General features: G+C 45.6%; 1 protein-coding gene and 3 pseudogenes across 4 annotated transcripts; all 4 read left to right on the top strand.

Moving 5' to 3' along the window:
- The first annotated feature begins 20,185 nt into the window (after positions 1 to 20,185).
- Positions 20,186 to 21,087, top strand: LOC308344931 (small ribosomal subunit protein uS8-like; annotated as a pseudogene). The gene is made up of 2 exons: positions 20,186 to 20,319; positions 20,825 to 21,087. The product of its transcript is annotated as a small ribosomal subunit protein uS8-like (transcript).
- Positions 21,088 to 23,372: 2,285 nt separating this feature from the next.
- On the top strand, positions 23,373 to 26,867 carry LOC308344919 (DLA class I histocompatibility antigen, A9/A9 alpha chain-like). The gene is made up of 8 exons (XM_080806799.1): positions 23,373 to 23,540; positions 23,826 to 24,095; positions 24,293 to 24,568; positions 25,183 to 25,458; positions 25,575 to 25,679; positions 26,116 to 26,148; positions 26,285 to 26,332; positions 26,460 to 26,867. Exons 1-8 carry the CDS (start codon positions 23,477 to 23,479, stop codon positions 26,462 to 26,464), a joined length of 1,077 nt encoding a protein of 358 aa, XP_080662925.1. The 5' UTR covers positions 23,373 to 23,476; the 3' UTR covers positions 26,465 to 26,867.
- Positions 26,868 to 36,604: 9,737 nt separating this feature from the next.
- LOC308344927 (twinfilin-1-like) lies at positions 36,605 to 38,010 on the top strand (annotated as a pseudogene). Its single transcript has 2 exons — positions 36,605 to 37,201; positions 37,849 to 38,010. The product of its transcript is annotated as a twinfilin-1-like (transcript).
- A 9,075-nt stretch (positions 38,011 to 47,085) lies between these two features.
- Positions 47,086 to 47,790, top strand: LOC308344399 (alpha/beta hydrolase domain-containing protein 17B-like; annotated as a pseudogene). The gene has a single exon. The product of its transcript is annotated as an alpha/beta hydrolase domain-containing protein 17B-like (transcript).
- The last annotated feature ends 24,143 nt before the right edge of the window (positions 47,791 to 71,933 follow it).

Below are 71,933 nucleotides of genomic sequence, written 5' to 3'. Positions count from 1 at the left end.
GAAAAAAAGACATGCAAAGCTTGGGGCTGAGTCCTGACCCAGTTCATGTCTAGGCTGTCCTGCTCACAGGAAGCTCTTGTTGCATAAGGTCCTGGAGACAGGAGAGATCTGAGTCTCCGTGACCCCAGGGCCTGATGGGACAAGGTTCCACCGAAAGGACTGGGACCAGGGAGCAGTGATGATGACCCAGCAGAGGCGTGACCATGTCAAAGCCCAGGACGCAGTGAGCACAGGCTGGGCACAGTCCCCTCCATGCTGGTTCCTCACAGCCTCTCCTGTCCATAGCCCCAGAGGATAATCCTGGAAGGTTCTCAGTGCTTCTGTTGATTTCCTCTCTCACACTTTAGGAATCCTTTTTTTTTTCAGTAACCCATCAACCCCTCCTGGCAGCCACGGAAGAAAACAAATTCACATACAAAGCTTTAATTTCAATGAGAGGGTAAGAGCTGCAGCTCCATGGGACACGAAGCACAGACAGGAATGGAGAGGGCCCAGGTCCCCCCCCCCCCCCCCCCCCCCCCGCTGGAACAAGAGAGCAGACGCGGGAAGGAGGGCAGATGAAAGCAGGGCAGTGGTGGGGGAGAGAGGGGAAGCGGGGCGACGGAGTGGGGCTCCCTGCGGCCTGGGCCCGGCACTGCGGTGTAGAAATACCTCAGGGAGTGGGAGCATGCGGGCGCGGAGGGGCTGAGACACCGCCCAACTCTCCTCCCTGCAGGGTTCGGGGCCTAGGTGGAGGAGGGCAGGAGGGTTGGAGAGAAAAGGGCGGAGGAGGGGAGGGACCAGGGAGCACAGTCTCGGGGCGGGGCGGGGCCGCTGTGGATCTGAGGCGGGGGCGGCGGAGAGGCACCTTTCCAGGGGGTCCCGCATCCTTGCCCGGGGTCACCTAGCTAAGGCACTGCAGAGCCCTTTCTTCCCGGCCCCGCACTCACCCCCCACCCCAGGTCTATGTCCCGGCCAGGGCCCCCGACCCGCGCCAGGGCCCCTTGACCTACTCCCTCAGGGTCTGAGATGTAGCTGTGTCCCTGTGGGTCTGCTAAAGACTTAAGAACCCAGAACTCCTGTGCCGCTGATTGGCTTCTCCAGAAACACGAACCCAATGGGAGTGCGAAATGGGGTTGTGTCATGAGTATCCAGGCAAAAGGACGGGACACAGGCTGTGAGAGGCAATGAAAGCCAGGGAGAAGCGGACTCCCCAGCACGGGAGCTTCCCTACAGCACCCTTGCTCTTGCTCCTGGGACCGTGATGACCAGTCCCTCCGGGGATCTGAGACTTTGCCCTGACCCCTCTCCTCCTGCATGGTGATCAGGTAAGCACTTTGTTACCCTGTTTTCCTGAGAAAAGCCCAGTGGCTCTGAAGAAACCAGGCAAAAACCCTCAAGCTGGACTCAGCCCTTCTCTCTGCAGTCCTTTCCGGAATATTCACTGAACTATACTTCTACCTCCCATCCCTTACCTCTCTCCCCCTGGACTCTTCTGGAAGAAAACTCACCCCCAGAGCATTTGCTGGCGGAGACTGAGCAACCCTGGGAACACAGATAGAGGGACAGGGCTTTTCTCTTTACACCTGGAGAAGCTATGTCTGGTACACCAGCTGAAGATTCCCACGGAGCCCAGTTTCCTTTTTGTGGATCCACGGTAGTGGTAGCACAGCTACCCCCTAACCAGAAGAAGTATCCCTAAACATCAGCAATCTAGTCTATGAAAGTGAGTTTGTCCCCTTCCCACAGAAATGTGACCATACAGCACAGCAGCCAGACTCACAAAACTCTTCAGTTTCCCCAAACAATAGATCAGTGACTGCTGTGTTCTGAAATTATCTTTATTCCCTAGCCCCGAGATTGTCTGTGCAAGTCCTGGACATACCCTCAGTGCAGGGATACACAATTGTTATTGTGTATTTCAGCTGGAAGCCTGTCCAAGCTTGGGTCACCTGGAAGTGGCAAGTGTTCAGGGCAGTAGAAATGCCTTTCCCTTGTGTCCATGCATTGCCTGTGTGTGAGTGCAGACCCAAGGTATGGGTACTTTTATTGGGGCTCTTGTCATTATCTGATTATCATAAGCAGGCAATTGGTTGTCAGTCCCACAGATTATAGCAATACCAGATGCACAGAATATCTCACCAAGTCCTTTACAAATATATGTATTAAAAATCTATATAAAAACACATTTAAATCTGAGAATTCTGCTGTTTTAAAATTAGTTACCTCTGCTTCTCTCCCTCAGCCTGTGTCTGCAGCCCTTCTCTCTGTCTCTTTCATCCCTCAGACCCTCTCCTCCCTTTAGTCTCCACCATCTCTCACTCCTGAACTGGGACCGGGGCCTCCCCATTGTCTGCCGCCCAGGGCCCTTCTTCCAACAGGGGTCAGCGATCCTGCTGATGTGAGTCAGCTCAGGTGAGGTCTTCACTGAAAATGCTTCAGTGGCTCTGTCTCACTCCTGGGAATCTTCTAGAATATAAGGCACATGAGGCTTCGGGCTATTTCAGTGAAATCTGTATCCACAGGATAGAAAACCATTCCTGATACATAGTAGGCACTAAATTAGTTGTTGTTGAGTGAATGAATGAAATACTACTGTATCAGAACTTAATTCATTCCATAAAAATCACAACAGGGAATATACCAAAAAATCAGAAAAGGTTTTCATTCATGCAACTAGTGTGCACAGTGTTGGGTTGGTGGTTCTGGGAATGCAGGAGGAACAATAGAAATGACTGCCAGGGCCGCCATCTTCCAGTCCCCTCCCCCCTCTTCCTTAACCCTAGACTCTCTGGCCAAAAGGGTGTAATGCCCAGGTCACGTCTCCATAGGTAACCCGATGCCTATGCAGGAAACAGGAGTATCAGGAACCCTCACCCCATACCTTCCGATCACCAAATATGGATGTGAGCCCATGCCCTACCTTGGCCTGATAAAAGACCCCTGCCAACTCCCTCCCAGCCGACTTCCCCCACTCCCCTTTCCGGAGTCGAGGAACCTCGCCCGAGGGTGCCCACCTCCTCCCAGCGTGACTTTCCTGGCTCTCCTTTTCCTGAGCCCTGAGACTTCGCCAGAGAGTGCCTTTAATAAATCTTGCCTTGCGCCTACCTCACCTGGTGTCGTGTTTATCTCACCTATAAAACCTTACACACAGTAGTTCATAAATTTATGTCAGGGGAAGAAGTGCTATGTGTTTATTTGTTGCACAGTGAGCCTGGGTATTCACTTTCTATTACTGCATAGCTAATTACTACAAACTTCATGGCTCAAAAGAACATCACTTTATTTGCTTACTGTTTTTTAGACATAAATCCAAGCATGGTGGGCTTCTGGCTGTCTTAGTTGGTAGAGTGTGTGACTCTTGATCCCAGGGTCATGAGTTTGAGTCCCATGTTCATGTGGATCTTACTTTACCAAAAAAAAAAAAAAAAAAAAAAAAAAGGAAAAAGAAATTCAGGCATGGTGTAGATGGGCTCTTATTCAGAATTTCACAAAGCTGTGTTCTCATCTTGAGGTGGGCTGCTCCTTCAAGTTCATACAGAAATGTTGGCAGAATTCTGTTTCCTACAGTTATGAGGCTGAGGTCCCCATTTCCTTGCCAGCTGGAATGGTCCCCATGCCCACAAGCATTTTTGCCATTCTGACCTCCATTTTCAAAGCCAACAATAGAGAAACCCTTCACATTGAACCCTATCACACTTTGAATCTTTTTCCTTAGGAAGAACCCAGTCCTTTTAAAGACTCACTTGGGGGAGGAAGGCAAGATGGTGGAGGAGTAGGGGACCTCATTTAAACTGGTCCCTGAATTTAGCTGGCTATCTATCAAGCCATTTTGAACATCCATGAAATTAACCTGAGATGTTAGAATATATATCTGGATTTCTATAAGCAGAAAAGCACTTGCTTTTGGCAAGGTAGAAAGGGCGGAGTCATTAATCTGTGGGATGATAATGGAAGATAAACAGAAAGGGTGGGGAGCCACCATAAGCGGGTGCCTGGAAAGTGATATAACACCTGAGGGCAAAATCGGAGTGCTTGGAAATCTGTTCGAGGAAGACACACCCCCACCCCCAGGGAGGTTTTGGAAATGAAAAGGCAGAATTCTAGGTAGAACACTGTGGTCTTAGGATACAGGGGCCACAGAACAAAAGGGGATTTCTGAAATGGTGGAGAGCCTGAGGACTGGGGCCAGGAAGTGGCCAGCAAGAGCCGGAAGGCATTCACAAATAGGATCCCCAGAAACCCACAAACCTAGAACCTAACCGGGTGGGTTGATAGCTGCTCTTTCCTTAAACATTCTGAAAAACTCTGGAAACAGTGCCCATGAAAGGGCAAAAACTTGCAGAACAGTAGTGGCTGGGAAGGGGCTTCAGGGCAGAACCGGAACAGACTCTGCAGCCAACACCGCCCTCCCCCCCAAACCCTGTGCCAGCGCAAGCCCACAGTTGCTTGTGGTTTGAAAGCACAAAGGGCAGAGATACAACCGGGGCCTGAAAACACTTCTGAGAGAGTATTTGTGGGCGTGCACTGTGGGAGGGTACAGTTTTCAGTGGCACAAGCAGAAGTGGAGACAGTTTGCCCTTGAGAGTGTATTAAAGAGGGCAGACTGAATTTTTTCTGCTCTGCACCAGAGGCTTGGCTACAGCCATTTTTGCTCTGATCCCCTGAAGAAGTGCAGAAAACCCCCAGGGAAAAAAAAGAGACCCAGAAAACCCGTTTCCACTGAGCCCATCCCCCCGACAGGGGTTGGGGCAACTCTGCCCGGGCTGGGTTACCCAAGAAATTGCAGGGCAGACCTCTCCCCCAGAAGACAGGCTGGAAGAACAGGTGGATGACTGTAAAATACCCACAAAAGGGGAAAATTATGTATTGAGCTCCACATGTGGCCTCACAACTTGTTTACTTTTCAGATAGAATTTTCCTTTTCTTTTCTTTTCTTTCTTTTTCTCCTCTCTTTCTCATGCTGTTTTCCCCTGCTGTTTTTTTCCTTATAACTTCTCATTTTAACTAGATATCTATTACACCAACTCATCTTTTCATAGATGCTTTTTAACTTGTATTTCTACACACCTGTATTTTTTATAGGTATATGTTTCTAGCCCGTTTTTTACTCTACTCAGTTTCACCTTTTTTTATATACAAGTTTTACTTTCCTAGTTATTTGGGGGTGTCCTCTAACACAGAGACCAAAATACACCCAGGAACAACTGAAATTCCCTGTTTTGTCCACACTGAGAGATAATAGCCCCACTTTCCCCCCCTTTTTCTTTATTTTTTCTATATTTTCTAATATTTACATATTTTTGATAATATATATATTTATACATGTTTAGAATTTTTTTCAATTTCTTAATTTTATTCTTTTGTTTCATTTTGGCTTTGATTTTCAGTGGTGACATCTGACCACACAGATTTTGCTAGGATGCAGCTGCTTTGGGTTGTGGTTGGTATTTTGGGCACTGTCCATTTGTTCAACCATCCATCAACAGAATGACTAGGAGGAACTCTCAATAAAGAAAAGAACCAGAGACAATGTCCTCTGCCACAGAACTAATAGATAAAAGGAAGGTATCAGAGGCAGACTTCAGGATAGCAATCATGAAGTCAATAGCTAGGCTTGAAAAAGGCATTAGTGACAAAAGAGAATCTCTAAGGGCAGAAATGACATCTAATCAGGCTGAACTAAAAAATGCTTTGAATGAAATGCAATCTAAACGGAACATTCTAACATCCAGGGTAAATGAGACAGAATAGTGAATTAGTGAGCTAGAAAACAAGCTGATAGAAAGGAGGAAAGTGAAGAAGAGAGGGACTGGAAACTAGTGGCACATGAGATTAGACTTACAGAGATCAACAATGCCACGAAACACTACAATGTCAGAATTGTTGGGATCCCTGAGGGGGGTGGAGGGAGAGAGAGGACTAGAAGGTATATTTGAGCAAATCATAGCTGGTAACTTCCCTAATTTGGGGAAAGAAACAAGCTTTTGAGTCCAAGAAGCAGAGAGAACCCTTCCCAAAATTAATAAAAATAGATCAACACATATACTAGTGAAGTATGTAGTGGTATATATATACAACATATACTAGTGAAGCTTGCAAATCTTAGAGCCAAGAAAGCTATTCTTAGAGCAGCTAGGGGAAAGAGACTCCTTATGTACAGAGAGAGGAACATCAGAATAAGATCAGACCTGTCCACAGAGACCTGGCAAACCAGAAAGGGCTGTCAGGACATATTCAGAGTATTAAATGAAAAGAACATGCAGCCAAGAATACTTTACCCAGTAAAACTGTCATTCAGAACAGATGGAGAGATAAAGAGCTTTCAGAACAGGCAGAAACAGAAAGAATAGTGACTACCAAGCCATCCCTACACGAAATATTGAAGGGGATTTTGTAAACCAAGAGAAACCCTAAGAGTCGCAAAGTCCAGAAACAAACAAACAAACAGAAAAGCTACAGAAACTGGGACCCTATAGACAATACAATGGCACTAAATTCATATCTTTCAATAGTTACTCTCAATGTGAGGGGACTGAATGCTCACGTCAAGGGACACAGAGTATCTGGTTGGATACAAAAGCAGGACCTATCCATATGCTGTCTATAAGAGACTCATTTTGAACCTAAAGACACATCCAGATTGAAGAAGGGTATGGAGAACCATGTACCATGCCAATGGACCTCAAAAGAAAGCTGGGGTAGCAATTCTAGTATCAGACAAAGTAGAGTTTAAACCAAAGACTGTAGTAAGAGGTGTAGAGGGCCATTGTATCATACCTAAAGGGTCTATCCAACAAGAAGAGATAACAATTATAAATATCTACACCCCCAACATGGGAGCAGCCAATTATATAATCCAGTTAATAAACAAAATAAAGAAACATATAGATAGTAATACATTAGTAGTAGGAGACCTCAAACTCCATTCACAGCAATGGACAGATCATCTAATCAGAAGGTCAACAAAGAAACAGGAGCTTTGGACCAGATGGACTTTGTAGATATACACATAACACTCCATCCTAAAACAACAGAATATTCTTTCTTCTTGAATGCACATGGAACTTTCTTCAGAATAGACCACATACTGGGTCACAAATGAGGTCTCAACGGATAACAAAAGATTGAGGTTATCCCCCACATATTTTCAGACCACAATGCTGTGAAACTGGAACTCAACCACAAGAAGAAATTTGGAAGGAACTCAATCACTTGGAAGTTAAAGAGCATCTTGCTAAAGAATGATTAGGTTAACCAGGAAATTAAGGGAGAATTTAAATAATTCATGGAAACTGGGACACTTGGGTGGCTCATTTGGTTAACGTCTGTCTTTGTCTCAGATCATGACCCCAGGGTCCTGGGATCGAGCCCCACATCGGGCTCCCTGCTTAGCAGGGAGCCTGCTTCTCCCTCTCCCTCTGATACTCCCCCTGCTTGTGCACGTGGTCTCTTTCTCTCTCTGTCACATAAATAAATAAAATATTTTTAAAAATTAAAAAAAAAAAAAAACAATTCATGGAAACTAATGAGAATGAAAACACATTAGTCCAAAACCTATGGGATACTGCAAAGGCAGTCCTAACAGAGAAATACATAGCCATCCAAGTCTTTCTCAAAAAATTAGAAAAATCCCAAATGAACAAGCTAACTTTACACCTAAAAGATCTGGAGAAACTAGAAGTTGATTCTTTGAAAGAATTAATAAGATCAATAAACCGCTGGCCAGAGTTGTTGAAAAGAAAATGGAAAGGACTCAAATTAATAAAATCATGAATGAAAGGGCAGAGGTCATGACTAACACCAAGGAAATAGAAACAAGTATTAGAAATTATTACCAACATCTATATGCCAATAAATTAAGCAATCTAGAAGAAATGGATGCATTCCTGGAAACTTATAAACTACCAAGACTGAAACAGGCAGAAATAGACAATCTGAATAGACCCATAACCAGCAAGGAAGTTGAAGCAATAAACAAGAGTCCAGGGGAATTCTACCTAACATTTAAAGAAGAAATAATACCTATTCTACTGAAACTGTTCCAAAAAATAGAAATGAAAGGAAAACTTCCAAACTCATTCTATGAGGCCAGCATTACCTTGACCCCCAAACCAGACAAAGACCCCATCAAAAAGGAGAATTACAGACCAATATCCCTGATGAATACAGATGCCAAGATACTCAATAATACCCTAGCCAATAGGATCCAACAGCACATTAGAAGGATTAGTCACCACGACCAGGAGGGATTTATTCTTGTGTTCAACATTTGGAAATCAACCAACGTGATAGACCACATTAATAAAAGAAAAGACAAGAATCATATGATCCTCTCAATCAACACAGAGAAAGCATTTGACAAAATATAGCATCCCTTCCTGATTAAAACTCTTCAAAGTACAGGATTAGAGGGCCCTACCTAATATCATAAAAGCCATCTATGAACACCCATCGTGAATATCACTTTCAATGGGGAAAAACTGAAAGCTTTCCCCTTAAGGTCAGGAACATGACAGGGATTCCCACTCTCACCATTATTGTTCAAAATAGTACCAGAAGTCCTAGCATTGGCAAGCAGACAACAAAAAGAAATAAAAGGTATTCAAATTGGCAAAAAAGTCAAATTCTCTCTTTGCCGATGACATGATACTTTATGTGGAAAACCCAAAAGACTCCACCCCCAAGTTATTAGAACTCATACAGCAATTCAGCAATGTGGCAGGATACAAAATCAATGCACAGAAATCAGTTGCATTTCTATACACTAACAATGTGACTGAAGAGAGAGAAATTAAGGAATGGATTCCATTTGCAATAGTACCAAAAACCATAAAATACCTTGGAATAAACCTAATCAAAGAGATAAAGGATTTATACTCTAGAAACTACAGAACACTTATAAAGAAATTGAGGAATACACAAAGAGATGGAAAAACATTCCATGCTCATGGATTGCAAGAATAAACATTGTGAATATGTCTATGCTGCCCAGAGCAATCCACGTTTTCAATGCAATCCCTTTCAAAATGCCACTGACATTCTTCACAGAGCTGGAACAAATAATCCTAAAATTTGTATGGAATCAGAAAAGACCACAAATTTCCAGGGGAATGCTGAAAAAGAAAACCAAAGCTGGGAGCATCACAATGCTTGACTTCAAGCTATATCACAAAGCAGTGATCATCAAGACAGCATGGTATTGGCACAAAAGCAGACATACAAATCAATGGAACAGAATAGAGAGCCCAGAAATGGACCCTCAACTCTATGGCCAACTAATAATATTCAACAAATCAGGAAAGACTATCCAATGGAAAAAAGACATTCTCTTCAATAAATGGTCCTGGAGAAATTGGACAGCCACATTCAGAAGAATGAAATATTCTCTTACACCATACACAAAAATAAACTCAAAATGGATGAAAGACCTAAATGTAAGACAGGAATCCATCAAAATCCCAGAGGAGAACACAGGCAGGAACCTCTTTGACATCGGCCACAGCAACTTCTTTTAAGTCATGTCTCTAAAGGCAAGGGAAACAAAAGCAAAAATGAACTTTTGGGACTTCATCAAGATAAAAAGCTTTTGCACAGCAAAGGAAACAGTCAACAAAACAAAGGCAATCCCCAGAATGGGAGAAGATATTTGCAAATGACATTTCAGATAAAGGGCTGATATCCAAGATCTATAAAGAACTTATCAAACTCAATACCCAAAAAGCAAATAATCCAGTCATGAAATGGGCAGAAAACATGAGCAGAGCCTTCTCTAAAGAAGACATTCAAATGACTAACAGACACATGAAAAAATGTTCAACATCTCTAACCAACAGGGAAATACAAATCAAAACCACAATGAGATAAATGAGATACCACCTTACACCAGCTAGAATGGCCAAAACTAACAAGACAGGAAAAACAAATTGTTGGCAAGGTTGTGGAGAAAGGGGACCCATTTATGCTGTTGATGGGACTGCAACCTGGTGCAACCATTCTGAAAAGCAGTATGGAGGTTCCTCAAGACATTAAAAATAGAGCTACCCTATGATTCAGGAATTACACTACTAGGCATTTACCCCCAAAATACAGATGTAGTAAAAAGAAGGGGCACATGCACCCCAATGTTCACAGCAGCAATGTCCACAACACCCAAACTGTGGAAGGAACCAAGATGCCTTTCAACAGAGGAATGGATAAAAAAGATGTGGTACACAAATAGAATGGAGTATTAGTCATCAGAAAGGATGAATACCCACCATTTGCTTCGACATGGATGGAATTGGAGGGGATTAATCTAAGTGAAATAAGTTAAGCAGAGAAAGACAATTATCATATGGTTTCTCTCATATGTAGAACATAAGGAATAGCATGCAGAACCACAGGGGAAGGGAGGGAAAACTGAGTGGGAAGAAATCAGAGAAGGAGACAAACCATGAGAGATTCTGCACTCCAGGAAACAGGGGTTTACAGAAGGGAGGGAGGTGGGAGTCTGGGGTAACTAGATGATGGGTATTAAGGAGGGCACATGTTGGGATGAGCATGGGTTTTTAAAAATTTTTTTTATTTTTTATTTTAAGATTTTTATTTATTCATTTGACAGACAGAGATCACAAGCAGGCAGAGAGGCAGGCAGAGAGAGAGGAAGGGAAACAGGCCCCCTGCTGATCAGAGAGCCCGACACAGGGCTTGATCCCAGGACCCTGAGATCATGACCCAAGCCAAAGGCAAAGGCTTTAACCCACTGAGCCACCCAGGCACCCTGAGCATGGGGTTTTATACACAACTACTGAATCATTGGACACTACAACAAAACTTATGATGTACCACACGCTTGCTAACTGAACATAATTTTAAAGAAATTAAAGGCAAAAATAAATAAATAAATAAATAAATAAATAAATAAATAAATACTTGCCTGATCAGGATACTCTAAGATAGGGGAATCTCTCTGTCTTAAGGTCATCTGATTTGAGACCTCACTTATATCTGAAAGGTCCCTGCCCAGGAGCACCTACATCAGTGTTTGATTGAATACCTGGGGGAAGAGGTCCTTCATCCAATCTACTTTTCATGGAGCTCCCACCTGTCTCTTCAGGGCCCGTTCATCCCCACTGATATTAATGAGCCAACTCTAGGACATCCATCCCTGCCTGATCTCTGCCCTGTAGAGGAAAATACCCTCAAATTTCTTGGTGATGCCATTTCCTCTTGCCAACAATTTGCTGATGACTTTCAGGAAAGGTGAGTCTTCGGGATCCTCTTGTGGAATGTAATCCTCTGGTGGGTCTTCTGGCCACACATAATACCTGCATTCTGCATGTCTACTTCCTTCAGCTTCTTTATCCCATGTTTTACTGTCTCTTTATTAGGGCAACTAAGTCATGTCTACCTTATGGAGAGTTGGACACCACTTTCCCCATCTACATAGAGCCACCCCAACGGTGATATTGCCCCATGTCCTGGGCTCCTGGATAAACCCACATCTTGGAAAGTGCTCCTAGTCAATGCACTTTTCCTTCTCCATCCTGATATTCTGGCCCCTCAATCAAGCACCCTCAGAATCCAATCCCAGAGCTACTGCTCATGCTCCTACACATGCATGCTGGGTAGTTCTTGCAAAGCTACTGAGTAGATACCATTTGCATCTGCACCATCTTCCAGCACAGGAAGTATTAACCATTACTAGAGAATGGTGAGCCTCCTCTCTGTGTCCAGAGGGTACTGAAGGACATCAACTGGGAAAACCTTGATCTAGTTTGTAGGCTCTTGGATTTTCCCCACAGGGGCACTGACTGTCACATCACAGGTTTGCCGTGGCTGAGTGTCCAAACCTCTCTGGAGTTCTTCCACTCTCCCAATTATATCTTCAGCTGCCATTCAGCTCTATGCATACTTCCTCTACAGGACATGGCCTCCATGAGATGCTACAGAGGCTCTCTTGTCTACACTAACTGTTTATTAATAGCCCTCAGATTCCTGTGATTTTTCTTTGAGGCATCAGTACAGATCACCAGTAACCTGCCATCTCCACTGATTCTGCAGCACCCTCCCCCTCCATTACTTTCCACAGGCTTCTGTCATCCCACCTGCCATAGCTTTCCCCCAGACCAGGACAGTTTCTCAGCTCACCACCAGCAACACCTGTGGCAGCTCAGCCTCCCTTTGTGTCTCACCTTCCAGCCCTGATGGTTGCCTCCTGGTCTGCCAGGCAGTGCATGAGCTCCTCCCCAATCCTCATCCTTCTGCTTGCATTCCTGGGACATTCCTAATGCCACCTGTGTTTCAGTGTCCTGTGAGGAGCAGACCCCAGTACAGCATGATAATGCCAGGAATTTGTTAGGAGAAAGCCTTGTGAGAAGACATGGGGAAGGAGCCAGAAAGGCTGGGAGAACAGCAAATCTTGATGTAAGTCTGAATCCGAGGGAAGGAGAGAGAAGGAAATTTGGCTGGAAGCTTCCTAGACCCAGTGCAGAGTCAGGAAAGTTCATCAGGGTATCAGGAAGCCCTGGAGCCTCAGTCAGCCTGCAGAGGAGAAAGAGTTCTGCCTCAGTTTCTCTGCTGTTCTCAAGGACAGGCTGGAGGAATTCTACAGGAAGTGCATTCTAAGAGCAGACATGGCATCAGATTTGAGAGCACATGGCCAGGGCCAGGGATCAGTTACATACCCTCAAGCCAAGGGTCAGGGATATGTCTTCTCATAGCCACCACTATAATCCACTCAAGAACAAACATTGATGAAGAAAAAGAGAACAGAGGAAGAATTGTTGGACGAGTACTTGCAAGGAGACAAGAAGGGATGCCATCTAGGGCAGCACCAGAGGGAGTGGCTCTGGCTGGCAACAGCATGGATGGCACCTGTGCTAAGGGACTTCGAGGCCCATCACATGGGGACAGATGCTAGGACATGAGTAGATGGTAGAAGAAATCTGTACAATTGTCCTCTAATGTGTTCAGTACACAAGCAGATGGCAAACCTGCTAGACAAGGATGTTAAGGGAACAGTCTTACTGATGTTCCAGCTGAAGTCAGATGATGGTTGACTAGAAGCCTCCCAATGCTGTTCTCTCTAGAAAAACAACAAACACACACAAAAAACAAAAGATAAAAATATCAATCTATCTATCAATCAATCAATCAAGTACAGCCCTTGTTTCTGTAAAAACATCAATAAAAACAATAAACAGCACTATTGATGACAATGGCTCTGGGAAAGCTCTGGACTACCCTGAGAAAACAGTAGAATGCTTTAGAGCACAAAACCCAAGGATGGTTACATAGAAAAGTGCAGGAAACACTTCACCCATGTCACCCCATCCTTCAGTCTGGAGCAACTCAGCACAAGGAAGATGCCCTCAGAGGGATGATTTCACCTGCAGGGAAAAGGGAACAGGAGGACTCCTGCCATCTTGCTCACCTGTGGGATCTGCATCCTTTGCCGCCAAGGACCCCCACAGACAGTCTCCATTAATGCTGAACCTCCTGATGGAGCTGTCCAAAGTCCTGCCACTTCATCTCCTTCCCAGCGCTGGAGCTCTCACTGTGGTGAGATCTGCCCCCAGAGGTCCAAGTCCCTGCTGTGCTCCACTCTCCAGGATTAGGATCCCGCAGAACCTCACCACCTACAAGGGCTGGAGATGCAGCTGCACTGTGCTCCACCCCTTATTCCACATTTGGAGGTTTGAGCAAAGGATACTAGGTCCATGCAACTGCGGTTCTATACCCCCTCCCTGAGTCCTGATGGGGGCTTTGATCCACCATCATATAGGCAGTCTTGTCACTCTGTACACCACCTCAGGAATCCTATATTGAGGCTTGGCCCACCATCCCTGGGGCCATGTTGCTGAGTTTGTGTAAAGAACTTAATGGACTGTAGAATGAGGGGTTACTACATAACTTCCTTATTTTTGTATATTTTTGAATATCTATTGAATTATCTTGTATGTGCATGAATAAGGTTTCTAAAAAATTAATTACTTTAAAATAGCAAATACATGACAGATCATTCTCAGACCATGAATGATCAGGTTCTGATCTTCTCCTTTAGGACCAATCATCTTTTCACTGAACTATTTTGCCTTCAAATGTCCATTTCCAAAGCAGGTGGGCTGGATTGTATGGACAAATTCTCCCACTGAAATAGTTTGAAATGTCATGTAACTTGGAAAAACCATCATATAGAAAGCATTAAATCTCACAAGACAGTAATAAATGAGTTAACAAGCACACTGCAGAAAGAAGGGAAAGACCCTACTTGGCCCCTCAGAGAGCAGGGTCCTGAAACATGGAGCAAAGGCTCTGTGAGTCCCCTGCCCAGAGTGCAGACAGGCAGGCCCAGACCTTTCGGCTCTGTGCTCTGAGTTGCTCTTTCTTACCATCTCTTTCCCTTTTAAAGTGTAAATAAACATTTACACTCTGATTCTGATGTGTATGTATGATAAACAATACAGGGTGTCATATATATTCACTGTAGAAAAATTATAAAATGATAAGATGATAAATGAAAAGATAAAAAGGATGGTAGTCTTCACACCTGAGCTATTTGTTGCATTTGCTTCTAGTCTCTTATATGTCCTCCTGATGAGGGAAGTCTATTTCTATAAGGTGAAGAGCACAGAGCTCAGGGGCTCCAGCCCTGCTCTCTCCAGATGTCATTTCCTAGTCATTTCTTCCTCACTCAGAGAAGAAAGACTCAGGTGAGAACTACACACTCTCCCCACCCCTCACCCCACCTCTGCACCTGTGTTCTCACCTTCTAAGCAGTGAGGGAGGAAGGGTCTTCCTGTCTCAGACTCCCCCTCCACGTGGGCACACATGGCCCCTCACTCACCTGCATCATGCACTTCCCCCTCTTTCCTGGTTCAGCCATTCCTCCTACATACATGTGGGGATGACTCCCATTCAGCAACAGGAAACAAAATTAAATAAATCAAAACAAAATCATCCCATAAAAAACCAGCATCTGCTCCCACAAGTCCTCCAACTCCAGCCCCATCTCTGTGGCCTCCGTGCAGAACTCGTCCTGACCCATCATCTCACCTACCACGTTGTCTTTGTAGCAAATGGATAGAGGCACAGAGTTTTACAGTGCTTGATATTAAGACAGATATCCCCAAGCTTCCATGTCCCTATTTCCTGAATCTCAGAGACCACCTGCATTAGTTCTTCCAGCTGATTCTCTGATTATTACTTCTGTGCCTGCTTCTCAGACTCCTTCTCTGGTCTTCATGTTTATGTGTCATCTTGACTGAATTGGCACCTTTTTCACACTCTCTCATCTGCCCCATATAATTATTTGATAATTTTGATGAGCTCAGTGCGCAGTGTTTGCATGATTATGACCATGAAATGCTAGTCACAACTGAGCCTTTCACAGACTATGATTATGATTCCTTTCCTGAATCAACTTTTTATTTTCCCTGGAGTAAATAACCATCTTATACCATCATTTGCTCAGTTTCTATTGTGCTCCTTTAAACCCTTCCCCCACCCCATCCTATTGGGTAAATCTTCATGAGCATATTCGAGCCAATCCAATCTTCTCCCATCATGTCTGTGCAGCCGCCTGGCCTGCAGCCCTCAGTCCTGCCCCATGGGGAGGGGATGACTGCACCCCTGGGGTAGGGCTGACACCCAGACCCACTGCAGCTCCTCCTGGGGCCCTTGGCCTCTCTCCTGCTGGCTCCCTGTTGCTGGGATCCCATGTGCTCCCCTTGTTTAGTTTTCTCCATCTTTTGTCCCATGTTGCCTACTGGTGTCCCGTGGAAGGAAACAAGGAAAGTAGAACAGAAATTCTCACATCTGAGGAGATTTTAGGCTGCCCTCACCCTGAGTCACATGGTGACATGACAGAGACTATGCTGGACAGAGTTGTCCTCAGGATTTGGGGGCCTTGCCTCATGTCTTCCAGCCCACAAGGCTGTGTTGCCTCTTGGAGTCTTCAGCGTGTCTGGCCTTCCATCCTCTTTGTGATATTTCCCTGTGATGTGTCCTGGGGTGGGTCTCCTCTCCTCTGCTCTAGGTAAGAATTTGGGTAGGTCTTTGAAGAAATTGAAGAAATATTCCTGAAATTGTTTTTCATCATTTCCTATCTCCATTCTTTATAGAACAATTATTATTAACTTGTTGGAATCACTTGATTAAGAAACAAACAGGTCTTCTCTCCTGCTGCCGTCACCCTCCTGATTGTACGACTTTGGGGAAGGACAACTGTAATCATCCAGTGTATCCACTCAATTATCCATTTCTTTGGTCATATTATTATTTCCCCATAGCTGTTCTATGATCATACAGCACTGTGTGGAGTTGTGTTTTTGCTTCATATCCATATGCCTGTTGCGTCCTGTAGATGAGACTGATGCTAGTGGTAGGGGCCCTGCTAGGTCTCCTGGATTCTGCTTTCGTGATATCATGACTTTCTCCACACAGCACTCATCTCAGGAGCAACTTACATTGCCTTCTGTCATTTTTACTCCATGCCCATCTCCCACATGACCCTGCCAATGTCCTGTCACCAGGGTGTCACTCTTGCTCTGCGCTGTAGTTCCAGAGGCCAGCTGATCCTGAGCTCCTGGATGCCTTGAGATGTCCACTGGATTACGGACTTTAGTGTGATTTGAGCAGCTGAATCATATTGCTCATTAATGTCCTCCTAGGCTCTGAGTCCAGCATCCTCCCATCACAGAACATTCTGGAACATTGGAACAGCTCGCTTGCATGGAGTGCACATCAACCCCCTTCCTGAAGGACAGGTAACAATGAAAGACAAGTCAACAAGTCTTCTGAAAACAAACATTCTGGGCTGAACTCTGGCTCTACCACCTCCTTCTCTCCAAGTCTTCCCTTGCCTGTCTGTACAAAAGCATCCCCTATGGCGTGACTCATGGGTTTGCTTTCATGATGAACTTTGACACTGTGTAAAACACATGATGATAATCCCCAAGACATGTTAAGTGTTCCACTATTTATACTCACAATTATCATATTGATTATAACACTTACATAACTTTTATTCTTTGTTTTCATAAACCACAATTCAAGAAATGTTCCTGAAAATATGGTTTCAAAAACATGTGTGATTAACTCCTTAGGATAATCTCCTAAAAGAAAATGTATGTGTCACAATATAAGCACATTTAAATTATGGAGATTTTTTCAAAAACACCCTTTAAAAATTGTGTACCAGTGTTCACTCCCATCAACATTTATTTATTTTTTATTAAGATTTATTTATTTATTTGAGAGAGAGTATGAGTGGGTGGAGGGGCAGACAGAGAGAATCTCAAACAGACTCCCTGCTGAGTGCAGAGCCCTATTCAGGGTGGATCTCATGACCCAAATGATCATGACCTAAGTCAGAATCACAAGTGAGTATATTAACTGACTGAGCCATCTAGGCAACCCTCCCACCAACCTTTAGGATGGTGTGTTTTCCTGACCCTTCTGTGTGGCACTCTCATCAGTTACTTTCATCTTTGCCAAGTTCATATATTCTAAGTTCTATTCCCATTTCTTAGTCCACATTCTCATTTTTGTTTGTTTACTTACTACTAATATACTTGTTTGATATTTCATTTCTTCCTTTCCAAATTGTTTTGTAATATATTTAATTCCTTTTTCTTTCATTTTCTCTTTTATTATTTGAGTACAGTTGACCCACAATGTTCCATGCCTTTCAGGTGTACAACATAGTGACCTGCCATATAATCCAACAATTCCATTTTGGTATTTGCCCAAAGTTGTTGAAAATACCAATTCTGTAATTATGATTTGAATGGGTTGTACCTATTTTAAAATACGGAATTGAAGAGAGAAGAGCCAGCAGTCCCCAATATCAGAAGCTGGTCTGACACTGACAGCTGGACTCAGTGGTCAGAAGCTGGCGAATGTCCACCACTTGGCCATATTCTTCTCCTGTGGGACTTGAGCCAGTCACCTCACAGAACATCAGCATCACACAAGGACACTCTGAAACCACGACATCACTTTGTGTCATTACAGACAAAACAAGGCACTGTACAACCCACAGAATAACACGCATCTCCCTGTGTCAGCCAATGTGAGCAATCGCTGCTTCTCCATCATGACTGCTCTCTCCTCGCTCTGGTCTGGCCTGCTGGAGAGCGGACTCACTGAGATGCTCAACCATAGGATTGCCCACACGTCCTGACAACACGCAGTTGGGAGTGGGCCCCACTTCCACGGGTCCTCTCCAATACTCCCTTCCAAAGCCCATGTCCCATAGGTTCCAACACCTTCATATTAAGATGTCCCATGGCCCCCGAAGGAGTGCATTCTCTCTCACTGCAAAAGGTAATAGATCCAACTTGAATGCCTACAGGTGTTCCTGGTGGTCTTGGGCTGAACAACATTGAGCCACGTTACCTTTGGTCTGTGAATATTGTTTTTCTGTTTTTTACTTTGATCTTGGACATGTGTTTGTATCTTTGTGAGTGTGTGGATCACATGCTGAAATTTCACATACTTCTTTATGGGTTTTCATCATTAGGCCATGCTTAGAGAATTCTTTATCCCAGACTTGTAAACATTTCATGTATATTTTCCCCTCAGTGGAAATGAAGAGCAGAGGTTTTTTGTTTTTTTTTTTTTAAAGACTTTATTTATTTGTTTGTTAGAGAGAGGGAGAGAGAGAGAGCAGGAGCACAGGCAGGCAGAGTGGTAGGCAGAGGCAGAGGGAGAAGCAGGCTCCCAGCAAGGAGCCCGATGTGGGACTCGATCCCAGGATGCTGGGATCATGACCTGAGCCAAAGGCATCCACTTAACCAACTGAGCCACCCAGGCGTCCCAAGAGCAGAGGGTTTTGAAGGAGAAGGGAAATGCAGAAAATTGTCTGATTTGCATAAAAGTATGGGGAGGAGAACACATAAACTTCCTAAGATGGTGGAATCTAAGATGTCCATCTTCTGCTTTATGATTTTTACAAGTACGTACAGAGCCTACGAGGTATCTGATATATGTGTGTTCAATAAATCCTCTCACTTGGGCTCAGTGAAGACTTATGTGCCTGCTTACATTTACCAGCTGAATGCAAACACCACCAAGAAGACAGCCAAGGTAATAGAGACATCAGTTAGCTCTTGTAATGGGCTTTTTTCAACACTTATATGACCTTGATGTGATACATTATGTTTTGGTTAATGTCTGTACACTTTAGTTGTTATAATGTAAGTTAATTAAACTTTCATGCTGTATTTTAAGGATATGTCTCAGACCAACATAGACAACTTCATAACTTCCATTTAAAGGCAAACTTAATACACATACATCTATGAGTCACACAGTATCTTCTTTGAGGAGGATCCTGACAACTAAGAGTGTTCTAGATATGTATTGTCTGAATAGTAGCTATGAGCCACTTATGGCTACTTAAATTCCTACTAATTTAAAACAATTAAAAATGCAACTGCTCAGCACACCAGCCCCATTTCAAGTGCCACCTGCATCTCAGGAAACCCCTTCATCTCGTGGCCACCATACTGGACAGCGCGGATACAGAACAATTCCTTCCTCACAGACTGTAGTATTGGACGGTACTGCTCTGCATACTTTGTGGGTCTCAAGTCAGATGCATGTAAAATGAAAAGACCAACATGATTTCTCTTACAGACAACATCAGATTTCTGTCTGGGATGTGAATACATATGAAGCTGATGTGTCACAAAATCAAAGTCGGTTATGCCTGGGTCTGGTGCCTTCAGGGGCAAACTGTCCCCAGTTACAAAAGGGAAATCCCTGTCCCTCCACCTCCCTTCCCAGACTGGGGACCCTCTCTGCCATCACATTTCCAGGAGGTGAGGTCTCTTCTAGATGCACTCAGGGGCTAGAGTCAGAGCTGAGGTTTCAGAGGCAGGAAGTGCAGCTCAGGGAAAGGGATTCTGCTGAGCGAGGAGGAGGCCAGGGCAGGACCAGCGGGAGACTTTCCCAGGGTTTTCAGAGCAGCCTTTCTCGAAGTGTGGTCTGGGGAGCACCTGATGTCATGGAGGCCCTTTCACAGAATCCACAAGGTTAAAACAGTTTTCATGTCACTTAGACATTTTCACCATGTTGACATTCGCACTGAGGTAAAACTTAGCAAGAATGGAGGCGATGGGTCCACAAGGCAATCATTATTCTTCACCACTATTCACTTTCATAAAAAACCAAAAACACTCTTTCAGCCATCTTTCTGATCCACCTTAACAGTCACATGAATATCTTGGCAGATGCCTTCAGGAGCAGTCACTATGCCTAGAAGAGAGGCAAAAGTCAAGTCTTATTTTCCATGCTCCAAAGTCATTGCCCAGTTTCTAACTGTGATGATGAAGCATGGCTTTGTTTTTTGTTTCTTCGTTTTTTGTTTTTTGTTTTTTCCTGGTGCTTCCAACAGTTTGCTCATTTCTGTACCCATTGCGTACAGTGCACTGACCTATGTGGGGCCTCCTAGGATCCCCTGCAAAGCCATGGAAAGCACAAGACACACTGAAGGGAGATCCCCGGGCCCCAAAGAAAGGCCCGAAAGTGCACAGAGCTCTTCCCAGAAAATCTTCATCCTGACTCTGCCTTTCCAGAACAGTTTAGAGGGACACCGTAATTGGGCTGATGGGACCATAAATCTCAACTTCGTTCTCTATGTAACATATTTCACTTTTCCAGGTTAAAAGACAGTTAAGTGATGAGGAACTAGAAACACCAAGGGCTCAAAGTCTCTATTAGGAGTGAAGATGTGGGGCAGCAGGTAGCTGTGAGAACAGATCCACAGCCCGTGAAGGGTGTCGGAGGGAGGTTGCTGAGCCAGAGCTTAAAGCCTGGGGGAGGCACCCGGTGCTCACCAACCCAAAAGATGAAGCATGGTTACATTGGGAATTTGAAATTACTGATGATCACCGAGCTGGAAATATTGTTGAGAACCTCAAGGGCAGGTTAAACATGTGTGGAGTGGTCAGCCCCAGATTTGATGTACAGCTCAAAGATCTACCAAAATGGCAAAAAAATCTGTTCCCTTCCCTCCAGTTTGGTTTTATTGACCTGACAACCTCAGCTGGCATCATGGACCGTGAAGAAGCAAGACGAAAACACACACAAGGGAAAATCCCGAGACTCTTTTTCTAAGGATGTAATACATTCATGCAAATAAATGTATGTATACATACATATACATATGTATATGTATGGATATGGATACGGATCTTGTACTAATGCATGATTTTTTTTAAAGTAATGTGTTGTTTCACTATATTTTAAAAGTGTTTCAGTGTTGATGAGACTGAAAAGAATTATTGAAAAGTCGCATTTGTTTTAATATTACCACAAATCCCAACAGAAAAATTTGTCAGTAGTGAGAACCTGTCAGGTTTGTTGGTGGATCACAGGTTTTCCAAAATTGAGAGCTTACATTTGATCAAGGCAATGATAAATGTTGTTGAATCATCAGTTGAATCATCAAAAATTATTATCTTTACTAAATTATTCTCAAATCCATTTTTAGGGGCGCCTGGGTGGCTCAGAGGGTTAAGCCTCTGCCTTCGGCTCAGGTCATGATCTCAGGGTCCTGGGATCGAGCCCCACATCGGGCTCTCTGCTCAGCAGGGAGCTTGCTTCTCCCCCTCTCTCTGCCTGCCTCTCTGCCTACTTGTGATCTCTCTCTCTCTGTGTCAAATAAATAAATAAAATCTTTAAAAAAATCCATTTTTAAACATGTCTTACATGATATGTGAGATGGACAGCAGCACTTCTGCCACATCCCTAAGCTCCAAGGTAAATAATTTGTGTGAAATTTGTATGAACTTAACTGGTTAAAGTGGTCTCATTTTTTTTTTCTCTACACAATGTCATTTTTACCTGAAGGAATGGATGACAGAAACGTGGATTATTTAGACTGGGCAATTTGACAGGCAGTTTCTGGAAAATGAACAGAAACGTATCCATTCATGAATCAACTCACATACGACAGCTGGGAATACTTGTTGCCTTGATCAAATGTAAGCTCTCAATTTTGGAAAACCTGTGATCCACCAACAAACCTGACAGGTTCTCACTACTGACAAATTTTTCTGTTGGGATTTGTGGTAATATTAAAACAAATGTGACTTTTCAATAATTCTTTTCAGTCTCACCAACACTGAAACACTTTTAAAATGTAGTGAAACAACACATTACCTTAAAAAAAAAATCATGCATTAGTACAAGATCCATTCAGTGCACAAGATGAGCCTGTAGATTTCTTTTCTTTTTTTTTTTTAAAGATTTTATTTATTTATTTGACAGAGATCACAAGTAGGCAGAGGCAGGCAGAGAGAGAGGAAGGGAAGCAGGCTCCCCGCCGTGCAGAGAGCCTGATGCGGGGCTCGATCCCAGGACCCCGAGATCATGACCTGAGCCGAAGGCAGAGGCTTCAACCCACTGAGCCATCCAGGTGCCCCAAGCCTGTAGATTTTAATGTAACAGGAAAGGAAATAGTCAATGATACTGTTTAGGTACCACTTCACCAATAACCTTAGAAAAAGTACAACTTGTGTAGTGTGAATATAGTATCAAAGCTGAATATCTGAAAAGTTTATGAAACCTACTGTTCTCCCGTATCTGCACAAGGCTGTGAATGTTTTTCATATACTTCACCCAAAACAATGCAATAAATGCAGAAGCAAATCTGAACATCTAGTGGTTCAGGTAGTTAAGAAAAAGACTTGGAAAAATGCAAAGTATAACAAAATCCAACTCTTCTCACTATCCTGTTGATTTAGGGGAACTAATTTTTCATAAAAACAGTATTGCTGTTTTCATGCCATGGGTTTTTAATATGATTCTAAATGAAGTATTTTTTTTTTTCACTTTTTTATTGAGACAGAGTGAGCAGAGACGGGCTGAGGGAGGAGAGAGAGAATCTTAAGCAGGCTCCAAGGTCAGCACTGAGACCGCGAGACCGAGGTGCGGCTGGATCTCCCCACCTGAAACCAAGAGTTGCTGGCTTACCTGACTGAACCACACATGCGCCCTGGTAAATTTTTTTAAACAGTCTTTTTCCTACTATGATCAATATTGATAGCTATAACCTACATTCACAAAATTATCGTTGGGGCCTCAGTAATCTGTGAGACTGTATAGATATCCTTCTAACAAAATGTTTCAGAATCACTGACACAGCTCCTGGGCCACGACTCAAGGAGACAAGGTGACAGAGAGCACCCCGTGCAGTAGGTGAGGCGTCGAGGTAAAGGCCGAGGTCCCTGTACCTGCCTCTCAAGGTCTCAGGCCCTAGCGCCCTGTGTGGGGCCTGGAAGCTCAATGCTGGGGAGGCCCCTTCTCCGAGGTTTCACTTCTCGCTCTCACAACCTGTGTCACCTCCTCCTGCCTGGATACTCGTGATGCGGTCCCAGTTCACACTCCCATTGGGTGTCGGGTTTCCGGCGAAGCCAATCAGCGGAACACGGGTTCCGGGTTCTGAAGTCCTCACCAGACCTGCGGAGACCCAGTTGCTCCTCAGACCCTGAGGGTCTGGACCATGGGGTCCCCAATCCTCCTCCTGCTGCTGTCGGGGGCCCTGGCCGTGACCGACACCTGGGCGGGTGAGTGCGGGGCGGGAGGAAAGGGCTCTGCGGGGCGGGAGGGAGGGGACCGCCGGGCGGGGACGCGGTACCGCCGGGGAAGGCGCCTTTCCGCCGCCCCCGCCCCAGACCCTCAGCCGCCCCCGGCCCCGCCCCGGCCTGTGCTCCCCCGTCCCTCCCCGCCTCCGCCCTGCTCTCCCCCTCTCGGTGCCTCCTCCCCTTGCCCTCCCGGTCGCCTCCACCTGGGCCCCGGGTCCCGCGACGGGAAGAGGGTCGGGCGGGGTCTCAGCCCCTCCGCGCCCGCAGGCTCCCACTCCCTGAGGTATTTCTACACCGCCGTGTCCCGGCCCGGCCGCGGGGAGCCCCGCTTCATCGCCGTCGGCTACGTGGACGACACGCAGTTCGTGCGGTTCGACAGCGACTCTGCCAGTCGGAGGATGGAGCCGCGGGCGCCGTGGATGGAGCAGGAGGGGCCGGAGTATTGGGAGCGGCAGACGCGGGACCTCAAGGACGCCGCACAGACTTTCCGAGTGAGCCTGAACATCCTGCGGGGCTACTACAACCAGAGCGAGGCCGGTGAGCGACAGGGCCGGGTCCAGGTCACGACCCCCATCCCCACGTTCCTGCCAGGGCCTGCCCAGGTGTCTGGGTCCGAGCGCCACCCTGAGGCTGCGGGACCCACCAGTACCCCTAACCCAGAACAACCCCGGGAACTTTCAGGCTGTTTTATTTTCTCTTTCGACTTAACCACCTGCCTGTCGGGGCGGGGCCAGGGTCTCACACCATCCAGCGCATGTATGGCTGTGATATGGGACCCGACGGCCGCCTCCTCCGCGGGTACAGTCAGGTGGCCTACGACGGCGCGGATTACCTCGCCCTGAACGAGGACCTGCGCTCCTGGACAGTAGCGGACACCGCAGCGCAGATCTCCCGGCTCAAGTGGGAGGAGGCCGGTGAGACGGAGCATGAAAGGAACTACCTGGAGGTCACGTGTGTGGAGTGGCTCCGCAGGTACCTGGAGAACGGGAAGGAGTCGCTGCTGCGCGCAGGTACAAGGAGCCACAGGGCCGTCCCTGATCTCCCCTCCCCTGGGGCTGGCTTCCCACTAGGACGGGAAAAATGGACTCAGTGGCAGAACACCGCCCTCCCACGGGTGGGGAGTGGGAGATCCGCCTGGGTGTTCAGGTTCCTGCTAGAGAGTGACTCACCCAAAGGGCAGCTTTTCTCTAAAGGACAATGGAGGAATCCAGTCTCTCCCAGGAGGCAGGTGGAGACCATCCCTGCAATAACCCATCAGCCGTTCCCTTTGACCCTGGCAGCCACCCTGGAACCATGGCTTAACCTTTCAAGGCCTTTTTCTCCAATACGAACGTCTTTGGAGGTCTGACTGGGTGTTTTGAGTCATTCACCGCCCCCCCCCAAGCCACAGTCGGGACCATTAGTGCTCACTCCCCATTAAACCTACAGCCTCCTATCCTTGACTCTTTCCCTGATTCTAGAACTTTCCAGGATTAGAAGATCCCAAGGGCTGAACTGGTGACTGGGTTTTGTGCTTCTTCCATCCGAGCCAATACCCAGTCCATCTCAAAATGGTCACATGAATGCCGTTTCAGTGGCCTATAAAGGTAAACCCAAGAGTAGATTTTCTGATTTTCTTCCTCAGAACCCCCCAACACACAAGTGACCCGCCACCCCATCTATGACCGTGATGTCACCCTGAGGTGCTGGGCCCTGGACTTCTACCCTGCGGAGATCACCCTGACCTGGCAGCGAGATGGAGAGGACCTGACCCAGGACACAGAGCTTGTGGAGACCAGGCCTGCAGGAGATGGAACCTTCCAGAAGTGGGCGGCTGTGGTGGTGCCTTCTGGACAGGAGCAGAGATACACATGCCATGTGCAGCATGAGGGACTGCCCAAGCCTGTCACCTTGAGATGGGGTAAGGAGGGTTTTGGGTAGAGCCTCTTTTCAGGGAAATCAGGCCTTCTGGAGAACTTCAGCAGGGCTAGGACACTTAACAGGGCTCTGGACCCCTGACCTTCCCTCCCTTTCCAGAGCCACCTCCGCCCACCATCCCCATCACGTGGATCATTGCTGGTCTGGTTCTCCTGGCGTTCACTGTGGTGGTTGGAGCTGTGATCTGGAGGAAGAAGTGCTCACGTAAGGAATGGAGTGGGAGGGATCTCAGGTTTCTGTCCCACTGGGGGATTTCCTTGGTAGCAGACTGTCCTGCCTTGTTACTGGGAAGTACCATCTTCACAAATGGACTTGCGTGCTCTGGAGCTGATCACAAACACTCACTCTGTAGCAAACACTTGTGAAAATGAAGGACACATTTTCATCTTGTTAATTCTGGTGATCAGGACCTCATGCCCAGCAGTCACAGGACAGAGAGGAAAGTCCCTGCTGAGGACAGAACTCCAGCCAGTTGGGTGACCCAGTGACTCCTCACCTCATTTTTCATGTTTCCTATCGTGTCCTGGGAGTTCAGTTTCAATTCTGGAAACTTTATTTAGAACCAGGACTGGGAGCTTCCTCTGGGATCTCATGGCCCAGCCCTGTCCCAGGCCTCTGATAGGATGTTTTTTTCCCACAGGAGAAAAAGGACCAGGCTACTCTCATGCTGCACGTACGTATGGAGGGATGATCTCTGAGACCCTGAGATAGTGTAGACAGGACCCCATGGGGAGCTCACACACCCCATAGCTCCTCCTTTAGTCTCATCTCCCGTTGGCTCTGACCACGTCCTGTTTGTTCTCCCCTAGGCGATGACAGTGCCCAGGGCTCTGATGTGTCTCTCACGGTTCCTAAAGGTGAGACCCTGAAGACCCTGATGTGGAGAGGGTTGAGGCATTAGGGACACTTTGAGCATGAGGGGAGCTTCTGAGATGTCCCCACTTATGGGACTGTCCTCAATTTGTACATTATTTTTTTTCACAGTGTGAGACCAGCTGCCTTGTGGGGACTAAGAGATGGAAGATTTCTTCACCTCCCCACTTGGTGACATCAGCAACCCCTAACTTCTCTTTGTGCAGATGTCAGAATGTGTCTGTGTTCCTTTGAGCATAATGTGAGGACATGAGATTTGCCCACCCTGCCCACCAGACCCCTCCCTATTCTGATTTTATTTTCTTTTCAGATGTGCTTTCCTGTTCAAGCAGGGCAGGGCTGGACCATAACTGTCCCTGTCTTTATTTCATGTTGGGCTGAGTACAAATGAATTTCTGTATTGAAAATGACAATCCAGACAGGAGTTGTGTTTCCTAATTCTTGCCAGATGGGGTTGATGAGGTAATAAAAGAGGAGATTTGTAAAATTGAGACAGCAAATAAATGGAAGCACTGAGAACCTTCCAGAATCCGTGTGGTTACTGTGCTGAGTCTTGCGGGTGGGGGCAGAAGGCTATGAGGAGACGAGTGGGGATGAGGCCTGTGCTCAATGTGTGCTCAGTGCATCATGGGCGTGACATGCTCACCCCTCAGCTGGGTCATCTCTCTGCTCTGTGTCCTTGACCCTTGTGTGGAAGATTGTCTCACTAGGAGCTGTGATCACAGGGGCTTGGATATCACCTGTCACCAGGACTTTGTGTAGCAAGAGGTTCCTGTGACTGGGTCAGCCTCACCTCAGGCCTGGGTTGGGTCATAGCCTCCATTTGGGGGTGGGCTTTTTTCATTGTTTCTCTAGAGCATCAGGCCGGCTCTTGCTCTTGTGTGCAAGTTCTTGTCCCATTCTCCCTTGGTGACCCTATCGGTTATAGCAGCAGGTGTCCTTTGGGCTGTGTTCCCACAGGCCTAGGCTGTCCCCTACACAGAAGAGTCTCTGCGGTATGGAGAAATGAACTTTCAGATTCATCCATCTCCTCCCTTCACTCTAGACCTGTTTTCTAGATAATTCTTGGGATTCTGGAGATAGAGGAGGAATCTGAAAGTTTCTCAGCCTTAATAAACATCAGTTAGTTTCTCTCTCGAGCTGCTCTACCCTCTCTCCCCTACCTCTAGTTCAATGAGCCTAGTGCTGGCGTGAATCCAAGTTCATGGATCTATAAAGCAGAGTCTAATGTAGACCTCTTTGTGGTTGGAGAAAAGGACCCAAAAGCCCGAGTACAGTGTTTCTGGAGGGAGAACTCTGTGTGCTTTGCTGTGCAGGAGAGATGGTGTGCAGGGAGGGGCTGAGCAGAGAGAGGGAGGGGAGGGCAGCCCTGTGAGGGGAGAGAGCACTGATGGGGAAGTGGATGCATGTGGGATGGCAGCTGCCTCAGAACAGCTGTGCCTGAGACTCATCTAGAAGAAGGAGTCCTCTATCTACTCATTCATTCAACTGATAACTGTCATGTGCCACATACAGGACATGCTATGTTTACCTCTGGGCACCTCAGTGAGACTAAGAAGAGGGAAAATGTGCTGGTCTCATGGAGAGTATGTTCTAATGTGAGGGGCAGACTACACTTGACCCTCTGACAATGTGGGGACTGGGGCAGTGACCCCCTCGTGCAGTCAGAAATCCAAGTATAGATTTTGACTCCCTCAAAACGTAAGAACTAATAGCCTACTGTTGCTGGAAGCCTGACTGATAACATGAAGAGTCACTTAACACACGTTTATGTTACATGTAGAAAACAGTCTTCTAACAATGAATGAAGCTGCAAAAATTAGTCAGAAATCACAAAGAAGAGGAAATGTATGGACAGTACTTACTGCAAAAAGTCCGCACACGGGTGCACATGTATGGTGCAAACCAGTGTCATTACGAAGTGAACTGTGTATTGTGTAAGCACAGTAATAAGGGAAGTGTTTAAGTTGGAAGTTGGCAGTAGCTGTGAGGAAGGAGACCCAGAGAGCACCTGTGCTGGGACGGGGACGATGGCTCCTTTACTCCAGGGATCAGGGGAGCCTCACTGAGAAGATGACCTCATCATGGAGGTCTGAGGATATTAGAAGGCTTTTGAGTTTTCTGAGTGAGGAGTGGAGTTACAAAAATGAACAGATCAATGGGATTGACTTTCTAAGCAGCACCTGTTTGCTGCTGTGAGAATCGAGAGGAGCAGGGCGAGTGACCAGTGAGGACAATGTAGGAAACCAGTGCTGTGTCCCAGGACGGGGATGTGGGCTGTACATCTGGGGCGTGAGGAGGGAAGATATAAGAATTGTTTGGGTGCTGGATATTTACAGATGGACTTTGCAGCATTTCCTAATGGATTCATTCTGGGTGGTGGGGAGGAGGAATCAAGGAGGGCATCCAGTATTTCAGACTGCAAGTTGAAATGTACAGTGCCTTCCTTGGATATGGGGAAGATTCTGGAAGCAGGACACTGGGGGGAAGCAGCATCACAGGCATCCAGTTTAGGCATGTGGAATCTGAGACAACTATTAGAAATCCAGTGAGGTTGGCAGTTGGATACAGAGTGCAGGGAAGGAGAAATATCCGGACTGGAGAAATAGATTTGGGAGGTGACAGCATATACATGATGATTAGAACCTTCAACAGAGATGAGGAAACCAGTGGGGTGAGAACCATAGAAGAGAAAGGAACAGGACCAAACCCTGGACTCCTCAGGGCTAAGCAGGCTGACCAGAGCGCACACCCAGAGCGCACTGCACAGTCTCGTTCTGCGTCTATAAGGCACAGAGACCAGGGAGGTCCAGCCTTCAATGTGCACAGGAATTTCCTGGACTATGAAGATCTAGACAGTCTGAGATTAGAGCATGAGATGCTGGGTTGATAACAAGGTCGGTGCAGCTGCTGCTGGTCTTCAGATCCCACACTGAGTAGCGAGCACAGGAAGCAGGATCCCCGCATGGCCGTGCATCAGCCTCTCCTGTAGGGCTGCTTAAGTAAGTGATTCCTGGGCCCATGCCCAACATTTTAAGCTGGTGGGTCTGGGGAGAGGCCTGAGTGTTTGGTACCAAAGCCACAGGCAATCCTGTGACTCCACCAGTTAGAGAACACTGAAGTCATCGATGAGAACCCTCATTGTGGGAAGGGGTCTTACAGACACATTTAAATGGTTTTTTGGGGGTGTCTGGGTGTCCCACTCTTGGTTTCAGCTCAGGTCATGATTTCAGGGTCATGAGAACTAGCCCATGTGATGAGTCTGCTTGAAATGTCCTCCTTCTTCCTCTAGCCCTCCCTGCCCCTCTCACACATGCTTGCTCTTTCTCTCTCTCTTTCTCTCTGTCTCAAATAAATAAATAAAATCTTCAGGTGGTTTTTTGTAGGAAGAAAAATGCAGGACATACTGGGAGATGCTTTTTTTCTCTCCCATGGGGCACAGCCAAGTGACTGACTGAGGAAGTTATCAGCTCAACATAAAACGTCTGAGTTGCTGAGAGTGTAGATCTTAAATGTCTGCATCACACAAAAGGAAATGGTAACTATGTGATTTGATGCACATGTTAGCTAATGTTATGGTTGTTATCATTGTGCAATACAGAGATATGTCGATCAGCAGGTTGTACCCTAAACTCACACAATGGTGTATGTCAATCATATCTCTATAAAGTTGGTTTAAAAAATGCCTGAATTCCTGCTCTTGGAAAGTCTTTACATGGGTTTCTGACTCCTTGTGATCCATACATACAGTTACAGAGAGACTCCGGGAAGAGAGAGAATATATGGGACCTTGTTTTATTTCTAGGAAAGCCACGATACAGGCTTGAGACTACACAGCCGGGAGCAGAATCCACAATGGACCCTAGACGGAGACCCACAGACAGCCAGTGCCTGCTACTGGGTATCGATGCCACTGTCCACACCACTGACTCCCCTGAGGGAGGACACTAGACCCTGCAGCTGGGACTGCTATCGCTGCTGCCTCTGACAGCTGCGTGACACGACTGTGACACTGCTCAGACCCCCTGTGCCCAATGCATGGACACTGTCCCAGTGTGTCTGTCATGTGTCCTGAGTCCGAATCTGGCAGGCGGTCACATGACTGTTGAAGCTTCATGTCATGTCCACCTGCAGGACTGGCAAAGTGGGTTCCCCTCTCTGTGGATGGAGGTGTCTCTGCCCCCAACAAGATTGTTGACATGTGGCATTCCTGTACGTGGGAAGAGAGGTACAATTTCTGGGAATGGACATTGGGGCTCAGGAATGGAAAAGAATGACAAATTTCCACATCGGAGCAGTGATCTGAGACTAGATCTTGATCTGCACCCTATAGGCGCTCAAGTCTGCTTGGATGAGGAGTGACCCATAAATAAACTCATCTTTCAACTTACTCCCTTGATGGTTGTTATGGCCTAGGTTTGTCCACTCCAGTTCCTACTCACAGATAAGTGGAGTAGCATTGTTGTGTCATGAAGTGATAGCTCAACACGTCTTCTCCCGGCCTTTGTCTCTTCCTGGGATTAAACACCCAGATCTGGGGGCACCTAGGTGGCTCAGTGGGTTAAAAGCCTCTGCCTTCGACTTGGGTCATGATCCCAGGGTCCTGGGATGGAGCCCCGCATTGGGCTCTCTGCTCAGTGGGGAGCTGCTTCCTCCTCTCTCTCTGCCTGCTTCTCTGCCTACCTGTGATCTCTGTCAAATAAATAAATAAAGTCTTTAAAAAAAAAAAAAACCCAGATCTGTGTCACTTCAGATGATCCTCATATACACACTGACATTTAATGTTTCATTCTATATGTACATATTTCTGGGGAGAGTATCCATAATTTCACCAGGTCTCCTGTGGCCTCCACAAAAGTCTGAAAACCCTTTACAGTATAGACACTGTCCTACTTCATGTCTGGTCCATGAACAGCTAATGATCACAGTGTTTCAGCAGATCCAATGACGTGATATTCATGCTCAGTTTTGTTTGGAAATAACCAGTCTCAGACAGGAGAAGGTAAGAGCTTTCTGGCTTATACTCACTTCCAACTTCTGTGTGTACTTTCTGTGGGCTGAGGAACAGTCCCCAGACCAGGGCTGGCTCACAGAAGACACTGATCAGCACTGGTTTAGGTGACTTACACTCTAACACCGACTCAGGTGCCAGATAAAGAGCAGAAACGAAAAGTACTTACTGAGGATTTCATTTCTACCTACACTGCAGACTAAGGTTTAAGGCTGCCCCCTCTCCACGTGAGGTGATGAGCACTGGTGTTATATGCAACTGATGAATTATTGAACTCTACATATGAAACTAATAATGTACTCTGTGTTGGCTAATTGAATTTAAATAAAAATAATGTTTTTAAATAAGGCTGCTGCTTCTCCCAAAAATGAAAATGATAGAAAAAACATAAAATCACCCAAAAGTGCAGAACAATCAAGAGGAAATCATTTAGCCCAAAATTTATAAATGGACCATAAGCCAGAGAGAATAGTTGTTCTGATCCGTAGAGTATTTTACAAATCTAGAAAATCGTAGCTTGGCTTCTCAGGCTCAGGAGCTTCATAGAGAGGAGACAATGCCCAGAGCTGCTTCATGTGAGGAGCAGGAGAAACATCCCCTCCCTGAAAATCTGGGACCTAAGATTCACATCCTCAGAACAGGGTGACACAAGTCAAATCTGTTCTATCTTCAAGTGCAAGAACATTCTAAGGAAATTTGCCTTTAAGTTGGGAAAAAGTAAAGAAACAGCTATTTCAAAAATTTGCAGACACGGACTAAGCCATCTGTGATTTGTGGTCCAAATTTGCTTTACCATCAGCCATTGGGCCAAAATAACTTCATGTCATTAACTTAGTTTATAATTGTCCTGGATAGGTGATGATCCAAAACTTTTAAGAAAGAAATTTCTCCAGAGAAATCTCTATTTAACCTACATGTCAAAAAACTTACACAGAAAATTAGACAGAGAAAAAAAGCAACTCGTAGAAAGAAATGTAAAGTTCAAATGGAAAAAAGACTGTGGTTAAGTAACCTTAGAAAGAGTGAGTAGTAAAAAACTCATGAAACTTCAATATTGGAACCATACGATACAATATAACAGGACCAGGATATGATACAAATATATAAACATATGTTATTTGAATATATATTATGGGTATGATATAAAGAAAAAAGTCAGAGAATTTAAAATGTAGAAAATTTGGCAAAAGTGAAAACACCTCTTAAGAAAACAACTATAAAATAAACTGATTAATGATTAAATAATGAAAATATTAGAGTTTATTCACTGAATAAGAAGATGTCAGTAAAAAAGGAATGAGTGGAGGGGCACCCAGGTGGCTCAGCTTGTTAAGCACCTGCCTTCTGCTCAGGTCATGATCCTAAGGTTTTGGGATCAAGCCCAGCTTCTGGCTCCCTGTTCAGTGGGAAGCCTTGCTTCTCTTTCCCCCTATCTTCTGCTGCTCCCCCGCTCCTGCGCGCGCGCTCTCTCTCTCGTCTCTCCTAAACAAATAAAATCTTTTTAAAAAGAGAGAGAGAACGGGCGCCTGTGTGGCTCAGTGGGTTAAAGCCTCTGCCTTCAGCTCAGGTCATGATCCCAGGGTCCTGGGATCGAGCCCAGCATCGGGCTCTCTGCTCAGCAGGGAGCTTGCTTCCCTTCCTCTCTCTCTCTGCCTGCCTCTCTGTCTACTTGTGATCTCTCTCTGGCAAATAAAGAAACAAAATCTTAAAAAAAAAAAAAAAGAGAGAGAGAGAGAAATGAGTGAGGCATGGAAAACAAAAAGCAAAAAGTAAGACTGCGACATAAATCAACAGTGTCAATATTAACATTGCAAGTGAGTGGCTTAAATAAGTCAATCAACATGCAGATCGTTCACCTGAACACAAAACAAGATCCACCTATGCTGTCTACAGTAGATGCACTTGATCTCAGTTACAAACAGATTAAACTCAAAGGGATGGAAAAAGTTATCTCAGGCAAACAACCATAAGAAAGCTGGAGTGGGGGGCGCCTGGGTGGCTCAGTGGGTTAAAGCCTCTGCCTTCGGCTCAGGTCATGATCCCGGGGTCCTGGAATCGAGCCCCGGATCCGGCTCTCTCTTCGGCAGAGAGCCTGCTTCCCCCTCTCTCTCTGCCTGCTTCTCTGCCTACTTGTGATCTGTCTGTCAAATAAATAAATAAAATCTTAAAAAAAAAAAAAAAAGAAAGAAAGAAAGCTGGAGTGGATACACTCATTAGCCAAAAGGGACTTTATAGTAAGGGGGCACCTGGGTGACTCAGTTGTTAAGAGTCTGCCTTTGGCTCAGGTCATGGTCCATTCAGCCCCCACATTGGGCTCCCTGCTCAGCGGGAAGCCTGCTTCTCCCTCTCCCTTCCCCCTGCTTGTGTTCCCTCTCTCACCATGTCTCTCTTTGTCTAAGAAATAAATAAAATCTTTTTTAAAAAAATAAAAACGCTAGTAAGATAAACAGGATCATTTTGTAATGATAAAATGGTCAAGTCATCAGAAAGATGAAACAACTCTAAATACACTTTCACCTAATAACTCAACACCTAACTGCTTGTAGCAAAACTGACAGAAACTGAGAAACAGACAATATGACAATAATACTAAAACTCAATATATCACTTTCAATAATGGATAGGACAACTATGCAGAGATCAATGAAGACAAAGAAGACTTGAACCATACTATAAAAGAACAGTGTAAGTCTGACATGTATAGAACATTCCAGCCATGAACAGAATATACATTCATTTCAAATGCACATGGAGCTTTCTAGAAGATAAGCCCTATGCTAGGCCATTTAAAAACTCATTAAATTTAAAGGGGTAAAAATAATGCAAATATCACAGTAGCATGACACCAGAAATAAATAACTGGAATGAATTTGGGAAACTCACAATATGCAGAATTAACACACTTCTACATAATCAAAGGGTCAAAGATATCAAAATGGGAATCAGAAAATACTTTGAGATTAATAGACATGAAGACAGAGCATACCAACCCCAAGGGGATCTGACTAAAGCAGTGTTGAGAGGAAATATATAGTTGGAACTGCCTGTATGAAAAAGAAACATCTCCAATCAATTACCTAAACTTCAACATTAGGTTAAAGGAGAAAGAGGAGCAAACTAAACCAAAAGCAGGTAAAAAAGGGACGCCTGGGTGGCTCAGTCAGTTAGGCCACTGCACAGGGTCCTGGGATCAAGTCCTGCATCAGGCTCCTTGCTTGGTGGGGAGCCTGCTTCTCTCTCCGCCTCTGCCTGCCACTCTGCCTGCTTGTGTGCTCTCTCTCTCTCTCTCTGACAAATAAATAAATAAAATCTTAAAAAAAAAAAGGCAGGTAAAAGGAAGGAAAAAATCAAGATGAGAGCAGAAGTTAAAGAAATAGAGAAAAGAGAATAAAATAACAATATAGGAAACTAACTGAATCAATGTGATCCTTTAAAAGATCAACCAAACTGACGAATCTTCAACTAGACTCACTAAAAGCGAGAGAGAGAGAGAGAAATGACCCACATTACTGGGATCAGCAATGAAAGAAGTGATATTAGGACTGACCACACAGAAATAAAGAGAATTAGGAGATTATGATGCACAATTATATGCTAAAATATCAACTTGCTTCTATAAAATAGACAAAAACACAGAAAGACACAAATGACTAAAGCTGACTGAAGAAGAAATAGACCATCTGAATGTACCTATAATGAGGTAGAAGATAGAGTCAATTGTCAAAAACTATTCCACATAAAAGCCAAGTTCCAAATGGCTTCACCTGCAAATTATACCATATGCTGAAAGAATTAATAACAATTCTTTACAAATCCTTCCCCCCCAAAAAAGAGGAGGGAACCCAACTCATTCTATGAGGGTAGGATTATTCAGATACCAAAACAGAGAAAGAAATCACAAGACAAGAAAACTACAAACCAATATCTCTTATGAATGTACACATACACACACACACACACACACACACACACACACACACACACTGAGATCTCAACAAAATGTAGCAAATCAAATCTAGCAACATATAGAGTTAAACAAACATAATGAAATTTATTTCAGGAATGCAAGATTGGTTAAACATCCATATCAATCAAGGTAAAACATATATATATATAAATGGTATATACTATATATTAATATACTAGATATATACTAGATAAAAATGCCACATGCTTATCTCAACAGATGGACAAGAAACAATTGACAAAATCGGACACCTTCTCATGATAAAAACTCAACTACTAATGGAGGGACTTTCCTCAATCCGATGAAAGGCATTTATGAAAACCCTTAAGCTAACATCTTACCTAATGGTAAAACACCAGTTGTTTTCCTCCTAAGATCCACAACATGAAAATAATGTTCACTCACGGCTTCTACTACACATTGTGCTGGAGGGGTGCCTGGGCAGTTCAGTCAGTTAATAGTCAGTCTTTGGCTCAGGTCATATCCCAGGATCATGGTCCCAGGGTCCTGGGATCCAGCCTGCATGTGCTCCCTGCTCCGCGGGGAGAATGCTTCTCTCTCTCCCTCTGCCTGCACTCCCCCTGCTCGTGCTCTCTTGCCCTCAAATAAATAAAGTTAAATTAAATTTAAAAAGGGAAATGCCAAGTGAGGTTGTCAGGTTGGCAGTTGTATTTCCGAAAACTGGGCACAGCTCTTGATGGGTTCAAGGCAAAAGACTCAATGAAGCCAAAGAATAGGGAAAGGAAGGGTTTACTGGCACGTAAAGGAGAACACCGGGGATGTTTCCCAAAGCAGCGTCTCCCTGAACAACACACTGGAAAGTTTCAAGCTGAAGGTACAGATGTCATGACTCCTCTGAAGCAGGACACCGGACCCTCAGTAGGAACTGCTGTCTCTGCTGCTCCTGACACCTGGGTGACACTCATGCCACTCAGGCCGAAATGTTTCTGCACAGACTTGGCACCAGAGCTGGGAGCCTGTGGTTGCCACGTCCCATCAGACCCACCTCCAAGCAAGTGAAGATGTTAAAGATACTTTTGCCAGAGGAGAAATGAAAAGCACAGACTTCTAATAAAATCTATTGAAAATGAGACACTTGTGATTGGATCCTGCAGTCAGCCTTCCATTCCTGGGGTAAGGATTATGATTCCTTTGTTTACCCCTCCTGGAGGACAAACAGCTGTGCTACATAGTATTCAGGTTAGACTCTCAGATGCCCAGGGATGTGACTGGATATTCACTGCCTGGTCTCCAGAACATTCTTGTGATCATCAAAATATGTTGTATGCAGGAACTAGTGCAACTCTCAAAAAGGAGTTTGGAGGGGGCCACATTACAGATGAAGTGTTTGGAACAGTAAAGGAAGATGCATCATTACACGGATATAAAAACCACAATCTTCTGCCACAGTCTTCTCCTGCCCCATTGACCGCAGCTGAGGAAGCATCACGACAGATTAAAATTAATGAGGAAAAAACTGACATGGGTGTGGACACAAAGCATCAAAGCTACAAGGAGTAGCATTTCCTATTTCTTGAGAAGCTTTTCAAGCTTTGGAAACATTAAGTAACAGACAGCTCAACTATGTGCAATTGGAAATAGATATGAAAGATGAAATTATAATTTTGACCAACACAAAAAAGAACTGAAAGACTTGCCAAGGAGGATTCCCAAGGATTCAGCGCGCTACCGTTTCTTCCTGTGGGAAACATTCCCATGAAGGAGACGGTTTGAAGTCCATAGTTTTTATTTATTCAATGCCCAGATACACATGCAGTAAAGAGAACAGATACTGTATTTTAGCTGCGAGAGTCCTCTGCTAGAAACTGTCGAAAGACAACTACAAATGGACATCATTAGAAAGATCGAGATAGGGTGCTTGGGTGGTTCAGTCAGGTAAGTGTCTGCCTTCAGCTCAGGTCATGACCTCAGGGTCCTGGGATCGAACCCCACGTCTTGTTCCCTGCTTGGCAGGGAGCCTGCCTCTCCCTCTCCCTCTGTCCCTCCCCTCTGCTTGTGCAAGCTCTCTCTCTCTCTCTCTCTCAAATAAATAAAATGTTTTAAAAGATTTTATTTATTTATCTGACAGACAGAGATCACAAGTAGGCAGAGAGGCAGACAGAGCGGGGTGGGGGGGGTGGGGGGCGGGGAACGGGTTCCCCGATGAGCAGAGAGCCTGATGCGGGGCTCGATTCCAGGACCCTGGGATCATGACCCCAGCCAAAGGCAGAGGCTTAACCCACTGAGCCACCCAAGCGTCCCTCAAATAAATAAAATATTTTTTAAAAGGAGAGGGGGCGCCTGGGTGGCTCAGTGTGTTAAAGCCTCTGCCTTCGGCTCGGGTCATGATCCCAGAGTCCTGGGATCGAGCCCCGGATCTGGCTCTCTGCTCAGCAGGGAGCCCGCTTCCTCCCTCTCTCTCTGCCTGCCTCTCTGCCTACTTGTGATCTCTGTCTGTCAAATAAATAATGAAATCTAAAAAAAAAAAAAAAAAAAAAAAAGAAAGAAAGAAAGATCAAGAGAGAAAATGGGGATGAGTTGGCAGCGGACTTCCTTTATGAAGAAGGACACCCAAAGCAGCAGACACACAGCAAAGTTTTGCAAAACCGAAAGGTCCTGCAGCAAAACGAGGAATTCAAAAACTTACTAGGGGTCCAGCTGAAAGTGAAGACACTGATGATTAAAATCATTGTATTGAGGATTCCAATCCTAGTTTTTTAAAAGTCCAGATTTACTACAGGAGAACTGTTAGATCACTACCCACAGGTCACCTGACCAAGCTGTTCACTTCTGTGTTCTTAAAGTTAAGGTTACAGAAGACTATATAGGATGTGCTATTAATTTTGTCATACTGTTTTTTAAAAAGTGTGTAAAAGTATTTTTTAACTGTTATCACTTTTAATGGAATTTTTCCAGGCGTTGTCCTCTCCATTAGAGTGTTTTTTCAACATTATCCAAGACCACATGGCTGTATCAGACTCAGGATTATTTTGTCTGTTGCTCATAGGGTACTTCTAATGTTTATGTTGAGGCATAGCAGTGAAAAAATGGAACAATGGGAAAAGCCCCCATGTTTTGGAATTACCAACTCATGGCCAGTGGCCAACAGCCAGGCCACATGGTCAGGCAGAAGGACAATGGAAACATGGTCTATTAAAGGAATAGTCACATGGGGTTGGGTCCTTGCTCATTATGGAAATTTGTGGCATGCATCGAAGGAGGATATGTTGATGCCCATCACAAGAACCACCTTCTGAGATTGGAAGTGGGTTGGAACGGATGAGTGGGTTTCCTGGTGTCCTCTCTTGGGGTAGCCACCTAGGTCAGGGAAATAAGGGGACAGAGGGGACTGTGACAATGCAGGGAAATGCTGAAATTCTACAGTCCACTTGCATCCTCTGTGGCCCAAAATACCAAAAAGAACTGTTCTGGCTGCCAACCAAACACCACAGAGAGCTAGGATGCCGACCCCTCAGTAGGAAAGCCTTGAACATATCTGGCAAGTCAGAGCCATAACGGTAACCCCAAGGGGCGATGAAAGGGCCTTGACAGGAATGTGTATTCTGGATTGGGCTTTGCTCACCCAGTGGTAGATGCCAATGGTTACAGTCCTATTAAACAAACAAACAAACACCACAGAGCATAGCTATGCTTCAAGTAAAAATCTAAAAAAATAAAATGCACAGAGAGGATTGGTCCTGTGAGGACAGCTCAGGGAATTTTACACGTGCACACCTCCACGCACTACCCCCAGAGCAAGATGCAGAACACGCTGAGCTTCCCAGAGATTCCCAGTCAACACGTCACCACAAAATTAAACCACTCTCCGACTTCTGACATTATAAATTAGTCCTGGTCTTCAACTTCACATACAAAGGGTCATACTCCTGTGTGTGGCTTCTTTCACTCGGCGCAGTGTCCGTGAGATTCCCCCACGCTGTAGGGTGTAGCTACGGTCCAGTCTTGCGTTGGGGCAATCATACACAGTACTGCTGAGACATTCTTGTACACAGCTCTTGGAGCACATGTGGAAAAAAAGTACTGAACCAGCAAAGAATGCTTGGTCACATTTCCTCACACGACAAACAATTACGTCCCACAACGGGCATACAGACATGCTGACAGAGTAGCAGCTTCATGGAGAATGGGAACAGGCAACAGAAACATTGTGGAAAAGGGGTGTCGGGGCCGTGGAGGCATGAAGTGCTAGTTTACACTTCGCAAGTGTGCGCTCCCACCCAGCGTGGGAGGTACAGTGGTTCTACAGGACGTGAGGTGGGAGGTACAGTGGGACTACAGAACGGTCCCCACTACACAGTTTTCCCTGGGGGATCTGAGTAGGAGGGATGGGAACAGTTGCCAGTGTGACTCTACACCCCTTCCGAAGGGAAAGGACCTCGGTATGACTGTGGTTCACTTCAACATTCTCTCATCCTACCCGATGCAGAGTCTCAGGACAGGGATGCAAGTGTGAGTGCCAGAAACCGGAAGGATTCCTAAGACACTGTACGTACTTCATTAAACCCTGATGTGGGAATCCCAGAGGACCAGAAGGGGAGGGCTCTGCCTTCACCCCATCTGGCAAAGTTGGGGCTGATGGCGAGCACAGCTACATCCCCTGGTGGTCCCTTACCTGCCAGTTCTGTCCCTGTGTTTCCCTCCCCTCTGTGACCGAGAGTGAACTGGGTAGAGGGAAGCTTGTCAGACTCGTGTTGCTGCCCGCAGTCTAGACCAGCACAGCAGCCACACATAATGTCCCCTCCAAGGGCAGAAAGTGAGGTATAAATGCAGAGAAGTAGAAATAGTAACTGAGGGTAAAGGAGGGGATACATTCGCTATGTCATGAGGGAAATCCATAGTACATTAGCGCCTCGGAAGAAGTGTGAGCAAGAGATGACACTGTCTCTTAACTCCATCATCCCAGACACTGAGAGAGAAAGCCGTGTGCTGTGAGAACATTGCTGCTTCTGGAGCCTGGCAACACTGAATGGACCCAGCAGACCTGAGTGGCCCTGGGAGACGCTGTCCTCCAGCAGGAAGATGGGCTGACCGTTAATGACCGGATGGGACGTGAGTACTGGGCCAGCATCTCCGTAGTTCCGGTCCCACTGCTACAAGGGATCTGTGCTCAAAGACCACAGCATGGCTGCAAGATAAGTAAAATATGTGGTCTTTGTCCCTGGTTCCTGGCACCCAGCTCCCCAGCCCTTGGGATCTCCTGAGTGATAAGACTGTCACCAGTACTCTAATGAGATGACTTGGCCAAGGGTCTTAGACAGTTCAGGTTGGGGCTGGTGACCAGGAGGACCAAGACATGACTAGAGTTGGAGCCATAAGCCTCCCTCCCCACCCTCTGTGGAGAGGCTCTGGAGGCTGACCTCCATCCCCAACAGCCAGTGACTAAATCAAGCATGTCTATGTCATGAAGCTTCCCTGAAGACTGCTCTACAGTGGGGTTCACAGAGCTTCTGAAATGGCGAACACGTCCATGTGCTCTGAGGGGGGCACATTCCGAGTCCACGGGGACAGAGGCTCCTGCACCGGGACCTGCACGCTCCCACACTCCCGAGCCTCTTCATCTGGCTGCTCATGCGTGTCCTTATAATAAACCATAATAGTCAGCATGGAGTTCTCCTGAGACCTAGGAGTCCTCCTAGCAAACTACTGAATGTCCAGGGTACCCCCAACTTTGTAGCCAACTTGAACAACAGTGCCGGGCACGTGGGAACCTGAGAGTTGAGACTTGCCAGTGAGTTGAGGGCAACTTGCAGGATGAGTCCTCCCACCTGTGTGTTCCATGCTCACCCCAGGTCGGCAGGGTCAAGTGTGAAATGAATGAATTGGAGGACTCTCAGATGGTGACAGGGAATCAGAGAGCTGGTCAGTTGGGGGAAGAAACCGTCTCCGCCCCACAAAGAGAAATTGAGAGTTAGAGCAAGCAAGTAACCTGCGCCTCATCTCGTCCGGGAGCAAAGGATAAGCAGAACGGAAGCCTATCAGGTGCGCCACCTGCGACCAGCAGTTCAGGGTCCTGTTGAGAAAGGAGACAGCAGGCCCAGTATGGAGTCACGGATGCCACACACCACCGAGAACATCAAACTTAACCTATCGCGACTTCAGCTCTCCGGTTCCCATGTCCCTGGCACTGTTGTTCAAGTTGGGCAGCGGTCACGTGAACGCTGACAGATGCTAGAGTGTCTATCCCCAGAACATCGCCACACACAGGAAATAGACACATTCACACGACACGTCGGTGCACACAGACCACTCACGTCTTGCAGACCCGGGGCTTCTCGTCCTTGCAAGAACAAAGGAGGGCAAATCTGCCCCGAGCCATCAGGCCACCAGCCCACCTCACCACTGCCTGTGTTTGTGAGCGAGAACTGCGGTGGACGACAGCTGGGTCTGATCACGTAGTGTCAGGGGAACGAGAGGACAGCTGTCATTTGTTATCTACTTGTTCCCTCGGCCAAACCTGAGTGCCTAAAAAGCACCAGGTCGAGATGCAGCCTCAGATCTGTGCTCCGAGAATGACAGTTAGTCGATCTCTCTCCATCCCTCACCACCAGCACCCCAGGGGACTCAGTCTGGGGTCCAGGGCCAGTCTGACAGGCTGGGTGCTCTGTTTCTCTCTCAGGAATATCTTCCTGACCAGTATGCCCAGCGGTTTATGGGAGTCCTGCCTAGTGGGAATGGGACCTACTGGATGTGTGTGGCCATAAGGACCATTAGAGAGAGGATCAGAGGTTCACTTGCTACATGGAAGCCACAGGGAATTGCAGTGCACACCCTGTGCCCTCACATTCTGGGCTTGGTCAGGGCAGGAGGCAGGGTGGGGAGAAGACAGCAGTCCTGTGGTCCTGGGGTAGCCAGGTCAATATAAGACCCTTTTCCAGAAAGGCCCTGGAGCATCAGAATGGAGGAACGACCCTCTGCTTTTCTTATTGCTGCTGGTTTCCTTATTGTCATTCTTGCATGAGTCCTCTCTCTAAGAACAAGAAGTCAGTAACAGCTGTGGGAGCCCAAGTGAGAAACCTGGGCAGTGGGTGGGATGGGAGGGGCTCTCCTGGGATATGGGGGTCCCTTACGTCTCCCTCTGCACAATATGGAGAGAACAATAAGCCTCTGTAACAGGAGCTGAAGTCAGAGTGCTGAGAGAGTGGGAGCCACACGTGCATTTACACCCTTAGCCCTATTCAAAGCCAAGGTCCCTAGGGCCCATGAGTGGTGAGCATGACCTCTTCTTGCTCTGGATGTGGATTGGATAGTGGGGGCTGAGGCTCCCTGCTCTGAGCTGGTCCCTACTTCTCTCTACCCTCAGGCTCAGCAAGGTTGGTCCAGGGGCATTTCCAGGTGGGAGGTGGAGGAGAGGGGGTGACAGTGGCAGTTTCAGGATGCAGAGGGTGGATAGATAGCCTCAGAGATGGGGTCTCAAGAATCTCCTACACCTCATTTACAAGAAGGTTGTAAGAGGCACTGCCTGAATTGCCTGGGGAGTCCCTGCTAGGAAAGGGGCAGGAAGGCTCTGGCAGCCTCAGCCAATCAGCATTTGGGGAGGACCTGTGATTCCAGGTGGGATTGGACCAAGAAGGAGGAAGGAAGTCCTGGTGCACCTGAAAGCTGGGCCAGGGTTGAGAGTGGAGGGCTGTGAGCATGGGGTTTTCCTGACATGAGTCAGGTCATGTACAGACCCCACTGCAGCCTGTCTTTCTAGACTGCCTGCCAGTCATCTGAGCTTTCTGATGTGCCTTCCAGTTAGGACCTGTTGGCTCAGGGGAGGGGAGGGAGGAGGCTGAGCTGTAGGTGGGGTCTGTGCCTGTAGCTGAGCATGGCCAACAAGCAGACACCAGCCCTGGTGCACAGGTGGTTATGTAAGTGGGGATCCAGACACCTACGGAGAGAAAGTGCTGTGCTCGTGACCACTGCCTGGCCTCGAAGAAGAGGTAATAGGACCTGTCTTTCAGGGATGCCCTGTGCTCCTTGGGTGGACGGGTTTGGGCTTGAGAGGAGGGAAGGCTTTGAGACTCTGCTCCAGAGTGCTGTTCTTGGTCCCAGGGCCCTTCCTGTCTTGTGCTTGGTGGAAGCAGGCCCAGGTGACGATGCTGAGGGATCATGTGGGGCAGGGGCAGACCAGCAGAGGCTATGAAAAGAAGTGAAAGAGAGAAAATAACGAGGGTTGTTATTCTCCTTCAGAGAAAGGCAAAGCTGAGTTTGGACAACTGAAGAAGTCCTGAGAACACACAAAGCAATGTTTCCGCCAGATGGGCTTCTATTGGCTTCTCTTTCCTCCCTGAGCTTGTTAGCCTTCAGGACCTGATTAACACCAGATGGCACCAACGGGCCATAATGGCAGCAAGCAACCTTTAACAGCCTCAGTCCACCCCCCATTGAGAGTAAAAATATTCTAGAATATTCTAAACCATTCAGATCCCCAGATGACTGCAGTCCCAGCCCATGTCACACTGAGCAGAAGGAGCTGCTGCTGGGCCTAGCTGACTCACACAATGAGATAAAAATAAAAGGTGGTTGTATTATTTGGAGATTTTTTTTACCTAGCACTAGGTAACAGCAATGTATAATGTACTGCGATTATTACATTTTATTTATTGTCTGTCTTTCCTGTGAGATGGGAAGCACTAGGACAATATGTGCTGTGTCTCTGGCATTAAATGATTACCAGGCCTAACACAGAGATTGGTCCAGAGGCATTCATGGAATATACCTAGAGGAATGAATGAATGAATGAATGAATGAATGAATGCTGTGATCAGAATTCTTTCAAGTTGGGCTTGAAGCTGGTAAGAGGAAAGTTTATAGGCATTTCACATGGGGAGTTCTTTATGAAGTTGTGTGTGTGTGTGTGTGTGTGTGTGTGTGTGTTGTATGTGCATGCACCTGCATGAGTTCCTATGTGAGTTTAGTATGTACACATTGGTCTTGGCTGCCTGAAGAAGGAACCAGGAATATGAAGAGTACCTCCTACACTCATATTCCAAACACATGGGCAGTATAGACAGGTAGCACCTAACCACCAGATGCCTCTGAGATGTTTTGGGCTGGGGAAGGGGCTTTAGTGATGTTGTAGGTCATTGACTCAGCTGCAGGGCTTGAGGCCCTTTGGAGCACGTGGTGAGCCACCCTCAAATCCCTGGATCAGCCATCAGAGTAGAAATGAGATTTGAGGTTGAGTAGCAGAGCTCCTGTCTAGCTGTTAAGGGTAGCAGACAGTGGGACCTGAGGTGGTCAGGACTGAAGATTCTGGCATTCACATCATTTGACATCACTGAGGAAAGAGCCAGTATACCAGCCTCCAGCATCAGAGAAAGCAGTAGGAACGAGTGACAGGAACTCGTCTCCAAAGTTATCTCCATGGAAAGGGCAGTGTGTTTATTGGAGCACACAACATAATGGTGGGGCTGGCTGCGGATCTGGGAATCAACAGCTCTGGCTTGGAGACCTCTCTGTTCCCTAAAGCCAGAGTCCCTGGCCACTCAGTGGGGAGGAAACATCAATATCAGTGTAGATTTTGGGGAAACACTTCACAAGCCAAACCTGACCAGACAAGCATTGCCCCTTTATGTAGGGCCCTGTGCTAGTGTCATGGGTCAGGGACACACTGGAGAGGTAATGAGTGAGCAGGAATAAAGGAGCTCAGGTCTTCTGTCCTCAGCCCTGTGACCACAAAGAGGTATTGCCACTCTGCTCTCAGATTCTCACTGAACAGCCCTGAGGTGGGGCAGGGGGGAGGGGCTGGAAGGAATGGGGATGTAGAAAGTACACACATGTTCAGGAAAAAGTGTAGGCTCAAAAATGACATGAAGAGAGCTGATGTGTATACCTAAGGCTGATTTCTGGCACACAGCCCAGAACAATATGGAAATTAATACAAACAACAAACATGTTGATGGAAAAATCTGATTTTCAGAGTTACCACATCATAAGATTGAGATGACTCATTTTCAAAAACAACAAAACACAAAGTGTACAAAGAAACAGGACAACATGACCCATTCCAAGTTAAAAAAGGAATAATAGCAGAAAGTGTTCCTGTGGAAGATCAGATGGTGGACTTACTAGACAAGGACTTTAAATCAACTGCCTGTATCATGATCTGAGAATTAAAGAAGTCAAGCAAATTAGATATGGGTAAAATAACATGTTTACAAAGAGATACAAAACATAAGAAGAAACTTAAAGGATATTCCAGTGCTGATATGCACAATAACTCAAATGAAAATTTTACTAGAGGTGTTCAAGAGCAGATTTCAGCAAGTAGAAGAAAGAATCACTCAACTTGGAGGTAGGATCATTGAAATGATCAAGTCTGAGGAACAAAATGAACACAACTGAAGAAAAGGGAAGAGAGCCTACTGGAGCACGGACATAACATAAAGGGAACCAACACAGGCATTGTGGGAGTTGCAGAAAGAAGAGAAAGAAAAAGGTAAGAGAGATTGTTTGAAGAAATAATGGCTGAAAACTCACCCAAATTCAAGAAAGATATGAACATAAATATACTCCAATCAAAGCATAGAGCTGGGCAGAATAGTGACAGAGAGATGATCCAACTATATGTTAGTTAAAAGAGACTCACTTTATCAAAAAACAAATAGTTTAACAGTGAAAGGATGGGAAAAGGTATTCTGTGCACAAAATACCAAAAGAAAACTGGAGAATTTCTACTAATATCAGTCAAAATAGACAAAATCAAAAAAATCTGGGGGGTGCCTGGGTGGTTCAGTGGGTTAAAGCCTCTGCCTTCAGCTCAGGTCATGATCCCAGCGTCCTGGGATTGAGTCCCACATCGGGCTCTCTGCTCAGCATGGAGCCTGCTTCCTCCTCTCTCTCTGCCTGCCTCTCTGCCTACTTGTGATCTCTGTCTGTCAAATAAATAAATAAAATCTTTAAAAAAATTTGGAAGAGACAAAAAGAACAGTATATGTGAACACAAGTTTCAATAGGACATGAAGATGTTACAATTATAAGTGAGTAGCATTTAATAACAGATCAACAAAATCTATGAAGCTGAGCTTCATAGAATGAAATGTAGAAGTAGAGAGACCCACAATAATAGTTGGAGAATTCAATATCCCTTCTCAAAATTGGATAGAGCAACTAAGCAGAAGAAAATTAAGGAAACAGAGAGCTTGAGCAACATAAAAAACCAACTAGATCTGACTCCCATATACAGAACACTCTACCCACAAATAACAGAATACACTTTCTTCTCCAGGGTACATGGAACCATTCCCAGGATGCACCACATGTCAGACCACAAATTAAGACTCAACGGAATCAAAAAGAGAGATATCACACCAACTATCCAACCACAATGGGATGCAGTTAGAAATCAACAACAAAAGGAAACCTGGAAAATTCACAAACTGGTAGAAATTAAACACTCTTAACAAAGGGGCCGAAGGAAATCACAAGTAGAATACTTACAAAATATTTAAGTCAGTGACCATATCCTCTGTGAGGGTTCTGCTTGTCCCCTTCATACCCTGCCTGCCTTCCTCCCTCCAGAAGAGCTGGCTGTGTGGTGACAGGATAAGGAGGAAGAGAGAGAGGAGGACCAAGAGAAGGAAGACCTGGCCACATCTGGGTGGTGTCTGCAGTGCCAGCAGGGGAGGTAGCAGCCGTGGTGGCAGTGTGGGTTTCACCCTATGGAGGACAGTGTGTTTGTGTGTGTGTGTGGGGGGGCTGTCTCTCTGCACTATTGTCCAGACACCTGGGATGTGGCCCCTCAGGTGCAGAAGATGAATAATCTCTCCTTTAGTGACCCACACTTCCCCTCTTCTTCTGTCCACCTTGCCCTGGAAAACTGGCTTTGAAATTACCCTTTTTGCCACCTGATCCAACTTACATGCCAACGTGTGATGAATTTGAAAACCGCTGGACTTCACACCAGTCAGAAGGAGTAGACTGACAGTACTCTTTCAGAGAAAAAGATGCTATTGAGAGTGTTCCATGACTAGAACCAGTCAAGGCAACAGAATTGCCTGTATTTTGTGTGTTGTTCACCCAATGTCTTGTATGCTTTACTCTTCTCACATGGAAATCCTGTTGATTTTGATCAGATGATCAGCTTTTACATACCACTGAGATCATGGATTAATTGTAGTATATTCTCATATGCTTATTCTGGGTATGGTTCAAGTCCTGGGAAACCAACAGAGAAGAATCTCTATGCAGGTAGAGGAGCTGCTTAGCTTGCTCTTAGGACAAGATGTGACATTCACCCTGAAAATGTGATCATATATGGCCAGAGTAGATGTACAGCTCCGTTTGTAGATCTTGCTGCTCGTTTTGAGAGTGCTGCTTACTCTTCATTCTCCTTTGACCTCGGGAATGCCAGTCACGCTTCCTGATACCAGAAGACCTATTCTTCTGATGCATTCCCTAACATGGACAAAATCTCTAAGAGAACTTCACCAGTGTTAGTAACTCATGAGACTGAATAAAGGACAGGCAAGACTAGGTAGGAAAATGGGTAGGGGGTGTTGTGACTAAGTTCACATAGGGGACTATGTAACCAGGCTCACAGAAAACCCACATGTGGAGAAAACAATATGGCAGAAGGCGAAGGGCCAGAGAAGAAAAGAAGGAGACTAGAGGAGCTGCTGGCTGAGAAAATGGCTGTTGATGGTGGGTGTGGGGACACTGGAGACTGGGAAGGTCGCTGGAACCATGTAAAGAAGTTCCTCGAGCGATCTGGACCCTTCACACACCCTGATTTCGAACTGAGCACTGAATATCTCCAGTTTTTGTTAGATACATGTAAAGTTCTAGTCATTGGAGTTGGTGGCTTAGGATGTGAGCTCCTAAAAATCTGGCATTGTCTGGTTTTAGACCGATTCATGTTATAGACATGGGCACTGCAGATGTTTCCAATCTGTTTTGTTTCTTAAATTCCACATATGAGTGAGATCATATGATAATTGTCTTTCTCTGATTGAATTATTTCACTTATCATAATACTCTTTAGTTACATCCATGGTATATATCTATATATACCACATATTCTTTCCCATTCATCTGCTGGTAGACATCTGGGCTCTTTCCATAGTTTGGCTATTGTGGACATTGCTGCTATAAGCATTGGGGTGCACTTGCCCCTTCGGATCACTGTATTTGTATCTTTAGACTAAATACCTAGTAGTGCAATTGCTGCATTGTAGGGCAGCTCTATTTTCAACTTTTTCAGAATCCTCCATACTGTTTTCCAGAGTGACAGCAGCAGCTTGCATTCCCACCAACAGGGTTTCACATTCTCTGCAACCTTGCCAACAGCACTCATTTCCAGACTTCTTCATTTTAGCCATTCTGACTGGTGGGTTATCTCATTGTGGTTTTGATTTGTATTTCTCTGATGCCAAGTGATGTTGAGTTTTTTTTTTTAATTTAATTTTATTTGTTCAGTGTTCCAAGATTCATTTTTTAGGAATCACCACCCAGTATTCCAAGCAATATGTGCACTTCTTAATACCCATCCTCTCCCTTCCAAAACGCTCAGTTTGTTTCTCAGTGTCCACAGGCTCTCATGGTTCATCTCCCCCTCCGATTTCCCCCAACTCCCTTCTCCTTTCCTTCTCTCAATGTCCTCCGTGTTTTTCCTAATGCTCCACAAGTAAGTGAAACCATATAATTGACTCTCTCTGCTTCACTTATTTCACTCAGCATAATCTCCTCCAGTCCCATCCATGTGGATACAAAAGTTGGGCATTCATCCTTTCTGATAGAGCCATAATACTCCATTGGAGATATATGGACCATATCTTCTTTATCCATTTGTCTGTTGAAGGACATCTTGGTTCTTTCCACAGTTTGATGACTGTGGCCATTTCTGCTATGAACATTGGTGTATGGATGGCACTTCTTTTCACTACATCTGTATCTTTGGGATAAACACCTAGTAGTGCAAATGCAGGGCCATAGGGTAGCTCTATTGTTAATTTCTTAAGGAATCTCCATGCTGTTTTCCAAAGTAGCTGCACCAACTTGCATTCCTACCAACACTGTAAGAGGGTTCCCCTTTCTCCACATCCTCTCCAACACTTCCTTTTTCCTGTCTTGTTGATTTTGGCCATTCTAACTGGTATAATGTGATATCTCACTGTGGTTTTGATTTGAACCTCCCTGATGGATGATGATAATGAACATGTTTTCATGTGTCTGTTAGCCATTTGTATGCCATTTGTATGTCTTCTTTGGAGAAGTGTCTGTACATGTCTTCTGCCCATTTTTTGACATGATTACCTGTTTTTTGAGTGTTGAGTTTGAGGAGTTCTTTACAGATCGTGGATATCAGCCCTTTTTCTGTAGTGTCATTTGCAAATATCTTCTCCCATTCTGTGGGTTGCCTCTTAGTTTTATTGACTGTTTCTTTTGCCTTTGGAGATGTGTCTTGAAAGAACTCCTCAAACTCAACATCCAAAAAACAGATAATTTTGTTAAAAAGTGGGTGGAAGACATGAACAGACACTTGTTGTGTGTGTCTCTCTCTCTGTCACATAAATAAATTAAAAATCATAAAAAGAAAGATATGGTTCATATATGTAATGGAATATTACACTTCCATCAGAAAGGATGAATACCCACCTTTTGTGTCAACATGGATGGGCCTGGAGGAGATTATGCTGAGTGAAATAAGTGAGGCAGAGAAAGTCAGTTATCATATGTTTTCATGTTTTTACTTACTTGCGGAGCATAAGGAATAACATGGAGGACATTAGGAGAAGTAAAGGAAAAGTAATTGGGGGAAAACAGAGGGAGAGATGAACCATGAGAGACCGTGGACTCTGAGAAACAAACTGAGTGTTTTGGAAGGAAGGGGGTTGGGGGGTTGGGTGAGCATGGTGGTGGGTATCAAAGAGGGCATTTACTGCATGGAGCACTGGGTGTGGTGCATAAACAAAGAATCTTGGAACACTGAAAATACAAAATAAAAGAAAATAACTCAAAACATATGTGGTGTGCATATATAATGGACCATTACTCAGCCATCAGAAAGGATGAATACCCATCATTTGCATCAACATGGATGGAACTGGAAGATATTATGCTAAGTGAAATAAATCAACAGAGAAATACAGTTATATCACTCATATATGGAACATAAAGAATAGCATGGAGGACATTAGGAGAAGGAAGGGAAAAATGAAGGGGGGGCAGGAATCGGAGCGGGAGATGAACCATGAGAGACTATGGACTCCAGAAATCAAACTGAGGGTTTTAGAGGGTGGGGTTGGGGGATGTGTTGGCCTGGTAATGGGTATTAAGGAGGGCATGGATTGCATGGAGCCCTGGGTATTATACACAAACAGTGAATCATGGAACACTACATCAAAAACTAATCATGTACTGTATGGTGACTAACATAACATAATAAAACATTTTAAAAATCATTTTAAGAAAAGAGAAAACAATCTCCTTTTGGGAGGGGATCCCCAGCTCTTACCTCAAAATTCCCCTTCAGCATTCCTGCTACCACGTTATTGCCTTCAAGTATTGACCACCATTAATAACCAAAAGCACAGAAAGAAAAAGAAAAAAAAACTGAAAATTTGCCAAGGCTTTATTAAAGGCTAGAATAACAAGAAAGTAAACACAGTATCACATGAGGTGCCTGGTGGATCAGATTGTTGAGTGTCCAACTGCTGATTTTGTCTCAAGTCGTGATCTGATGGGTTCTGAGATGGAGAAACTCCTTGGGCTCTGCACTCAGCAGGGAGTCTGTTTGGAGATTCTCTCCCTCTGCCCCTCCCCCTGCTCGCTCACTCTCTCTCTCTCTCAAATAAATAAATCTTTTCTAAAAACACAGAATATCACATAAAATTAACTAAATAACAGCTCATCAGGACGCTGAGGCACTGTGCCATCCCCATGTACTTCTGGATAGACGATGGAATTACTGTTCCCACGTTTACTTCCTTCAGCTCTCTCTCATACCTGGTTTTTCTTTTTCCTTGGAACTTCTGAGATAGAATCATTTCACCATGAGAGAATTTCCTCACTATTGTGTCTAGGATGGATACAAATCAATGATTTTTATTTAAAATACAATTTGAAGAGTTATTGTAATATGCTCTATAGCAATATTTGCCACTATTGCTATGCTGTGATCATGGAGAAGGCATTATTAAGCCAGCTCAAAAAAATAAGTTGTAATCTCAGAAACAAAATAATAATTAGTCATTCCTTATTTGTCAAGGAATTACCATTGAATCAATCATATACATCACCAACTGGATGTAAGTGAGGGGTAATGTTGGTACAAAGTGTTGCCTGCCCCATTTTCTTTCTCTATTGCCTGACTGACACTCTCAGGCCAGCCTTTTTTCCTTAATGTTTATTAATGCAATTCCAGCACTTAGCCTGGGAACTGTAGGTCCTTTGAATTCCCACTAAGAAAAATTTTCAAATGATAATGAGAAGAAAATATTCTCTCTTCCTCTACAGTTGCAGAAAAGCAGATTTAGTTTTGTGACACAAAACTGAACTTACAAATGTAATTTCTGACAGATACATGTCCTAAAACACCTGGCCTTCAAAGATCATTGCTTTGCCCTATAAAAGTAACCTCTAAAATCCAAAAACTCTAGAACTGCACTTGATTGTCTAAGAATTGCTTTTTAGATGTTAACATTTAAAAAAGCTCTTCCCTGTTTGCCCAGGAATTTCCCAGTTTTAGCACTGAAAGTCCCACATCCCAGGAAAAGTCTCAGTTCCAGGCAAACCCAGATGGTTGGCCAATGTAATCAACATCTCTGTGTTCTAGAAGGTACAAAGGCAAGCCAATGTTCTTTGTAGAGTCAGAAGAATATTATTGGCATGTAATCCTTCCTCAAGCAGGAAGATTTGAAACCTGTGGTTGCAATATTTCTTACTTAAATAAAGAGGCTAAGAACATGCATTTCACTCAATGCAAGCAACTGTAAACAATAAAATTCTGTGATAATTCTAAAAAAGTCAACATGCTCCAAGTCCCCAAATTGGGCATTTATTTTTGTGCTCAAATACTCATAACAAATGCTCATAACAAAGGAAACATGCTGGGCACGTGGGTGGCTCAGTGGGTTAAAGCCTCTCCCTTCAGCTCAGGTCATGATCTCAGGGTTCTGGGATCAAGTCCCACATCAGGCTCTCTGCTCAGCAGGGGGCCTGTTTCCTTCTCTCTCTCTCTGCCTGCCTCTTTGCCAACTTGTGATCTCTCTCTCTGTCAAATAAATAAATAAAATCTTTTAAAAAAAGGAAACATGTTAATAAGTCTACGATGTAATAAAATAGATTTAGGATTAAGTTTAAACTGCTAATTAGTAATAATTTCGGTGTTTATTTAGAATTTAGAGGAACTTTGAGTACAATGGATTAATGGACTCAATAAGTTTCAAAATTAGAAAAATTGTAATTTTTAAAATAGGAGTGCCTGGGTGGCTCCTTTGGTTAAGTATCTAACTCTTGATTTTAGCTCTGGTCATCATCTCAGGGTCATGAGATCAAGCTTCACAATCAGCTCCAAGCCCAGCAGGGAGTCTCCCTGAGATTTTCTCTCTCCCTCTCCTGCTGCCCCTCCCCACTTCGTGTTCTCTGTCTCTCTAAAATAAATAAATAAATCTTTAAAAAATAAAATAAAATGTTAAAAATGCCTCACCTTGAATGAACCAGTAGTACTAGATTAGAATCAGGAACATCAGTATGAACTCAAGTTTAACTTCATATAAATACAAATAGATACAAAAACAAGTATAGACATGTGTGTCTACATGGGTTTGTATGCTGCATGTATTACCTAGCTCAGTCTGCAGAGAGGGCCTAGAAACAATGATACCCCAGTAGCATATCCAGTTCCTGGTCTTGGACCCACAAAGAAACATAAAAGAGCTTTTGGTAACCAGAGCTGGAACAATTTGAGCAACAAAATAAATAACATAGTATGGGATCATAGCTTAGAATATAATATAAATATGAGATTAAACTACATTTTTAGTAAAGGAGTAAAAGAAATGGCTGAAAAAGAGTGTGGACATAAGCAACAAATATTGCCCCCCCCCAAAAAAAAGTCCAGTAAAAGGAAGGCAGTCGGAAGATTCTGGCAGTTGATTAATGAAGATAGAAACATAGATCCCATCACTCATAGAAGGAATACAAAAAAGAAGAGTGACAATTTCCTCCATCAAATCCTGAAGATGCTCAATCCTGAAGATATCAGACGCAGAATAAAGTAGAGTTGAAAGACAGGCCTGACATAAGTTTGTACGTAAAGTACTTATGTCCTCCATTGCCTTCCACACCCTAGATGTAAAATCCTGGAAACCTACATGCCCATTCTCCAGAGTGTCTCTTCTCTAGGAAAACTGATGGGTTTCAGAGGAGAGATGATCTCTGAGACCACAGATAAAATCCTCAGAGATAGTTGAGAGGTTTAGCATCTGTAAAACAAGAATTAGACACTGGTTTTCCCTGCTAATAGGAGTTTCAGAAGTGAAAAAGAAGTGGAGGATGAAAGTTATCAGAGAAATAATATTAGAGAATTTTCCAGAAATTGAAACACAAGTTTACTTATTTATTTTTTTGTTTGTTTGTCAGAGAGAGAGAGCACGCTCATAGGCAGGGGGAGGGGCAGAGGGAGAGGGAGAAGCAGACTCCCTGCTAAGCAAGGGGCCCCATGTGGAACTCCATCCCAGGACCCTGGGATAATGACCTGACCTGAAGGCAGATGCTTAACCAACTGAGCTACCCAGGCATCCCAGAACACAAATTTTTATATTGAAAATCCCCACTGAATGTCCAACATACAGAAAGAAAGACAAAACAAAACAAAAAGATGTAGGGAACATTATTAGAAATTCTGGAACACCAAATTTGAGTAACATAAATGAGAAAATGCCGGTTATCAACCAAAGAATAAGAATAACATCAAGTTTCTCTTGGTAACCCTGTACGCTAGAGGACAGCGGACCAAAACCTTCAAAAATATGAGAGAAAATGATTGTCAGCAATTAATTCTCCACTCTGCAAAATTACCTGGCAAGTATGAGGTAAAATAAAGATATTTTGTAAATGCATGAATTCAAATAAATTCTCCTCAGACCCATCTTTTCTAAGAATTCTACTTGACAATATGCTCCAACAAAATAATAAGCTAACCATGAAAAAGAAAGTTAAGGTAACCTGATTTGGTAGTTTCAGCCTAAAAAAAAAAAAAAATGGTGAAGGAGTGTTCCCAAATGGCAGCTAAATAACAGGTCTGGGGAAGAGTCAGGTCAGCAGTCAAGAGCAAGGGAATACAGGACCTTAAGTCAACTCCACGACCCTCAAGGAATAAAGGGAGGAAGACAAATAGACCACAAAATATGGTAGAACATTTACAGGAACTAACGTCATGTGGATGGAATTTGGGCCAAAAAAAAAAAAAAAAAAGAGCACCTAGCAAAATTTTGGAGTATACAATAATGAGTGTATTCATATAAGTACTGGTTTCTGATCACTTAAATTAGCAATATATCTATAGTGGGAAGAGTGGAGGAGACGAGGTGAGTGTTCCAAAATCGATAAATCCCCACCAGTCAAAACAGGAAGTCGATAAGGATTCTCTCAACTTGATTAATAAGAATACAATACTATAAGCATATCATTGTAAGGACATAACCACTGAAAATAAAGCAAATAAAAGCCTTAAAAATGATTGCTCCCTTAAAGTTCCTATTATGGTTCTTGGTGCTATAGTAAATGAAATTGACTCTCTAATATCCCTTTCTATATTTTCATTGCTAGTTTATATAAAAAAGGAACTGATTTCTGTACTTTGATTTTGTATCCTGACACATTACAGAGTTGCTCATGAGTTCTAGCAGTTTGGGGGTGGAGTATTTTGGGTTTTCTACATAAAGGATCATGTCATCTGCAAAGAGAGAGAGACTTTGACTTCTTCTTCACCAATTTGAGTACCTCTTATTTCTTTTTATTGTCTGATTGCTGTTGCTAGGACTTCTAGTACTATGTTGAACAACATAAGATACTTGGGAATAAACCTAACCAAAGAGATAAAGGATCTGTACTTGAGGAACTACAGAACATTCATGAAAGAAACTGAAGAAGACACAAAAAGATGGAAAAGCATTCCGTGCTGATGGATCAGAAAAATAAACATTGTTAAAATGTCTATACTGCCTGGAACAATTTATACTTTCATGCCATCCCAATAAAAATTCCACCAGCATTCTTAAGAGAGCTGTAACACACAATCCTAAAATTTGTATGGATCCAGAAGAGAGATCGAATTGCTAAGAAAATGTTGAAAAAGAAAAAAACTGGGAGCATCATCTTCCCTGATTTCAAGCTTTACTACAAAGCTGTGATCACAAAGACAGCATGGTACTGGCACAAAAACAGACACATAGAGCAGTTGGAACAGAGTATAGAGCCCACATAGGGACCTGCAACTCTATGGTCAACTAATCTGCAACAAAGCAGGAAAAAATATCCAGTGGAAAAAAAGTCTCTTCAATAAATGGTATTCGGAAAATTGGACAGCTATGTACAGAAGAATGAAACAGAACCATTCTCTTACACCATTCTCTTACACAAAGATAAACTCAAAATGGATAAAAGACCTCAATATGAGGCAGGAATCTACCATAATCCCAGATGAGAACATAGGCAGTAACCTCTTCGACATTGGCCACAGCAACTACTTTCAAGGCATGTCTCCAAAGAAAAAGGAAACAAAAGTGAAAATGAACTTTGGGAACTTCATCAAGATCAAAAGCTTCTGCACAGCAAAGGAAACAGTCAACAAAACAAAGAGGCAACCCACAGAATGGGAGAAGATATTCACAAGTGCCACTACAGACAAAGGGCTGATATCCATGATCTGTAAAGAACTCCTCAAACTCAACACCCAAAAACCAGATAATCATGTCAAAAAATGGGCAGAAGACATGTACAGACACTTCTCCAAAGAAGACATACAAATGGCTAACAGACACATGAAAAAATGTTCATCATCACTATCCATCAGGGAGATTCAAAACAAAACCATGGTGAGATACCATCTTACACCAGTTAGAATGACCAAAATCAACAAGACAGGAAACAAGAAGTGTTGGAGAGGATGTGGAAAAGGGGGAACCCTCTTACACTGTTGGTGGGAATGCAAGTTGGTGCAGCCACTTTGGAAAACAGTGTGGACATTCCTTAAGAAATTAAAAAATAGAGCTTCCCTATGACCCTGAAATTGCACTACTGGGTATTTACCCCAAAGATACAGATGTCGTGACAAGAAGGGCCATCTGGACCCCAATGTTCATAGCAGCAATGGCCACAGTCATCAAACTGTGGAAAGAGCCAAGATGCCCTTCAACAGATGAAGAATAAGGAAGATATGGTCTATATATACTATAGAGTATTATGGCTCTATCAGAAAGGATGAATACCCAACTTTTGTATCAACATGGACAGGACTAGAGGAGATGTTGTTGAGAGAAATAAGTCAATCAGAGAAAATCAGTTATCATATGGTTTCACTTACTTGTGGAGCATAAGGAATAACACAAAGCACATGGGAGATGGAGAGAAGTGAGTTGGGGGAAATCGGAGGGGGAGAGGAACCATGAGGGACTGTGGACTCTGAGAAACAAACTGAGGGTTTTGGAGGGGAGGGACGTTGAGGGTTGGCTGAGCATGGTGGTGGGTATTGAGAAGGGCACGTATTACATGGAGCACAGGGTGTGATGTATAAACAATGAATCTTGGAACCCTGAAAAAATAAAGTTTAAATTTAAAAAAAGACTTATGATCAACGTTTGACTCACATTCCTTCTTGTTTACCTACAAGACCTTACTAATGTATAACTTTCTTCTTCTCCTTTGGTGGCTGTTATCTTATATCTAATAAATACAGGACTGAGGAGTTAGTTATTTGCTGCGACAGTCCTTTCAGCTGTCATCCCCTGCTCCCTCTCTCTTACAACTGACTTGTTTGTGCCTCATTCTTCTCCCGTGCACCATTAGGAAGTGGCACATATGTTTTCACATCATTAATTGGTGTGTTTCCATTTCCATTTGAAGAACTCCATTTAGCATTTTTTTATAAGGCTGGTCTAGTGGAAATCAACTCCCTTAGATTTTGTTGGGAGAATCTTTATCTCTCTTTCATTTCTTAAGGACAGCTTTGCTGGGTAAATATTCTTGGTTTGCAGGTTTTTCTCTGTACACTTCAAATATATCAACCCCACTCTGGTGGCCTCTATGTGTTAACCTCATGTGTTAATCTCTTCAATCTTGCTAAGCCTCATTAAAGTAATCATTTTGAATTCCTTTTCAGGAAACACAGATCTCTATTTCCTTGTGGTAAGTGCCAGAAAATGATTGTGTTCTTTTGGGAGTGCCATACCTGTTTGGTGTTCAGTGTTTCCTGGCTTTGTGTTGATGTCTATGCACTGCAGGGTTAGACACCTCTCCCAGCCTTTTCAGACTGCCCTCTGAAAGGAATGTGAGGAAAGACTTTCATGTGAAGTGGCACAGGAACATTGTCTGGGTGGGTGCAGCATTTCCAGTTCTGGGAAAGGAGCAATGATTTTGTCTCTGTGCACCTCCATCAGCTGAGGTCAAGATATGCAAAGACCCTAGGGGCTCCTTTGTTGCCAAGTTGTCACCTGTCTATGATGGCAGTGGAGGCTGGGGCTGCTGGGAGTTCTCAGTAGCAAAGGCTGCTAGGATCCTCTTGCTTGTGGGGAGAATTTGTAGTCAAGGGGTTTCCTTTTAGCAGGTCTGGCGTGCTGGACCTCACATTGGCAGTGGAGCTGGGGTCTCAGTCTTAGAGGTGCACAGACATAACTGAGCACTTGGGGCCTGGACACAGGAGCAGTTTCTGTGGCAACAGCACCAGTGCCTGAGGTCTGGGCTTGTGCAGATCACTCACAGAACCGGATTCACTGTGGCTTACAGTAGTGACTCCAGCTGTGGCAGGGGCCTGGGGATGACAGGGGACAGCAGTGGCTGGGACCCAGGGGCAAGGCACAGAAGTAACATGCCTCATTGATGGTGGAGCAAAGCCCCCACTTAGGTCCCTTAGGTGGGGTACAGGGCATTAGCAGTCTGGCCCTGTTGATGACGGGTCAAAGCTGTGACTCAAGACCCAGTGGGCAGGACACAGAGCAGCAACAACATGGCCCCAGAATGACGGGTCAAAGCCCCAGTTGAGTACATGAGGTGTGCACAGAGCAACAGGACTGCCTGTATGATGTTGGGTCAAAGCCCCCATCCGGACTCAGGGAGAGGGGTGTAGAACCACAGTTGCATGGCCCTAGTATCCTTTGCTCAAACCTCCAAATGTGGAACAAGGGGTGGAGCACAGAGCAGCTGCATCTCCAGCCCTTGTAGATGGTGAGGTCCTGTGGGATCCTAATCCTGGAGAGTGGAGCACAGCAGGGACCTGGTCCGCTGGGGGCAGGTCTCAGCACAGTGAGAGCTCCAGTGCTGGGAAGGAGATGAAGCGGCAGGACTCCGGGGGCTCCTGCTCCCCCAGCTCCATCAGGGGGTTCAGCATTAGTGGAGACTGTGGGGGTCCTTGGTTGCACAGATGCAGATTGCACAGGTGAGCAGGATGGCTGGAGTCCTCCTGTTCTCTTTCCCTGCAGGTGAAATCCCTCTGAGGGCATCTTCCTTGCTCGGAGCTGCTCCAGACTGAAGGATGGATGAACCAGGTCAAATGCTTCCTGCGCTTTTCTGTGCAGCCATCCTCGGTTTTTGTGCTCCAGATGGTTCTGCTGTTTCCTCAGGATAGTCCAGAGCTTTCCCAGAGCCAGTGTCATCACCTTGGGTTGTTTATTTATTGTTTTTGTGGATGTTTCTACAGAAGCGAGGGTGGTACCCTCTTATTTTAACTATCATCTGTCATCTATCTATCTATCTATCTATCACCTATCATCATCAATCCTTACCTTTTGATTATTTGCATTTCTTGTTTATCAGGAGACACCAGATAGGGAGATCCCAATCACCTGACTTCACTGGAACATCTGTAAGACTGTTGCCTTAATGCCTTTTTCTAGCGGGTTTGCCTTCTCTTCTTTCTCAGATGGTTCTACTCACTGATTTTTTTTTCCTTTCAATAGTTATACTTTCCTGATTCTTTGTAGGCTTGTGAATTTTTCTGAAAACTGGACATTTCAATCTTGGTAATAGTTGGTATTAATACTTGGTAATAATTGATAATCCTGGAAGTTAGGTCCTCCCCTCCCTTGGAGTATGCAGAGCTTTGTTGGTTGCTATTTTTTTGCTCTTGGTTTTTGGTCATTCTGTTGTGCACAGAGTCTCTGTCCCAGGAATCTACCTAAGGTGCCAACTTAAGATCCTCTCAGGTCATTTATGAGCCTGCACCTTTCCCTGGGCAAAGGTAGCTTTCTAAATGTCCCTGTACCTGCAGTTGCTTTTCCATGTTCTACTGCTTATATGCTTGCCTCCCAAAATGGAAAAAAGGTGTAAATGAAGGGGAGTAAAGCCCGAAGGTGTTTTAAATACTCTTGAAGTGCTTCAGCCATAGGAGTAAGGGCTGTCCTGTTGGCGGTGGGCTTGCAAGCGTGCTTGCCTGCATCTTCAGAACACTCATTCCTGATGTTTGGAAGACAGCGTCCTAATTGCTCACCTTCGCTTCCACAAGCTGTGTTCAAACTGCAGTAGGGACTCCCGCTGGCTCTCCGCAACAGCCTGGGGGCAGGGAGATGGCAGCCTCATCTCTGGGCCCAGGCTGAAAATGACTGACATGAACGGCAGTTTACCCTCCAAGCTTTCCCCCTGCAAGCTGCAAGCCTTCAGTAGACTCCAGCTTTCCAGGACAGTCACATCAGACAGATCCCCAGTGCACCTGCTGTCCAGGAGGAGACGGATCACACATGCTTCCTGCCTCTCCATCTGCCCTGACAGCTCTTCTTCTCAGTCAGCATGACTTAGAGCTTCCGGTGGATACAGCACACTCTCTCATTACGGGATTTTTATTACAGCTTTACCAAGATCTTATTCACATATCATTCACTGATTTAAGGGTACAGTTCAGTTGTTTTCAGTGTATTCACAGAGTTGTGCAGCGATCACTATAACAAACTTCAGAACATTTTCATCAGCCCCAAAAGAAACCTTGTGTCACTCCCCCTTTTCTCCCATCACCTCTCCCCAGCCCTAGGCAACCACTCATCTACCTTCTGTCTCTGTAGATTTGCCTTTTAAGGACATTTGCTTAAACTGGAATCGTACAACACACGGTCCTTTGTGATGGGCTCTTACACATGGTATGTTGTCAGGTGCATTCATGCTGTCATTAGGGTCTTAATTTGCATTTCCCTCAGTGAAGGAGAGAAAGCACATTTCCATATGCATGTTTATCTTTTAGATTTCTTCTTTGTCACTTTCCCATTTATCCCTTTCCCAGGGTTCACTGGGCTCTGTCTCATGGGAGACCATCCTCCATGGACCACTTATGGACTGAGCTCTCCAAATGTTCCCCTGCCTTCTGGCTGCCACTCGAGTTGGACAAACGGGAAGCTTTAGGGCATGTACTCTGTAAGTAGTCTGTCTGATGCTCGCTGACCGGAGCAGTAGTTACATAGCCTGTGGACTGGTGTTTGGTTGCTAACATGTGTAGCAAAGAATTTCTCCTTATTTGTGCCTTGTCTTTTCACTTTTGTGAACAGCAGTTTTCAGTTTTAAGCTAATAACATACATGGATTTTTTTCTCTATTGCAAATGTCTTCTATGTTCTGCAAAACAAGTTCTTTCTTAGATCAGAATCATAAAGTTTTTTTTGTAAACTTTTCTGAAATTTTATGGATTTTAATTGGTTTGGTTTTGCATATGTATGGTGTGAAGAAAAGGTTCAAATCTAGGGTTTTCCTTCATGAATAGCCAGTAGTCGATTCACTTTTTATTGAAAACTCCATCCATTCTCCTCTCTCCTAGAGTCCTACTTGTGTCAAAAATCCAGGATCCACATATAGTTGGGATTATTTCTAAACCCCTCATTTTGTACACTGGTCTCCTTTTTCATCTCTTTGACAATTTTCTTCTGATTATCCTAGCTTTATACCTTGTGTTACATTAGATAAAGTAAGACTGTAAAGACACCAGAGTGTCCTTGCAACTTTTTAAGTTTGAGAAGCACATTTCCAAGTTCTACAAAAATATTTTACCTCAGCTGTGAACATGCATGTCAGGTGACTAAATGTGTTTGGTATTCTGTGCGAGTCCCCAAATGACAGTGAAAGTCCCATTAGTATTGATTGTGGGGTTAAACAATAAGAGAGGCTTAGAGGGAATCATGGAAAGGAGTGTACTTACTGAGCCCTCCCACTCTAGTGCATATTCTCTCTCCCCTACACACACGGACCCACATCCCCCTTCTCTCCACACATAGGCAGAGACCTCTCTGACGTCTGGGCAGCATTGCATTGTGGCGGCCCAGCTCCTGGTGGAGAACTCCCCAGCCCTTATCCACTGAGGGATGCCCCAGGAGGAGTGATGAGTCAGAGATGAGGGATGTTTTCTGTCCTTGGGAGGAAATCAGACTGTTGAGAGAAGGGACTGTCAACATTTTTCTAATTTCCTTTCTCATAAGGACTTTCTTGGTATCAGCCATTTAAAGATCTTCAACAAGGTATCCTTGTGGCTACCAACATATTTCACCGAGGCATGGACACTGAGCGGGTGAACATTGTCACCAACTACCACGTGCCTGAGGCTTCCCACACCTACATGCATGGGGTCAGCTCCACACCCACAGAGCACCCCTTGATTTTCTATGTCTTCTCACCTTACACCCACATCCCTCCTTTTGGGTGTCTTCCTACCATGGGCTCTTCCCAGGACTAACCTCTGCCTCCTTCCAGGTGGCCCAAGCAGGCCAGCTTGACCCCAAGGGCATGGCCATCATGTTTGTGCCAGATGAAAATGATGCCAAGATCCTCACTGATGTGCAGGGTCGCTTTGAGGTGAGTAGCAGTGAGCTGACAATGAGATGCACATCTCCTACAGCAAGTCTGGATCTCAGGAAACTGGTTCCTCCAACTCTTCAGTCTCCTTGTTCCTTAGTGTATGTGTCCTGAACCATATAGTGCATGAAGTGGGTGCCCAATGCATGATGGCTGCACGACAACTTTATGCTCCCGACCTTGATTCCATGTTGGGATATTTGTTTATTTCTGTGTGGGGTCCTCTCCTCTCTCATCCAATTATTTCTCTTTATGCACCCCCACTCTACCCTCTGACCCCACACCCCACACAAATACTCCCATGTGTAGGCGTCTGAGTTTCTGCCAACCCCGCATGGCCTCTCCATGACTTACTGTAACTGCCATCTTTTCTCAGCAGGTGCACGGCCACAGGAAAGGACTCACCCATCCCTTCTGGAATGTGACACTCTGTTCAGGAGACAACAGCAGGCATGAAGGTGGAGGGGACACTACTCCCACCTGCACCCCCATGCTACTCCATGACTTCCCTTCTGCATCACCACCCCTCCTGAACCCCCATTCCCTCATTTGTCAGAATTTTTCAAACAACATTATAATGAAATGTACACATATCTATGGTATCTATAAGTATCAGAGTCTCGGCTGAGGGTCTTTTAGGGCAGGATTCATGGAGGATGCCTGTGAGGGCTTGGGACTCATGTACCACGCTGCGGATCCCAGGCGATAGACCAGTCAGGTGCTTTCCTTTTCTTGTAGTGCCTCTGCCTGCTTTGGGATGTTGGACCCACTGGCACCGTGGATGAGTCAGGAAGAGTTCTCTCCTATTCATTGTTGGAAGACTTTGCGAAGGACTGGTGTTGATTCTTCCTCCAATGTTTGGTAGACTTCACCAGTGAAGCCACCTGATCCAGGACGTCTCTGTGATTTCATTACTCATTCGATCTTCTTACTAGTTATGGCTTGTCAGGTTGGATGTTTCTTCATGATTAGTCTTCATCGGTTGTCTGTTTCTATGAATTTGTCCATTTCATCTAGAAGTTCCAATGTTTTCGTGTATTCTTATTATTTCACCATGGCTTTTCCCTGTTCATTAACTGCTGGTTTTTTTTTTAAAGATTTTATTTATTTATTTGACAGAGAGAGATCACAAGTAGGCAGAGAGGCAGGCAAAGAGAGAGAGAGAGGGAAGCAGGCTCCCTGCTGAGCAGAGAGCCCGATGCGGGACTCGATCCCAGGACCCCGAGATCATGACCTGAGCCGAAGGCAGTGGCTTAACCCACTGAGCCACCCAGACGCCCTAACTGCTGGTTTTTAATTGTTAAACTCTTACTTCACAAAATATAGAGTACTTAGAAGTTGTGAAATTAGGAGAAGTTTTTCAAAGAATGTAGGATAACTCAAACATCCATGACCCATACATAAAAATTGGTATGTTTTATAGTTTATTCTTTCTAACTAATTTCTTCAAATATTTTTATTTGAACATAGTAAACACACAAGGTTATGTTAGCTTCAAGTATAAAACACACTGATCACTTCTGTGATCACGCTATGCTCACCACAGTGTAGCTGCCGTCTGTCACCACACATGATGTGACAGTGATTCCCTGTGCTGTGCCTTTCATTCCTATCACCCTTCACTCCAGAACTGGAGCCGTGTGTCCTGCTCCCACTTCCCCATTGTGCCCATCCCCCACTGCCTTGCCTCTGGCAAACATCAGTGGGTTCCCTATAGTTGCAGGCCTGATTCGGCTTTTTGTGTGTTTCTTTATCCATTTGTTTTGTTGTTTACATTCCACGTATGAGTGAAATTGTATGGTATTTGTCTTTCTCAGTCTGGGTTCCTTCATTTAGCACACATACCACCCTGTAGTTCCATCCATTGTCAAAATAACAAGATCTCATCCTCAATTATGGCTGCATAATATTCTATGGTTTGTGTGGGGGTATGTGGGTGTGTGGATGTGCGTGTGTGTACCACATCCTCCCTATGTGACTCTGAGTGGACACAGGGTGCATCAGTGTGGTTTTTGAAAAAGAGGGCACGTTTTGAACTTCATCTGGGATGAGGGCGCCCCCTGGTGTCTGGGGCCCTTCCCAGGTGCCCAGAGCTGAGGGAGACCCCCTCCCTGCACCCCCCCCCAATGCTCATGTACCGCCCCACCCCGCGAATCCTCAGCCCATGATTGGCAAATGTCCACATCCTTTCAGGATGTACTCTTCACCTCGCAGCTCCAACAGAAATCAGGTCCCCCCAAGGACCTGGCTCCCTGCACAGTCCTCTCCCACGGGGTGTCTCCTCTCTCATGGACCTGGCACCCCTGCCCTGGAGGGTGCCAGTTCATCCAGTTGGAGTTCACCAACCTCCCTTCCCTGTTCTTCATTTCTTCATTTTTTAAAGATTTTATTTATTTTTTTGACAGAGAGATACAGAGAGAAAACAAGCAGGCAGAGCAGCAGGCAGAGGGAGAGGGAGAAGCAAGCTCTCCACAGACTAGGGAGACAGATCCATGCGGGACTCGATCCCAGGACCCTGGGATCAGGACCTGAGTTGAAGGCAGCTCCTTAACCGACTGAGTCACCCAGGCACACCATTCCCTGTTCTTCTTTCTGCTAATCTTGTTTCTATGTCACAGAGCACACTGAGCACATTAGGGAACAAATGTACAGATTTCTCCCACCATCTACTCATGTCCTAGCATCTGTCCCCATGTGATATGCCTTCCAGTCCTTTATGACAGGTGACCCATCCGTGCTAGTGCCAGCAAAGCTCCCTCTGCTGCTGCCCTAGACCACATCCCTTCTTGTCTACTTACAGCTACTGATCTGGCAATTCTTCCTCTGTTCTCTTTTTCATCATCAGTGTTTGTTCTCAACTAGATTATGATGGTGGCTGTGAGAAGACACATCCCTGACTGTCAGCTTGAGGGAGTGCAACTGATTCCTGGCCCCGGCTGTGTGCTCTCAAATCTGATGCCATGTGCGCTCTGAGATGACACTTCCTATGGAATTCCTCCAGCCAGTGCTTGAGAACAGCAGGAAACTGAGGCAAGACTCTTCCTCTTCTGCAGGCTGACTGAGGCTCCAGGGCTCCCCCAAACCCTGATGAACTTGCCTGACTCTGCACTGGGTCGAGGATGCTTCCAGCCAACCTTCCTTCTCTGTCTCCTTCCCTCAGATTCAGACTCGCATCAAGGTTTGCTGTTCTCCCAGCCTTTCTGGCTCCTTTCCCATGTCTTCTCACAAGGCTTTTTCCTAACAAATTCCTGGCATTATCATGCTGTACTGGGGTCTGCTCCCCACAAACACTGAAACACAAGTGGCATCAGGAATGGCCCAAGAATTCAGACAGAAAGATGGAGATTGGGGATGAGCTCACTGCCTGGCAGACCAGGCGTCCACCGACCAGGCTGGAAGGTGGGACACAAAGGGCAGCTGAACTACTGCAGGTGTTACTGGAGGTGAACTGAGAAACTGTCCTGGTCTGGGGGAAAGCAACGGCAGGTGGGATGACAGAAGCCAGTGGAAAATAATTTGCGGTGGGGGGGTTGTGGGGGGGGGTGCTACAGAATCAGTGGGGGTCCAGGTTACTGGTCATCTCTACACATGCATCACAGAAAGATCATGGGAATCTGAAGGCTGTTAACAAGCAGTGAGTGGCTATTAACAAGCAGTGAGTGGCTAGACAAGAGAGCCTCTGCAGTATCTTACAGAGGCAGCCATGTCCTGTAGAGGAAGGTGCAGAGAGCTGAATGGCAGCTGAATCATTTTGGGAGAGTGGCAGAACTCCAGAGAGGTTTGGACACTCAGCCATGGCAGACCTAGTGATGTGACAGTCAGTGCCCTCGAGGGGAAAACCTAAGATCCTGCAGACTTGATCAAGTTCCTCCCAGTGGATGCCCTTCAGTACCCTCTGGACACACAGAGGAGGCTCGCCCTTCTCTAGTAATGATTAACACCTCCTGTGCTGGAAATGGTGCAGAAGTCTCACCCCTAGATGCATGTGGTGTCCACTCAGAAGCTTTACAAGAACTACCCAGTATGCATGTGTAGGAGCATGAGCAGCAGCTCTGGGACTGGATTCTGTGGGTGCTTGAACAAGAGACCGGAATGTCAGGCTGGAGAAGGAAAAATGCATTGACTGGGGGCACTTTTCAGGATGTGAGTTTATCTAGAACCCCAGGACATGGGGCAATCTCACTGTTGGGGCTCTCTATGTAGACTGGAAAAAGCGTCCAACTCTCCACAGGTAGACCTGGTAGTTGCCCTAGTAGACAGACAGTAAAGGATGGGATAAAGAAGCTGAAGCAAGTGGACATGCGGAATGCAGGCATTATATGAGGCCAGAACACCCCCCAGAGGATTACGTTCCTCAAGAAGATCCAAAAGACTCACCTTTCCCCAAAGCCAAGGTGCTGGCAAGAAGAGACTGCATCACTAAGAAATTTGAGGGTATTTTCCTCTACAGGGCAGGGATCATGTCAGGGACGGATGTCCTAGAGTTAGCTCATTAATATCAGTGGGGATGAAAGGGTCCTGAAGAGACGAGTGGGAGCTCTGTGACCGGCAGATTGGATGAAGGACATCCAGTAAGTACCTCTGGTTATTCCCCTTCCCCCCAGTTATTCAATCGAAAACTCATGTGGGTGCTGCTGGGCAGGGACCTTGTTGATATAAGTAAGGTCTCAAATCAGCTGACTTGAAGACAGGGAGATTCCCTTAGGTTAGACTGTCCTGATCAGGTGAGTCTTTAAAGGGCTAGGCTCATCCTGAGCAAAAAAAGAGCCTAAATGTGAAAAGGATTCAATGTGAGTGGTTTCTCTATTGTTGGCTTTGAAAATGGAGGGTAAAATGGCAAAGATGCTTGTGGGGATGGGGACCATTCCAGCTGGCAAGGAAATGGGGACCTCAGCCTTATAACTCTAGGAAACAGAATTCTGCCAACAGCTCTGTATGAACTTGAAGGAGCAGCCCACCTCAAGATGAGAACACAGCTTTGTGAAATTCTGAATAAGAGCTCATCTACACCATGCCTGAATTTCTTTTTCTTTTTCTATTTTTTTAAGTAGGGTCCATAGCCATCATGGGTCTCAAACTCATGACCCTGGGACTGACAGTCACACACTCTACCAACTGAGCCAGCCGGGAGCCCCCCATGCCTGGATTTCTGACTAAAAAACAGTAGGCAAAAACCTGGTGTTGTTTTGAGCCATGAAGTTGTGGTAATCAGCTGTGCAGTAATAGAAAATGAATACCCAGGCTCACTGTGCATAGCACTTCTTCCCCTGAAATGAATTTACGAACTACTGTGCACACTAATTGATTGCAACAAAACTTTTCTCAATTTTTTACTATATTCCCCTTTGTGATTTTTATGGAATGAATTAAATTCTAATACAGTCATATTTCATTCACTCATTTACTCATTCAACAATTAATTTAGTGCCTACTATATACCAGGAATATCTTTCTATGCTGTAGATACAGATTTCACCAAAATAGTCCAAAGCACCTGTGCTAGTGTGCTCTACATTCTAGAGACTTCCCAGGAGTGAGATGGAGCCATTGGAGCATTTTCAGTGAAGACATGACATGTGCTGACTCACGTCAGCAGGATCGCTGTCCCCTGTGGGGACAAGGGCCCTGGGTGGCAGGTGATGGGGAGGCACCAGGGCCCCAGTTCAGAAGTGAGAGATGGTGGAGACCAAGGGGAGGGGAGGGCCTGAGGGATGAGAGAGACAGAGAGAAGGGCTGCAGATGCAGGCTGAGGGAAAGAAGCAGAGGTAACAAATTCTACAACAGTGGAATTCTCAGACCTAAATATGTTGGTATATAGATTTTTAATTCATAGATATGTAAAGGGCTTAGCAAGCTATTCTGTGCATCTGGTATTAACTGCACTCTGTGGGGCTGCCTGAAAACCAGTTGCCTCCTTATGATAATCAGATAATACCTAGAGCCCCAATAACCACGCCCATGCCTTAAGTCTGCACTCAAACTCAGGCAATGCATGGACACAGGGGAAGGGCATTTCTACTGCACTGAACACTTGCCACCTCCAGGTGATCCAATTTGGACAGACTTCCAGCTGAAATACACAGTAACAATTGTGCATCCCAGCACTGAGGGTATGTCCAGGACTCGCACAGACAATCTCAGGGCTAGGGAATGGAGATAATTTCAGAACACAGCAGTCCCTGATCTATCGTTTGGGGAAACTGAAGAGCTTTGTGAGCCTGACTGCTGTGCTATATGGTCCCATTTCTGTGGGAAGGGGTCAAAATCACTTTCACAGACTAGACTGCTGATGTTCAGGGGGTATCAAGACTGTGCTACCACAACAGTGGATCCACAAAAAGGAGACTGGGCTCAGTGAGAATCTGCAGCTGGTGCACCAGACCCAGCTTCTCCAGCTGTAAAGACAAAGCCCTGTCCCTCCATCTCTGTTCCCAGGGCTGCTCTCTCTCTGGTAGCAAATGCCCTGGGAGTGAGTTTTCTCTAGAAGAGTCCAGAGAGAGAGACAGAGGTGAGGGCGGACAGGTAAGAAAGTCCAGTTCAGCAGAGATTCCTGAAAGGACTCCGGAGAAAAGGGGCGGAGTCCAGCCTGAGGGTCTCTGCCTGGTTTCCTCAGAGCCCCTGGACTCTTCTGAAAAGACAGGTGACAAAGTGATTACTTGATCACCGTGCAGGAGGAGAGGGGTCAGGGCAAAGTCTCAGATCCCCAGAAGGGACTGGTCTTCAGAGTCTCAGGAGCAAGGGCAGCGGTGGTGTAGGGAAGCCCAGCGCCAGGGAGTCCCCATCTCCCCGGGTTTCATCTCCCCGGGTTTCATTTCCCCCTTTCACAGCCTGTGTCTGCTCCTCCAGCCCGGATACCCATGACGCGCAAATTCTTCCCACCCCCATTGGGTGACAGGTTTCTGGAGAAGCCAGTCAGCGGCACCGGGGTTTTGGGTTCTAAAGTCCTCACCTGGCCACCAGGACGCAGCTACTTCTTGGACCATGCAGTTCTGGGTCTTGGGGTCCCGAAACATAGTCCTGCTGCTGCCTTGTGTCCTGGCAGTGACCCAGACCTGGGCAGGTGAGGGCGGGGGGCGGTAGGAAAAGGCAGCTGCAGGGCGGTAGCGAGGGGCCCTCGCTGCGGGGATGCGGGACCCACGGGGAAGACGCCTCAACGCCGCCCCCGCCCCAGACCCCCAATCGCCCCCGGCCCCGCCCCTCCGGGGCCTTTTCTCCCCCGCCTCATCCCGTCTCCGCCCTGCTCTTCCCCACTCGGTGCCAGCACCCTCCCCCACCCCCACCACCCCCGCTCCCTCCAACTGAGCCCGGGCCCCGCGGGGAGGAGGATTGGGAGGTGTCTCAGCCCCTCCGCGCCCGCAGGCCCCAGCTCCCTGAGCTATTTCTACAGGGCCGCGTCCCGCCAGGCCCGGGGAGCCCCGCTCTGTCCCCCACTGCTCTCCTGCCTCCCACCCCCCACTGCCCTGCATTCTCCTTCCTCATCTGCTCCCCTGTTCCAGCAGAGGGGCCCTCTCCGTCCCTTCTGTGCTTCTCTTCCCAGGGAGCTGCCGCTCTTAATCTCTGGTTGAAATTAAAACTCTGGATGCGGTTTGTTTTCTTCAGTGCTTGCCTGGAGGGGTTGATGGGTTACTTACAAAACAGAGGATTCATGGTGTTCCAGAGAGAAAATAAAAGCACTGAGAGCCTTCCAGGTTCCGCAAGTTTGCTGGGCTTCCCCTGGGGGTGGGGACAGGAGAGGCTGTGACAGCCAGCATGGAGGGACTGTGCCCAGCCTGTGCTAGGTGCATCCTGGGCTTTGACATGGTCACTCCTCTGCTGGGTCATCATCACTGCTCCCTTGTCCCTGTCCCTTCAGTGCAACTTTGTTGCACCAGGCCCTGGGGTCACAGGGACTCGGATCTCTCCTGTCTCCAGGACCTTGTGCAGCAAGAGCTTCCTGTGAGCAGGACAGCCTAGACTCAGAACTGGGTCAGGACTCAGCCCCCAAGTTTTGCGTGTCTTTTCTAATCCTCCTCCACCTCCACCTCATCATCCCCCTCCTTCTCCTAGTCCCCCTCCCATTTTTTTTCTTTTTCTTTGGAGACTTAGGCCAGTTCTTCTCCTGTAAGAGTTCTGATCTCATGTTCCTCTGGTGTCCCTAAGTCTGTGACAGCCCCAGGGCTCCTTTGGCCTCTCATTGTCCCCACAAGGCCCAGTGAGCTCCTGGACACAGGAGTCTCTGTGAAACTGAAAGATGAGTTTTCAGACCCACCCCATCCCTTCTCATTCTAGTACTGTCCTGGATCATTATTTCCATCTTTTCCCCCGTATCTTCTAGAAAGCAGATTCTGGAGTTAGAGACAGGATCTGGTAGTTTCTCATCCTTACTACACTTTGCTTAGTTTCTATCTCTTCTGCTCACCTACCTGCCCCCTGCCCTTGGCTCTGGTGATCCTTTTTCTGGTTCTGCTCCTGATTCATAGAGTGATGAAGCAGTGTCTAATATGAATTCACATTTGTCTGGAATATATGACCCATAAGACTATGCACAGCTTTTCTGAAGGAAGAACTATCATTGTTTCCTGTGCTGTGCAGGAGGGATGGTGTGGGAAGGAAGACTTGGGGACGTGGAGGAGACCACCACGGCTGAGAAAAGTGCCAGCTGCCACACACAGATGTGGCCTGAGGGTCATGTAGAAGAGAGAAGTGCTCTTTGCGGATCATTTCTCCAAGTGATAATTGAGCATCAGACACAGGAACACTATTGTAGTATCTAGAACATCTCACTGAGGTGAAAGGAGACAAAATGGGCCCGCCTGGTGGGGCATATGTGCTAAAGTGAGGGGAAGACCATCTGTGTGGGAACAAGGAAGATGGCTACTTTACAACAGTGTTAAGTGTGAGCCTCACTGAGAAGGTGACCTCTGAGGGAATTGAAGGATATGAAGGAATTGTGTAAGAGGAGGTCTGGGAGGAGTTCTTTCCAGGCAGGGAACCTCCGGTGCACACTCACTAGGGCAGGGGTGTGTCCTGTGTTCAAGAAAGGGTGAGGAGGCCACTGTAGGTGCAGCAGAGAGCAGGTGACATGAGGGCAGATGTCCAGGATTAGAAGGGTTTTGAGTTTTCTCTGAGTGAGATGGAGTTAAAGATGCTTTTGAACAGAAGATCCACCTGGAGGACTTGTTTTAGAAGCATCTGTTTGCTGCTGTGCAGCATTGAGAGGTACAGGGCAAGCAACCAGTGGGGAGACTGTAGGAAACCAGTACAGTGTCTGGGGCCTGGGTGGCTCATTTGTTAAGCATTTGCTTCAGCTCAGGTCATGATCTCAAGGTCCTGGGATCTAGCCCTGCATCTGGCTCCCTGCTCAGAGGGGAGCCTGCTTCTCCTTCTCCCTCTGCCCCTCCCCTACCCCTGCTCATGCTCTCTTGCTCTGCTCTTTCTCTCTCACTCAAATAAATAAATAAAATCTTTGAAAAAAAAATGTGGGAGATGTGGGGTGTGGTATAAGGAGGGAAAGTAATAGGAAGTGGTTGGGTGCTGGAGATATTTAAAGATGGACTTTGCAGCATTTCCTAACAGATTCATTCTGTGGTGAGAAGGAGGAATCAAGGAGGGCATCCAGTATTTCAGACTGCAGATAGAAATGT

The sequence above is a fragment of the Martes martes genome (genome assembly GCF_963455335.1).
Source record: "Martes martes genome assembly, chromosome: 6".
Lineage (NCBI taxonomy): Eukaryota > Metazoa > Chordata > Mammalia > Carnivora > Mustelidae > Martes > Martes martes.
Note: the sequence above shows the minus strand (reverse complement) of the source record. Positions and strands in the feature narration are given on the sequence as shown.

What these genes read in the sequence shown, in the direction of transcription:
- LOC308344919 (XM_080806799.1), top strand. Translation starts at nt 23,477, where the DNA reads ATGGGGTCCCCAATCCTCCTCCTGCTGCTGTCGGGGGCCCTGGCCGTG. An exon ending in CTGGAGGAAGAAGTGCTCAC is followed by an intron (nt 25,680 to 26,115) that starts GTAAGGAATGGA and finishes TTTTTCCCACAG; the next exon opens with GAGAAAAAGGACCAGGCTAC. An exon ending in AGGCTACTCTCATGCTGCAC is followed by an intron (nt 26,149 to 26,284) that starts GTACGTATGGAG and finishes GTTCTCCCCTAG; the next exon opens with GCGATGACAGTGCCCAGGGC.